The sequence below is a fragment of the Hirsutella rhossiliensis genome (genome assembly GCF_020360975.1).
Source record: "Hirsutella rhossiliensis strain HR02 chromosome Unknown scaffold00022, whole genome shotgun sequence".
NCBI lineage: Eukaryota > Fungi > Ascomycota > Sordariomycetes > Hypocreales > Ophiocordycipitaceae > Hirsutella > Hirsutella rhossiliensis.
In genome coordinates this window covers 95,109-162,620 of record NW_025408688.1, presented here as the reverse complement: position 1 = coordinate 162,620, position 67,512 = coordinate 95,109, and the positions used below count along the sequence as shown (strand labels likewise).

Here is a 67,512-nt window from a genome sequence, read left to right as displayed (position 1 = left end):
TATTGGCTAGCCACGCAACGGTAAGCAAGCGGTTGTAGTGGTTAATCTGGCCATCGTTCCGCTCGCCCCTAAAGCTCCAGTGTTTAGAGTGAGGAACCTTGTCAAGGGAGGCTAGTAGGCGCTGGCCGTGAGGAAATCCAAAGCGGCACTCCACCTGCTTGGTATGCTTATTGAGCTGCATGCAGTAGTTGTTGCAGCGGTGGCGTTGCACGCGGTTGACTACCATCGATAGGAACTGAACGGTAAGGGGATGTTCCAGTAGATTACCGATCAGGGGGTTCCCTTCCCCAGGAGCCTGTATTCGCTGTGGCTCTGGGTTCACTGCAGATACGTGGTATCCCCAGATGCGAGCGAATTGCTCCGGGACTGATCGTTGTCAGGATCTAAGTCTGGGTGGCCACTTAGCCAATATAGGCCGTGGTGGTGACTGGAACCCTGCCCTGCCACTCGTAGCGGCCCCAAGAGTCCGTTAGGTTGAACTTCTGCTTCAAGACAATAGCCCTAAACAGCGCATAACGCTTATGAAAGTGGTACGCAGCGATGTGGGCGTTGTCTCGCAGTAGTTGCCGGGATAGAGCCATCCGCGCCGCCTCAGGAGCTGTTTGCCACTCGTCAAATCGAGGCATATGGCGGTATAGGGATTCCCAGTGGTAATCGGCTGCACTTGCAGTAGCGAAAAGGCCGGGCTTGCCTAGATTATAGGCATATGCTTCCAACTCCTTCCTTTGTTTATACCAATACGGCCGGGTGCCCTAATTACTGCGGCTTGGCGCGTGATCGACTGGATCAGGACCTGAGCCTCCGGCTCGTCAGGCTCAGCCATTGCTTCCTCTAGGTCGGCGCGTGTAAGGGGCTGACGGCGGCTGTCGCGTTGCTTGACGAGGTAGTCACTTCGCTTTCGGACCTGCGCACGTAACAGCGTGTTGAGGGCGACGAAAGGCCACGTCTTATGGCGGGCGAAACGTCCGTCATGCCATCTCATCGCATGGGCAAGGTAGTCCTGGAACGTGATGCTCCGTAAACGAGGCTCCACGAAGTCGGCCTTGCCGTCAGGGTAGAGGGTAGGGAATGCAAGCGTTAGCAGCGGCTGGGAACGGTTGAATTCGTCGATGGGGGTCCTGCGAACTGAAGGCAGCGGCATCTGGTGGTGAGCCTGCGCGTTACACGGTATATGCTCCACATCAGTCATACGCTCAGGGTTAGGTACCATCAAGAAATCGGGACTGCAGAGCGTTCAATTCGGTATCGGTAACCTGCAAATTCGGGATCGCTGATGCATCGGCATCGCTAGGATCCTCTTCCACAGCCTCCTCGACGGGGCCTTTGGGGACCTCGCCGTCAGGTATGTCAGCCACTTGGCTGGCAATGGAATCAACTATGTTGCCATCAAGAGGAAGCCGGTGCAAGCGATTCTGACTCACGACGATATCGCGATAGCCCCGGTGGTGGCGCTGTAGGTAGTGCAGCCACGCCAACAGGCATGAGCGGCGTACCCGCAAATCGCGAGCAAACTGTTGCCGGAAGCGAGGGCTGCCCTCCATATTAGGAGGCCGCAGGAGGACGACATCTAGCTCTTCAGGTAGGACCGGGAGCTCTTCAAATAGCCTGCCAACATTGCGAAGGAAGTGGACAACATGACCGCGATATTTATATTGAGCGCCACGTACCTGCAGGACCTTCACATGTACGTGAACTCTAGCAATGAGCATCTCCTCGACCATCGTTAGATCGGGTAGATCGCTCGGGACTTCCCAAAGTCAAGGTTGTTCGCAGCGCTAAAGAAGTAGGGCTCGTTGGGGCCTTTCTTCCTGTCTCGACTAATGCAGCGGCTGCAGATTTTCAAGCTATTTCGCTTCATATCGAACCAACGCTCCTGGCAGCGAATGCAACTATGCATCTTGTCGTCATTCAGGGCAGTATAGAACTCGCGCACAAGGGCTCGATCCCCCTCACAAAGGGCAGGCAAGTCAAGGTCCCCTGTAAAAGGCGGATCAACTATCTGATCGAACTGTCGCTCTTCAGGCTGTGGCCGTGGCCGGGGGTTAATGTTGACTCGACGTGTATAGCGGCCGCGGCGACGACTCTGTGGCAGTAATGAAGGAGGGGTACGAGGCGATTCCTTCGGTATAGGCGTGCCTTGCACAACAGAAGCCGATGGGAGAGTGCCTTGAGGAATTGGCGTTTCTGGAATCGGCGTGCCCAGAACTACTGTTGGCAGGCCAAGGGTAGGAGGGGTGGGAAGGTCCTCTACCGCGCTTGAGGTAGATGGCCCCGGCAGAGGTCTAGGCAGTCCCTGGAGTGCGGGCGCCAGGGCACGGCATAACGTAGATGTGGCAGGGGTCGTAAGACTTGCACACACGCAGGCGTTGGCGCAGCCCGCCTTGGAGGCGTCAGGTTAGCTAGAGAATCGGTCCGTTTCGTGGCTCTGCGTGGCGATAGCCTCAAGGCGAAATTCCGCATTGCGGCAACGGCGGCTCGAGATTCGGTTACCCGTTCCTTTCGGCGTGCCCTACAGCTAGCACAGTCTCTTGTAAACTTCGTAGGGTCCTTGACGCTTCGAAATTCGACTTCGGGCAGGTCTTGCTTGCAGGTATGGCAATTCCGAACTGCCTGGGGTATGTCGTCCTCCATCTGGCCGTATATGTATCCACCTCTTACCCTTCAGACTGCTAGAAGAGACAGAATAACCGGAGAATCTTGGGAGGTGGGCCGGCTGCCGAGGTAATAGGTGAACCTATAAACCGTTAGTAACATGATTAGTTTGATAGATTGGGCAGAAAGAGAAGCAGCCGCTATGTAGGTTAGTGTAAAGAGTGCCTAGCGACCCAGTAAATTGATGGCATGGATGGAAGAAAGGAAGAACTGGAAGCTCTTGGAGAGCCTGCCAAGCTGGCCAGTTACCTAGTCAACGCTCAGGGGTAATTTTTGCGGGCCTTCATTTGGTGACGTTATCGGCCGACCAATCCGCGCACGAGTTGAGCACAAGCCAGGCCAATTAGCCAATCAGAGGAGGTTTTATGCTCGAATCTTTCTGACTGAGTAGAACGCCCTTCGGGCTGAATTAAATCCTGTGTCGAAATCTGTTACCAATGCTTGCACCAAGTTGTTAATCGCGCCACTAAGCACAACACTAGGCGACAGGGCAGCGAAAGTGCCTTGAGGAACGAGGAACGAGTGACGAAAGGTTCTTGCCTTGAGGAACGAAAGGATTTGCCTTGAGGAACGAAAGGATTTCTATGCCGCGCTTTTTTGCCCCCCGAATCCGCGCCTCTGATTCGCTAGCTTTCTCGGCTTCCCGTTGGCTAGAAAAATTGCCTCTTGCCTTGAGGAACGAAAGGACTTTATGCCCCACCCCCGGTTTTGCCCCTCGAAATCCCCGCTTCTGATTCGCTCGGTCGATTGGCTACGGTCATTTCGCCTTCGGTTGGGCCTTTCGCCTTCTGTTTGTCATGTCCTGGGGCATCTGATTCGCTTGTCCGTGCCCTGAGACTTCTGATTGCCCAGAATAATAAACCGCTTTCGCTTCTGGCCCGTTGAAACCCCCTTCCCATTCGCTTGTGCCGCCTGCTCCACCGGTCGCCCCGACCCAATTTTCCCATTAGTAATGAAGTCCTTGCAAGGGTCGGGGTGGGGCATAGCTAAGTTATTGGTGTCGCGCCCTCTTGGGTTAAGTTACCTACTGCTCACCGTCTCTGTCCCCCGCGCTCTCACCGAGCCTGTTGCACATCGCTTCCCGAACAGTTCTATCGCTCAGTTCCTCCAGCCTCGCTTGTGCGGCGGTCATCTCCCCGGGGACCCGGTTTCCACTAGGTCTCTCTCGCACTTTCGACACGAGCATGATGCCGTCCAGCGTCGGGCACCGTGACAGCTGCACGTATAGGCTGTACGGGTCGCACTGCGACGGGACGGCGCGTCCGCCGACGTTTGTCGTCCTCGTCCCCCGCAGCTCGAGCGCCACGCGCTCCAGCGTCCCCCCCTGCACCTTGTAATCCGTGCACGCGAAAGCGGCGGCGCACGGCAGGCCCTTTCGGCTGACGTCGTTCTGCTGCCACGGTCGCTTCCGTTGACACTGGATCCTGACGCTCATGGGCGTCAGCAGGATCGTGCCGGGCGGCATCCCGACGAAGTGGAAGTCCTTGGTCGTCTTCGACCCCAGTATTATCGCCGCCGGCGGCCGAAGTGGATCGTCATGTCGGCCGAGATCCGATGCCCCGGTGCGCCTTGTCGACGATGACCTCCACCGCCGTGTAGCTAGCACCGTTCACCAGCTTCAGCCCCTGGTGGGTGTTGTGGTTCACGACGACCGGCATCCCCGGCACGAACATGAAGACGGCCGGCACCGGGATCGCGCTGTCGTCGCCCTGGTTCAGCATCATGATGGCCTCTTCCTCGGTCGGCAGGCCGTCCTTCCACTTGTGCTCGGAGAGGAAGATGCGCACCGTCGACCGCTGCTGGATCTGGAACGCCAGGCTCGCCTCCATGTTGAGGTTCCACCGATTTCTGTTGAGCGGCGTCACCACGGTGATGCCCGTCTCCCACGGATCCGCCTGCCTTCCCGGTGGCACCTCGAGTTGAGGAGATCCAGGTCCGTGTGGTCCTGCACGCCCCCGCGGATCCGCTTCAGCAGCCGCTGCAGCTCCGGGTCGCCGGCGGCGCGCATCTGCTCGTCCAGCATGACGGCCGTCGTGAACCGCCTCCACAGCGCGTGCGCCTTGTCGTGCTGGTGGCGCTGCTCGGCCCTGAACGAGTTGTCCTCGTCCCACGAGACGGCCGCGCTCGGCAGCAGGATCGACCTCTCCTGGACCGGGCGGAACTGGTGGAAGTCCCCGCAGAAGAGGACGATGGGGATCCCGCCGAAGTCCCGCTGCGATCCCCGCAGCTGGCAGATCCGCTCGTTGACGGCGTGCAGCGTCCGCGCGCCGAGCATGCTCACCTCGTCGATGACGAGCATGTCCTTATCCTGCCAGTCCATCCGAGACTGGCCGTTGACGAACCGCTCCGCCTGCCTCGGCAACCGCACGCCGTCGACGTCCCTCGCCGTGTTCGCGCCCGGCCCTTGGTCCTGGTGAAGCCGCAGGCCGAGTGGATGGTGATGCCGTTGACCGCGCGGCGGCGGTCCCCGACGTCGCCGTGATCAGCAGGCGATGCGAGAGGTCCTTCGCGGCGAAGAGGCCCACGAGTGCTTCGATGACGCGCGACTTGCCGGTGCCGCCCTCGCCGCCGACGAACTGACAGAGCTGGCTGACGTCGCCTCCGTCTCCTTGCCGCATCGAGTCCAGGTGGCGGCATATTATGGAGAAGGCAATCGCCTGCTTCTTGTTTAGCGTCAATCGTCTTGTCAAGTCTTTCCCGGCCTCGTGAAAGGAGGTGGATGGGCCGAGGCGGACTTCCATGCCGGCCTCCGCGTTACCTGCCCTCTCCTCGGTTTCCACTCGCGTCACCTGGACGTCTTCCTCCCCGAAGCCGGCGAGCACGCTCCGCTCCGCTGCGCCGCGATCGGTACCGTGGGCCGGGGCCATGCTTTGTATGCCCTGGATCATCTTCACCTCTCTCTGGAGGCGCATGTCTGCTGCGACTTGATGGCCTTGACCTGATCCTGCGGCGGCACTGCAGCCCCGGAGAACACCTGCCCGGGCATGTTGATGTGCCCCCCACCCCGTTCGGTCACGACGGTGGCCCGGAGCTCGGCCGTCGAGGCTAGCGCTGATTGCTGGAAGCGGGAGAGCTGCTGCATCATTCCCGAAAGCTCCCGCGACCCCGCCGTGATCTGGTTCGCGCCGGTCGCGCTTCTAACGACATCGATCAGTCGCGTTGCGTTTCCGACGTTGTCGGACTGGTACGCGGATCCCGCCTCGCGGTCCGCCTCGCCCGGCCCTCCCCATCCTCCCCAATCGCCAGGTGCGCCGGCCGGATCCCCGTCGCCGGACGACGCTGCCCATTGCTTGGCGTCTCGCTTTGCGTCCTCGGCGGACCGCCGGAGTAGTTGAACGTTATCGACGAGGCACGAGGTTCTTGGCGGAAGCCGCTCTCGTGCGCGCCTCCATATCTCGTTGATGTCGCCTCGCTCTTCGCTAAGAAAGGTCTCCACGGCGCGAATAGGGCAAGATGCTGCACGGCTGCTCTGTAGCGGCACGGTTAGTCACCGCGCGTTGGGACCGCTTTTCGACCGGCCATCCACCGCACCTACTTACCGGCGGTGGCATTGTTCCTCGTCGTCTTGCTCGAAATCCTTGCTAAGGTGGCCGTCAAGGCAGACGACGGCGTGCTTTCCTGGCCGCCTCAATACCTGCACCCAGTCTTTGCCGGCCACCCAGCCGCTCTCGAAAGGCACCTCTCCCCAGGCACCGGAGCACCCGTCCTTGCCGACGCGTTGGAGCCTGACGAGCGAAACATAGTCATATAGGCACAAGCCTCGTAGGACGTGTCCGCGATGATGGTACGCCTCGGCGAAGCTGATCCTCTCGCCTGCTTCCTCCACGGCGACCGACTCGTCCACGGACACGTCTGCGACCGCGGTGCCGCTCTCCTGCCGAAGGTGTCGCCAGCGCCTGGAGACGTGCCAGTAGAGCACCGACACGTTCAGGTACGCCCAGGCGCTGCTGCTCGTGAACTCGCTCGGGTATCCCAGGAGATGGGCGACGACCTCGACTTGCGACAGGGCGCGCTCCGTGAATATCCTGTTCGCCACTCTCATCAGAAACTGCCGCGTCTTATTATTCTTGGTTCCGTCGTCGCCGCCGACGACGCCATTTCCGGCATCCTCCCTGGCACCCGGCTGGCCACCTGCTGCGACGACGGGCAGCAGTTCCGCGGCCGCGGCGACGCGCTTCCACGTCGGGTCCTCTACCTTGGTCGCGTAATTCGTCACGTAATAGACGAGAGCCATGGTCTTCCGCTGCGTCGCTATGAAGGAGATGTCGTGGTTGTGGCGGAGCCCCACGGCGATGGCCTTGTTCCACCGATTCACCATGGGATGCGTCCTGCGGATCCGCAGCACGCCGTCCTGTGAGCGTCGTCTCCTCGACCAGCTTCCATGGCGCCTTGAAGCGACAGAGGTCGCCCCTTCGCCCCTTGTTGCCCAGGGAGTACTTGACGCATGTCGGGCTGTGGGTGTGGATCTGCGTCGCGCCGGCGCAGAAGTTGGCTTCCTCTTCGAATCCGGCCGAGAACTGCTCGGCACTGTCCAGCAGGGATGAGACGTCAGACGTCACCGAACGCTCCGCCTGCACGGCGCAGAAGCCTTCCTGGTCCAAGTCCTGCCTTCCGCGTCAGCCTGCGTCTTCTCGGCCCATGACAGCAACGCCCTTGCTGTTACCTACCTCACAGAAGACGCTATCGACATAGCGGATGATTCGCTCACGGTACGCCGCCTGCTCCTCCCCGTGGGCGTCGGAAAGCATGGAGCTCAGGTGCGCGTTTCCGTGTAACCAGAGCAGCCCGTGGACGTGAAGGGATCCTCGTTCGTTGGTCTCCACGGCACCGTAGTAGTGGCCGATGCGCCCGAACACCGACTCCCCTGCATTTACGTAATGCTCGAAGAACAGCGTCATCTCCCGGTGGAAGAACATGGCTGAGCTCATCGGGTCGGAGACGGACAGCCTCACCCGTTTGAACGACATATCGAGGCTCCGCAGGAACTCCTCGGCCGCCTCAGGGTCGCGCGTGCGGTACGCTGCCAGTCGGAGCTTCACCGGGTTCGTGATGTCGTTTGGGTTGATCGTGAACCAGATCGCAGGCACGCCGTAGCGGACGATGAGCGCCAGGATCTTGTGCCGCATACTGAGACGGAGCTCTCGACATGGGCTGACGATAGCCATAGAGCGAGAGGCTCCTGAGAAGCTCTTTCACGCCGTCGTCGGTCGTCTTGCCTGTGCTCTCCAGCTCGGCTCTAGCTGCCGCTAACCCGTCTGCGGTCAGCGACCGTACGATGCGCTCCACCTTGCGGAAGTTCTTCCTCGTCACGCTCAGCATGCTGACGCGGCGGTTCCTCGACCGCACGCCCATGTTGAAGACGAGGAATGCGAAGATGTGGTGCGTCGCGAACCGGCCGCCGTGGCGTCGCAACACCGTGTCGGCCCACGTACGAAGGCTCATGTTCCGGGATGACAGGAGGTCCTGCGCCCCGCCTCCGCCGCCGCGCGCGTGTTGACCGAGCCTCTGCCCAACTGCGAGCTTGCTTCCTCGACCGGCCGCGGCCCTCCGACACCGAATGGTAATAGCGTGGGAAAGGTCTTTGCGAAGAAAGAAGCTTCGAACGAGTCGGCGAATTCATCCCCGCGGCGGACATGGATGAATGGTTCAGGACCATCGACGTGCCCCGGCTGCCCCTTGCCGAGGATTCGACCCACGTCCTCGGGCCCGTACCGTCGTCGGCTGCGCCTTGGCGAACGGAATCGCATGCGAACCGCAGCTTGTCGACGTCGGCCACGTCGGGCGGTCCGTCCAACGCAAACATCCCTGACGAGGTCACCTCGTTGACCGTCTTCGCATTATCATCGGCCTCGCCGCAGCTCTGACCACGCACCTCGTCCACCTCGCTTGCCTCTGGCTCGCCGGCCTCGCGACTCGTCGTGCTTTCCCCCTTGGTTGAGCATGGCGAGGACTTCTTCGATCTCCACCGCCCCCTCGTCGTCCATGGCCCGCTCCGTGGGCGGCACGACGTGCGCCGTCCGCGTCTTCTCCCACGCCGACGGCTCGTTCCGCTCCAGGCGCTCGTACACCAACGGCGGCACCCCGTGGGCCGGGTCTCCCCAGCTCTCCATCTCTGCCGCGTCGATCTCGATCGCGGCGTAGTGGGGGTTGTTCCTCTTCAACCAGACAAGGGCTCTCTCGACGACTCGCCGCCTCACCGATAGGAGACTCGACAGATCGCTCGGTGTCGGCCTTAGCGCCCCCTGCCACGAGACGTGGATCTCGTCCATTACCTGGAAGAGAGGGGTGCGGCAGCACGTCCGTCGCCAGCTCTTGTACGTTGTTTGGGAACACCGTGATGTGGCCCTTGACGTGCTTGGGATACCTTAGCGTCTGCTTCTGGCCGCCTGAGACGTTGTACCTGGTTACGAATCCGTAGCACGAGTTCAGCGCGATCAGCTTCTCCTCCACCGGCGTCAGGCCCTTGAGCTCATCCGGGAACGTGTGCTCACAACCGAGACGTCTATGAAGCTGCGCCGCTGGCGACAGCACACCGCACGCCAAGCGTCGAGAACACTCTGCGCAAACCGGGACAGGCTCGCCCTCGCGGAAGCAACTCCGGCACGCAAATGGCGACCACCCAGCCTTAGGGATAGGACTTGACAACCACTGGTCCCATGCCACCTCCTCAGCTCTTTCTCGTGCGCTTCCGGTAGCACAGCATGCACGTCCGTATCGGCAGCGTGTCCACGTCGTGGAACGCCCGGTAGAAGCTCCGCACCGTTGATACCTTCCTCTCGTGCGGCACTGGTGTGCACCACGTTTGCTCGTTGGACAGCCTCTCCTTCGCGGCGAATTCCTCCCAAGGTGACGTAAGACGCCGGCCAAATCCTCCGCCTGTGACTCACGGCTCCTCTGCCTCCGATGGCCGCCTCGACTACGTTTCGCCTGGGGCTGGTCTCGGTCGGGCAGGCGGTTCCTCTTTCTCTGTTCCACGGGCTGCGCAGATATTGCCGCTGCCTCGTCTCGCCTCGGCCGATCTTGTTCTCCCGCCGCCGCCTGACGTGATGGCCGTGGTGTCAACTGTCCGGATGACTGCAAATATCCGGCTCCATCCTCCATCTCTAGCTTCGATTGGCTGGAGGGGATGCCCTGACGACTCCGGGCCAAGTCCCGACACTGGTTGCCGGCCGACCCGGTCCCGCCTGGCGTCCGCATCGCTGCAAATCTCCTGTCCCATCTTCTATTTCTCTAGGTTGGATTGGCCGAACGAGGACTCCCCGACAACTCGAGACGAGATCCCGACCCTGGTTGCCGGCCGATTCCGTCCTGCCTGGCGTGGTGGCCGTGGTGGCAGCCGTCCGGATGACTGCACATCTCCTGCTCCATCCCCACCTCCTAGATTGGCCGCCTCGAGTACGTTTCGTCAGTGGCTCGTCTCGGTCGGGTTGCCGGTTCCTCTTTCTCTGTTCCGCTGGCCGCGAAGATCTTGCCGCAGCCTCGTCTCGCCTCGGCCGGTCTTGTTCTCCCGCCGCTGCCTCCCCTGATGGCCGTGGTGGCAACCGTCCGGATGAGTGTGTATCTCCGGCTCCCTCTTCCATCTCTTTCGGTTGGATCGGCTGAACGACGTACTCCCTGACGACTACTCTGGGCGAGGTCCCGACCCTGATTGCCGGCCGACCCTGTCCCGCCTGGCGTCCGGGTGACTGCAAATCTCCCGCTCTGTATTTTATTTCTTTAGGTTGGATTGGCCTAATGAGGCGCTCCCTGACAACTCGAGACGAAACCCCGACACTGGTTGCCGGCCGATCCTGTGCTCCTGGGCGGCTTGAGTGTCCGTCGGGGCCCTTGGGCCTCGTCTGCGCACCACCCTTCGCTTTCTAGTCGTGCCCTCTGGACGCCCTCCACGACCCGGACGCACGATCCGCCCTCGTCCGAGGAGGTATGTGTCCGGCCGCGCCCTGATCCCTTTCGGCTGGATGGGTTGTTGCGGCAAGCGCTGGCTTACGTCCTCTGGCCGAGATCTTGTTAAACGTCGCGCTGCCTCCCTTTGCAGAGGCACCATCAACGCGCGCCGTATTTTTCGCGACCGACTGCCTCGCCGACTTCCCTGAGGCGACGCTCTTTCGGGTGCTTCCGCTTGCTCTCCTCCTGAGACCTCCCGGACATCGGCGCTTGCTTCGCCTCGATAGGCCGCAACCCAGGTGCCGGGCCCGCTTGACTTTCGCGGCCCAACGCCCGCTTCGGTCCTTCGTCCGTCGCGCTCGGTCTCGCCTTCGCAGTATTCCTCCTCGTAGCAGCGGCCGCTGCCCCGATGCACGACCCGGCCTCGCCAGAAGGACGATTGTGCCCGGCCACGTCCCTGATCCCTTTGGGCTGGATGGCCCGGGGCGACTGCAGGCTCGCCTCTCCCAGCCGAAATCCCATCCTGCTTGTCGGTCTCCCCCTCCTCTGTTCCCCCCCGGCACCAGTTGTCCGCCTAACAAGACCCTTCAGAGTCATCCGTACGCCACCGATGAGTTGCCCAGGCCGAACGATCTCGTGGCCACCTCCGGCCGCGACGGAAGATCCCCTGCCGCTTAGGCATTCGTTTCGCCCAACCAAGACCCCTGGGGCGGGTGGTGCTTGCAGAGCAACTATGCCTGGTGCGCCTCTCTCGCCACTCCTAGCCCTCATCTCCTTCGCCAACGTGTGCCGCTGCGGTACGAGGTTGTCGGCCGCTCCCTCCAACACAGCGCCAACGGACGGCGTAAGACCCCGCCTAGCCGGCTCAGCAACTACCGACCCTATTGTGGCAGCGTCTGCTTCTATGCTTGGACACCTATCACGCGCGTTTATCGCTTCTGAGCGTCGCGCCCGCCCTCCCTTCGAGGAGGCGCCATTGACGTGCGTCGTCTTTTCCCGCGGCCAACCGCCTCGCCGACTTCCCTTGGGCAACGCTCTTTGAGTGCCTCTGCTTGTTCTCTTCGTGAGGCCTCCTCAGCCAGCGTTGCCTGCTTGGCTTCGATAGGCCGGAACCTAGGTACCGTATTAGCTTGGCTTTCATGGTCCGAGGCCCGCTTCGGCCCTTCGTCCGTTGCACTCAGTCTCCCGCCGTAATGCTCCTCGTCGCAGCAGCGGCCGCTGCCACCGTCGCTATTTCGCACCCTCTTGCCACCAACCTAGCCTCGCGGCTAGGATTCTCCCCCATGCTGGTGCTTTCTTGACGGCTAGGCTCTGCAACCGTACGATGGATAGGGAAGCTTTCGCTCGCGATATACGCTGGGATTGCCTTGCTTCCCGGCGATGGCGTTCCGCCGTATCGCCATTCTTCCTACCAGCGGTCTGTCTCCAGCAACCTTATAGTCTTTATAACTCGGGGACAACGCGGCAGTGCTTGTCCGGGACAGACCCCTCCCCTTCTCCCCGCGGTTCCTAACTCCGCCGCCACGCGTCTTTCCCGGCGGACGGCCTCGACTAGCCCATGCGCAGGAGCTGACACCATAAAAATCTGCCTGGCGAGGTCTTCTCCTCCTCCTCGGTTCTCCTCCGCATCTTTCTATTTGGCCGTTGCAAATAGGCGGCCAAAGGAACATTGTGCTAATCTTTCTTTTTCCTCGGTATCTCTTAGTATTCCTGCTGCACCGAAAGTAGGAATGGCCCTCCCTTCAGCTCGCCCTCACCTATAACGGTTGCTTCCGGTCCCCTCTTTCCCGACCTTCCCTATCAAGTGTAACCACGACCTTCCCTGCAACACCTCCCCGTGCGCTTTGTACGTGTTATATATTAGGTCGGTCTCTACCCCCCGCGAGGAGGGCAAACTAATTGGTGTACAACAGGGCGTGGAAAGGTATGACAAGGTTCCCTGTGCTGATCTTGCCTGCTTCATCCCCGCCCCTTATCTTCAGCCTTCTAAAACGCCCCTGTTTATGTCCTTCCTTATTGATGTCCTCCTTTGCATCAGGCCTCTGCTCTCCCAGGCCTGCTGGGCTTCCTCTGGACCTATCGGCAGGCTTATCTGCCGACAGCCCTAGCTTTCGGCCTCCTATGCCGCCAGCCCTGCCGGACACTTTAGTCCGCGCCGCCCTTGGTGCCTGATCGGAACCCAGCTACACGACACCACTACGCATCTCTTCAACGTCCGTTTACTTACAGCGGCAAGGCTCCTCGCCCTTCCCGGCGAATCTATGTCACCATTGATCTATCCCAAGTGCTTTCACGCTCGACTTCTTCCCTACTCCTTTCTTTCTTGACACTGAGCACTGGTCATTTTCGTGCGCGCGACTGGCCTATCGACCTGCGTTGCTGCACCATGTCTTCCTCTCTACCTCCCATCGATGTGCCCGCACCACACCTTCGAAAGCCGCTCGATAGCCAGAGGGCGCTGGCGGCGAGATGTCCATGGTGTTTTTCGTCCAGCCGGATTGCCCGTTAGATTTGCCCACCAGGACGAGCACCGCATCAAGGGTCTTAACGCCGAGGCCATGGCCCGCGTCTTGCTGCCTCCGCCCGCCTGGCTGCTCGCGATGGGATATGCGCCCTCCGATTGGAGGCCGACGATTCCCGACATCCGTCTTCTTTAGTCTCAATCTCTCGATTTACGGCCAGCCTATTGATGCCTCAAAATGGACGGAAGAGTGGTTTTCATGAATGGCCGCGTCCACCCCTACGCCCTTGCGTGGAGATTGAGCAGCGCGACGGCCTGAGTCCGACACGGGCGGCACCCTTCTCTATACGATGCCCGCCCTTGTCGTCCGCGACCAAGGCTACCAGCCGTAAGCCGTGCCCTGTTCCTCGCAAGTGCCAACGAAAAGATACATAGCTAAGGTGGGCCTGAAGCGTTCTTCCAGGCTCTTGGCCCTATGGACGACTTCCCTGCGTCCCGCCTATTGTTTCCTTTACCGGCCTTATCGTCGGCACCGGCCACTCCTTGCTCCGGCGGGACCTCCTGCCGGGTCTAGACGCCGCCCAGCTTAACTGTTGCGGCTTTGTCCGCCTTTCTACCTACGTCGCTCCTGGGATGCCCAATAAACTCCCTTCAAGGGCTTCCACCCTTCCAGGTCTTCGTCATCTTCCTATTCGCGCTAACCCTGGGCCATCTTGTGTAAGAAGATGGCCGAGAGGCGGACTCTCAATTCCAACCCAACGTCCCTTTACTTGCACAGCCAAGGTCGCCGGCCTGCTCCGTCATGACGTTATGCTCTATCCCCAGGCTCCGACCGGGACAACGTCTTTATTGTCGTCCCGGATTCTTGGACATTTCTCGACAAGGCCGCCGCCGCCGTCACCCCAATGACACCACTTCTCTCACCACAGAGGCAGCAGGCGTCCTCCCCTTCCGCGGCCTTTCAGGACATGCGCGCTGCCTCTTTGTCTTTGGCCACCCCTGGCACCCTCCCGCTCAGCCCTCCACCTTTGGCTTCGGCTTCGCCCTCGACCGGCCCCCTTGGGCCGCCCGGGAAGCGATGTTGCCCCGAGCCTGCCGATACGCCGACGAAACGACCGCGGCTGCTGCATAAGGCCCCGGTGCCTTCGTCTTCCCCTAACCCTGGCTCATCTGCCACCCAGTCGTTCTCTGTTTCGGCTGCCTCCTTGACATCTAAGCCGGATAGCCCTAAACGGGGTCATGTCTTAGGGGACTCTTCCCTCCATTCCATTGTCGCGCATGGCTTGGACTCGCCGGCCCGTCCACTCCGAAACCGTCCCCTATCTAAGAAAGCTACCGAAACGGAATAACGATGCGAAACCATAAACTGCTACAGTTTCCTAAACGAGTAAGACAGTTAAATCTTATACTTTAAGTTAACCTACTCCTTAACCCTACCCTGGTTCTATCACTCTTTTTCACTCCGTCCTTAAGTCCCCCCTGTTCTTACTCCATCCTCAATCCTCACGTCTGCCCCTTTTTTTTCTTCCTTAAGTTTTTTTCCCTGTAGTCTTTCGTTCCTCAAGGCTCTTTGCGCAACCCCCGTTGGGTTGCCTCTCCTGTTGCCTTGAGGAACGAAAGGCTCTTCTGGACGCGAAAAAAAACCCAAAAACTTCAAAACTCATTCACCCTCGAAAACCTCGGCTTCTAATTGGCCCAAAATTTCCTTCTTTCGTCTTAGCCCCTCCTTGCAAGCTTCCTTCTTTTATTGGTTGTTTGGTTGTGTTGCTTTAGCACGTTGTAGCACGTTGGCCGAGGTCCGAACCGCGACCTCTCCCGCATCCCTACTTAATACGAGCACGATGCTGTCGAGCGTCCGGCATCACCATGGCTGCACATATATGCCCCTGGAGCTTAAAGAGTCGACGTCTAGCCATCCCGAGGCCTCGCGAACAGTCTTGTCGCTCAGCTCACCCAGTCTCGCTTGTGCGGCGGTCATCTCCTCTGGAACTCTATTGCCCACCAAATCTCTATCCCGCACTTTAGAGACGAGCATGATGCCATCCAACGTCGGGCAGCGGGACAGCTGCACGTACAGGCTGTACGGGTCGCACTGCGAGGATACGGCGCGTCCATCGATGTTTGACGTCCGCGTCCCCCGCAGCTCCAGAGCTACACGCTCGAGCGTCCTGCCCTGCACTTTATAGTCTGTGCACGCGAAGGCCGCCGTACAGGGCAGACCCTTTCGGCTAACGTCGTTCTGCTGCCACGGCCTCTTTCGCTGGCATTGTATCTTGACGGTCATGGGCGTCAACAAGATCGTTCCTGGCGGCATCCCGACGGAGTGAATGTCTTTCGTTGTCTCGGACTCCAGCATTACCCCCGCCGGCGGCCCGAAATGGACCGTCATGTCTGCCGAGATGCGATGCCCCGGGTACGACTTGTCGAGGATAACCTCCAGCGCCGTGTAGCTGGCACCGTTCACCAGCTTTAGCCCCTGATGGGTGTTGTGGTTCACGACGACCGGCATCCCCGGCACGAACATGAAGACGGCCGGCACCGGTATTGCGCTATCGTCGCCCTGGTTCAGCATCATGATGGCCTCCTCCTCCGTCGGCAAGCCCTCCTTCCATTTATGGCCGGATATGAAGATGCGCAGCGTCGACCGGTGCTGGATCTGGAACGCCAAGCTGGCCTCCATGTTGAGGTTCCACCGGTTCCTATTCAGCGGCGTCACCACAGTGATGCCTGATGCCTACGGGATCCGCCTACCTTCCTGGTAGCATCTTGAGTTGAGGAGGTCCAGATCCGTGCGGTCCTGCGCGCCCAGTCGGATTCGCTTTAACAGCCTCTGCAGCTCTGGGTCGCCAGCGGCGCGCACTTGCTCGTCGAGCATGACGACGGTCGTGAACCTCTTCCACAGCGCGTGCGCCTTGTCGTGCTGGTGCCGTTGCTCGGCCTTGAAAGAGTTGTCCATGTCCCACGAGACGGCCGTGCTGGGAGGAGGATCGACCGCTCTTGGACCGGGCGGAACTGGTGGAAGTCTCCGCAGAAGAGGACAATGGGGATCCTCCAAAATCCTGGTGCGACCCGCGCAGCCGGCAGAGCTGCTCGTTGACCGCGTGGAGCGTCCGCGCACCGAGCATGCTAACCTCGTCGACGACAAGCACGTCCTTCTCCTGCCAGTCCATCCGGGATTGCCCGTGGACGAACCGCTCCGCCTGGTTCGGCATTCGCAACCCGTCGAGATCCCTGGCCATATTTGCGACTGCCGCGAGATCTTTGGAGAACCCGCAGGCGGAGTGGATCGTGATGCCATTGATCCGTGCTGCTGCCGTCCCTGACGTCGCCGTTATTATCAGGCGATTCGATTGATCCTTGGACGCGAAGAGTTCGACGAGCGCCTCGATGACTCGCGACTTGCCCGTTCCGCCCTCTCCGCCGACGAATTGGCATAGCTGACACCCGTTGCCTTTCTCCCCGCGCCGTATGAGGTCAAGCTGACGGCATATGATTAGGAAGGCAATCGCCTGCTTCTTGTTCAGCGTGAACCTCGCTACCAGGGCCTTACCCGCCTCGATAAAGGAGGTTGAGGCGCCGAGCCGGATCTCCATTCCCGCGCTGGCCTCTACCGTTTCCTCGAGGTCCGCCGCCGTCATCAGGATATCGTCATCCCCAAAACCCGTGAGCACGCTGCGCACCACCCCCCGACGATCAGTCACCTCTGCCGGGGGCACGCTTTGTATTCCCCGGATCATCTTCTCCCTCTCCCTGGACGCACAGGTTTGCTGCGACTTTATGGCCCTAACCTGACTCTGCGGCGGTATGGTGGCTCCGGAGGATGCCCGCCCCGGGATGTTGATTCGTCTCGGGCCCCGTTCGGATAGTATTGCGGCCTGGAACTCGGAAGACGACGAAAACGCCAGTTGCTGGAAGCGGCTGAGCTCCTGCATTATCGCTATGAGCTCTGGCGAGCCGGCCGTGATTTGGTTCGCCCCGATCGAGCTTCTGACAACGTCGATTAGACGCGTCGTGTTTCCCGTACTGTCGGCCTGGTATACCGATCCGGGCTCGACACCCGCCTCCGCGGTGCCATCCTCGTCTAGATAGACTGCCGTGGAGTCGCCGTCACCGGATGAGGCTGCCCACTGCTTGGCGTCCCGCTTTGCATCTTCGGCCGACCGTCGCAGCAACTGCACGTTATCGACGTAACATGATATCCTCGGGACCAGAGCTGCTCGTTCCCTCCCCCATATGCGGTTGATGTCGCCGCTTTCTTCCCCTAAGAAGAGCTCCCAAGGCACGAACAGCGCAAGATGCTGCACAGCCGCTCTTCGACGTGGAAATTAGCCTCCTCGACCCGGCGCCCCTGGTCCGTCAACGACAAACGCACCTTCGGTAGCATGATCCTTCGTCGTCTTCGTCGAAATCCTTGCTCAAATACCCGTCGAGGCAGACCATGGCCTGCTTGCCCGGTCGCCTGAGCACCTGCACCCAACTGCTTCCTGGAGCCCAGCCGCTCTCAAGCGGGACCTCGCCCCAGGCGGCGGGCCTCGTCCCCGTCGTTGCGCTTCAGCCTGACTAGCGAAATGTAATCGTAGAGACATAGCCCTCGAAGGACATCTCCCCGGTGACGATATGCCTCGACGCGGCAAATCCTCTGGCCTGCTTCCTCGACGAGTATTGACTCGTCCACGGAACCATCTGCAGTGGCTGCGCCGCTTTCTCGTCGAAGGTGCGGCCATTGTCGGAAGACGTGCCAGTAGAGCACCGAAACGTTCAGGAACGCCCAGGTACTGTTATTCGTCAGTTCAGTCGGGTATCCCAGAAGATCCGCAATAACCTCGACCTGCGATAACGGCCTCTCCGTAAACACGCGATTCGCCACCTTCATTAAGAATTTTCGTGTCTTATTTTGCCTGCCATCGTCCCCGGCACCTTCGCCTCCACGAACCTCCGCGCCGTCGGCCATTTCGTCGCCTGCTCTGGGAGGCAAGAGGTCCGCGGCCGCGACGACGCGCTTCCACACGGGGTCCTCTACCTTGGTCACATAGTTAGTGACGTAAAGACGAGGGCCATGGTCTTGCGCTGTGTGGCGATGAAGGATATGTCATGGTTGTGGCGAAGCCCACGGCAATCGCCTTGTTCCACCGATTCACCATGCTGTGCGACCTCCGAATCCGCAGCACGCCGTCTCCCGTGAAGGCCGTCTCGTCGACCAGTCCCCATGGCGCCTTGAAGCGGCATAAATCACCCTTGCGCCCCTTTTCCCAGCGAGTACTTGACACAGGTCGGGCTATGGGTATGGATTTGCGTCGCGCCGGCACAGAAGTTCGCTTCTTCGTCGAACGAGGCTGAGAATTGCCGTTCATCGCCTAGCAATTGCGATATATCTAACGTCACCGATCGCTCTGCCTGGATTGCGCAGAAACCTTCCTGGTCGAGATCCTGTCCCATTCGTCAGCATTCCTCTCGCTCGGGTTTAACTGAACGGGGGGACATAGGCCAACACGCGGCCCCCTGCACCATACCTCGGAAAAGACGCTGTCGACGTATCTGACGATGCGTTCTCGGTATTCCGCTTGATCCTCGCCGTGGATATCGACAAGCATCGAGCTTAGATGCGCGTTTCCCCTGCAGCCAGAGCAGTCCGTGAACATGAAGCGCCCCTCGCTCGTTGGTCTCCACGGCGCCGTAATAGTGGCTGATGCGCCCGAATACCGACTCCTCGCCCACTCTGACGTAATTTTCGAGGAACAACGTCATTTCCCGGTGGAAGAATTCGGCCGAACTCAACGGGTCCGAGATGGCCAGCCGCGCACGTTTGAATGCCATGTCGAGGCTTCTCAGAAATGCCTCGGCCGCTTCAGGATCACGTGTGCGGTACGCCGCCAGTCTCAGCTTCACCGGGTTCGTGATGTCGTTCGGGTTGAGCGTGAACCATATTGCAGGCACGCCACGACACAAGATGAGTGACTGGATCTTGCGTCGCATGCTCAGACGGAGTTCCCTCGACATGGGCTGCCGGTAGCCGTATAGCGAAAGGCATCTTAGGAGCTCCTTCACGCCATCATCGGTGGTCTTGCCCAGGCTCTCCAACTCCAGCCTGGCCGCCGCCAACCTATCTGCGGTCAGCGACTGTACGATGCGCTCTACCTCGGGGAAGTTCTTCCGCGTCACGCTGAGCATGCTGACACGACGATTCCTCGACCGCACGTCCATGTTGAAAACGAGAAACGAGAAGATGGCATGCGTCGCGAATCGGCCACCATGGCGCCGCAGCACGATGCCGGCCCACGTCCGAAGGCTCATGTTCCGAGACGACAGGAGATCTCGCGCGGCCGTCTCGTCTCCGACTGCCGTAGCGCGCGAATTGACCGTCCCCTCCGACCCTAGGATGACTTCCTCCGCCAGCCGTGGTCCTCCACATCCGAACGGCAATAGGGTGGGAAAGGTCTTCGCGAAGAACGAGGCGTCCAGCGAGTCGGCGAATTCATCTCCACGACTGACGTGAATGTACGGCTCACGGACATCCATACCCCTCGACCCGCCCCCGCCGACCTTATCCATGCCCTCGGGCCCCGCCGGTCGTCCTCGGCCCCGTCGCCGCCCACGGCATTGCAAGCAAAGCGGACCTTCTCCGCATCCGACACGCCCGGCGGTCCGTCCAACGCAAACATGCCGGAAGAGGTTATCTCGTTGATCATTTTGGCCCCGTCTTCGGGCTCGGCATCATTAGCCCCGTCCGCTCCGCCCCCCTCAAATTCTCGACTCGGCTTGTCCGATACGTCTTGTCCCTGGCGGAGCCGAGCAAGGACTTCCTCGATCTCTGCCGGACCATCGTCGTCCATGGCCCGCTCTGCGGGCGGCACAACCTATGCCGTTCGCGTCTTCTCCCACGCAGACGGTTCGTTCCGCTCCATGCGTCCGTACACCATCGACGGCACGCCGTGCGACGGGGTTCCCCAACTATCCATTTCCGCCTTGTCGATCTCAATGTCGGCGTAATGCGGATTGTTCTTCTTCAACCAGACAAGCGCTCTCTCGACGACTTGACGCCTCACCGACAAGAGACCCGACAATTCGCTCGGTGCTGGCTTCTCCGCGCCCTGCCACGAGACATGGATCTCGTCCATTGTTTGCAGAGCGGGTGGGAGCACCTTTCTCGCCAGCTCCTGCACGTTGTTTGGGAACACCGTGATGTGGCCCTTGACGTGTCTCGGATACCTCACAGCCTGCCGCTGCCCGCCCGGAATGCTATACCTCGTCACAAAGCCATAACACGAGTTCAGCGAGATGAGCTTTTCTTCGACCGGCGTCAGGCCCTTGAGCTCGTCGGGGAACATGTGCTCACAGCCGAGGCGACTGTGAAGGTGGACCGCCGGCGACAGGCTCCCGCGCCCCAAACATCGAGCGCACTCCACACAAACCGAGACGGCCTCGCCCTCGGAAAGCAACTTCGACACCCAAATGGCGACCGGCCGCCTTTGGAACGCTGCTTGACCTCCATTGGTCCCATGTGCTCTCCCTCAACTCCTTCCTTGTGCGCTTGCGGTAGCACAGCATGCAGGTCATTATCGGCAAGGTGCTCACATCGTGGAACGCCCGATAGAACTTTCCCACCGTCGATACCTTCCTCTCATGCGGTACTGGTGTGCACCAAGTTTGCTCGTTGGACAGCCTCTCCTTCTCGGCGAATTCCTCTTCAAGGTACCGCAAGGCACTGGCCAAATCCTCCGCCTGCAATTCCTTCCTCCTCTGCCCCGGATGGCCGCCCCGTATGCGTTTCGTCAGAGACCCGTCACGGCCGGGGTGGCGCCTCCTCTTTCTCTGCTCTACGGGCCGCGAAGGTCTCGCCGCCTCGTCTCGTCTCGGCCGACCCTGTTCTCCACCTGTGGTCTGGCGTGATGGCCGCGCTGACAACAGTCCGAATGACTGCCCATCTCCTGCTGCCTCGCCCCTCTCTTTGGGCTGGATTGGCCGAACCGGGTACTCCCTGATATTCCCGGACGGACGCCTGACAGCGGTTGCTGGCCGACCTTCTCTTCCCGGGCTACCTTGGTCTCCCTCCGGCCCTTCCGCATTCTCCATTTCTTTAGGTCTGATTGGCCTTGGCGAATGCTGACTCCCAGGTCGTCGTCTCGCCCGACCAAGGCCTTCGGGGGACTTGGTGCTTGCATACCAACGGTGGCCGCTGCGCTCCTCCCATCACCCCCAATCCTCCTCCTCTTGGGCAAAATGTGCCGGTACGAGATCGAGTCGTTACCCTCGCACTGCAATACACCGCCGACGGGTGGCTCCAGACTCCCACACGGCTTCGTACCCAGCCCCGGCATCGCAGCGTCCGTGTCCATACTCACGGGCTCGTCACGCACGTTTATCGGTGCTAAACGTCGTGCTGGCCGCACCTTCGAAATGCCATCGTTCAGATCTGATGTTCCCCTTCGCCGCCGACCGCCTCGCCGACTGCCCCTGGGCGACGCTCCTTTGAGTGCTTCCGCTTGTTCTCCCCGGGAGACCTCCTCGGCCGGCGCCTGCTTGGCCTGGATAGGCCGAAACCTGGATACCACGTTCGCCTGTCTTTCATATTCCGGCACCCGCTTCAACCCTTCATCCATTGCACTCAATCTCGCCTCCGCGGTACCCCCCGTTGCAGCAACGGCCGCTGCTGCCGTCACTATCTCGCCTTCTCCCCACCGATTGAACCTTGCGCCTAGGATTCTCCCCATGATGATGCTGTCTTAACGCCGAAGATCTGCAAACGGACGATGGATCGCAAAGCTTTCGCCCGGAAGATTCTCCCAGGTTGTCTCGCTTTCTGGTAATGGTGCGCTCCGCCGTATCTGGCATTCTTCCTACCAGCGGTTTCCCAAAGCCCTATTGTCTTTATATCACCGAGGCAACACGGTAATGCTTGTCTGAGAGGGCCCCCTCCCCCCTTTTCGGACGGCCTCGACCAGCCCATGCGCAGGAACTGACACCGCAACCCTATCCTGAGCGACCTTCAACCGCTCTGCCCCCCCGCTTCCTCCGATTCCATCGTCGCAAGTGCGCGTTTGAACAAACGTCGTATTAGACTTTCTTTTTCTCCACTGTCCATGCTGCAGCAGGCAAAGGGGTAACCCTGCCATTTGGCTCAGCTCACCCGGACGATAGCTTCCAACACCGTCATCCCCAGCTTTCCCCTCAATCCTAACAGCAACGTTCCCCAGACCGCCTCTTCGTGTCACTCATTCGTGGCGTTGAGCACCATGTGCACCATTCTTCTCCTCATGCTTGTCATGACAAAGTTGCTCGCCCCTCCCGTCCTTTCCGTAATCCCTTCAAAATACAATAAGCTCGTTCACTCTCCGCTTCCTACTTTCCTGCTCCACGGTTGCAACAGTCGTTTGCGTGCGGGACAAAACACTGATCAACCCCACGTAGATGCAGTGATACACCATGTCTTCCTCTTCACCTCTGCCCCCACCACACCTTCGAAGGCCGCTCGACAGCCAGAGAGGCGCTGGCGGTGAAATGTCCATGATGTTCTTCGTCCAGCCGGATTGCCCCTCCAGATTCGCCCACCAAGACGAGCATCGCATCAGAGGCCTCAACGCCGAGACCATGGCCCGCGTCTTCCTGCCTCCTCCGTCGTGGTTGCTCACTGCGGAATATGCGCCTCTCCGATCGGATACCGACGACTCCGCGACATCCATCTTCTTCAGCCTCAATCTCTCAATTTACAATCAGCCAGTTGTCGCCTCCGAATGGACCGAAGAGTGGTTTTTCATGAATGGCCGCGTCCATCCCTACGCCCTTGCGTGGGAGGTCGAGCAACGAGACGGTCTTGAGTCTGGCGCCGGAGGCATCCTTCTCTACACTATGCCCGCCCTTATCATCCGCGACCAAGGCTACCAGCCGTAAGGACTACCCAATTCCTCCGCGCGCACCTCGAGCACCAAATTTAGCTGAAATGGGCCTCAAGCGTTCTTCCTAGGCTCTTTGCCTCCATGGACAGCTTCCCCCGTATCCCCCCCATCGTTTCCTTCACCGGCCTCATCGTTGGCCCCGGCCACTCCCTGCTACGACAGGACCTTCTGCCAGGTCTGGACGCCACCCAGCTGAGGTGCTGCGGCTTCCTCCAGCTTTCGACCTATATCACTCCCGGGATCCCTGACAAGATCCCTCTCAGGGGCTTCCACCCGTTTCAGGTCTTCGTCATCTTCCCCATCCGCGCCAACCCGTGGGCCATCCTTTGCAAGAAGATGGCCGAGAGGCGGGACTCTCAATTTCAGACTAATATCTCCTTCACCTGCACGGGCAAGGTCGCTGGCCTCCTCGATCACCGCGTCATGGTCCACCAGCCGAGCTCCGACAGAGACTACGTCTTCATCGTCGTCCCGGATTCTTGGACTTTCTCGACAAGACCGCCACCACCGCAGCCGCGTCGGCCTTAGCCCTCACATCGCCACCGAAGCGGCAACCGTCCTCCGCTTCGGCGGCCTTCCAGGATGCCCGCGCTGCCTCTTTCTCTGTCGCTACACCTGGCGCCCTCCCGCCGAGTCCTCCGCCTTCGGCTTCGACTTCGGCTTCGGCCGATCCCGTTACACCGCTGCAGAAGCGTCCTTGTCCCGAGCCCGCCGACACGCCAACGAAGAAACCGCGCCTGTTGCAGCTGGCCTCAAAATCTTCCTCATCGGCCGCCACTGGAAGCTCTGCCACTCAATCGTTCTCGCTTTCCGCTGCCTCTTCTTCCTTCGAGCCGGAGACGATGAGACAGAGTCCTGCCTCGGGAACCGTCTTGGGACCCGCCGTTGATTCGATCGTTGCCTACACGTCAGACTCATCGGCCCGGCCGCTCAGAAACCGCCACCCAGGCAAAGGACAATGGAAACAGAGTAACTGCTTGATATAATAGTCTACCGATATAAGTTACAACATTCACAGAAAAGTGATTCAGTTCCATGCTTTATCTTGCTTCTTAGCAAATATCTACACCGAGCTGCAATCTTACAACACTCCGTCCACAACTTCGGATCTCGTCATCATTCCCTTCCGGACCTTCCTCTCTAGTGATCTTCTCTCGGCACGCATGCCTTTTTGTGAACCTTCCAGTCCGCCTTTTGGTGTTTTTTCCCGCAGTATGCCACTGCATGACATCTGCCGCAGCGACTCACGCCCGCGGTCGTCCCGCATACTTTGCACAACGTGACCTCCGTGCAACCAGTGCGTCCTAAGAACCCGTCGCGTGTTTCGTGCTCTTGCCGCATTTCCCCCATCATCAGTTGCATTTCCTGTCTCATTTCCACCTCGCACTGCCCGCTTCCGCATAAAGATGTGACCCAAACTATAATGCGAGCTTCGTCCGCGTGCAGCAAAGATATTGGACTCTGTAGGATATCTGTCGCAAACCGCCCGCAGCATTCGCAGAAAGCCCCCGACGCGCTGCGACATGCTGATTCATGCTCCTTCATGAGAGGCATCATGGCCTGTGCAAATTGTTCCTTGTATTCAGCATCCTCTCCGGCGCGGTTTGCGCCGGTGATGAGGCTCCGGGCAATGCCGTGGCTGCGTATGAATTGCTTGGCACCGATTTGGCACATGAATTCGAATCGAACCGTGGACGTTGCCATAACTGACTTGGCCGTGATTTAGATGCTATGGGTGATAATGCGTAGGTAGGTACGTATGATGAGAAGGACGGGGAAAAGCCCGTGGCTCGGGATCGGATTCTACTTGTCCGATCTATTGTATCGGCTCTTCCACCCATCCCTTCTCACCTTCGCCTTGCTTTTCTTGACACGTTGTGCTGCATGACACGTTGGCGCGCGCTCCCAAGGCCTCTACGTTTCGCCCCCAACCGGCCGTCGCGCAATGCAAGCTACTGCGGGACGGAATTGCCGGTTACCTAGTGCCGCAACCACCACAAAAACCTTCAAATAGATGACTCCCTCTCCAACGTCATCTCATCCAACGTCATTTCATGTTAACTCAATCCTCCAACTTTCGTTCCGAAAGGCTCTTTGCGCAACCCCCGTTGGGTTGCCTCTCCTGTCGTCTTGAACGATTGCTTTTCGGTTGGCCTACAAGTTTGCCCCTGTTTTTCCCCCCTCTTTTGTGTCCTTTTTCATCCCGCTTTCCTGTTGGCCATATATGAAAGTCGTCGCCTCTCCCCCCCCCTTTTTTTTCTCGTCTTAGTCACTCTTTTTTATTTACGTCAGCTGTTCCACTGTTCCGCTCCCGCTCAAATTGCGCTTTCCGATTAGCCAGACAATTGCACCGTTTCCCGCGTCTAACGTCCGATGTCATTTCATTCATATTTGTGCCTGTCGAAGGGTTCACTATTCCTACGCGTATTCGAAGTCGTCGCCGAGCCAGCGCAGCGCCTCCCGGACGGTTCTGTCACTCAGTTCCTCGAGCCTCGCTTGTGCGGCCGTCATCTCCCGGGGGACCCGGTTTCCCACGAAGTCTCTCTCTCGCACCTCCGATATGAGCATGATGCCGTCTAGCGTCGGACACCGCGATAGCTGCACGTATAGGCTGTAAGGGTCGCACTGCGAGGGACGGCACGTCCACCGACGTTTGTCGTCCTCGTCCTCGCAGCTCGAGCGCGACACGCTCGAGCGTCCCGCCCTGCACCTTATAATCGGTGCACGCGAAGGCCGCGGCGCACGGCAGGCCCTTGCGGGTGACCTCCTTCTGCTGCCACGGTCGCTTCCGGTGACACTGGATCCTGACGCTCATAGGCGTCAGCAGGATCGTGCCGGGCGGCATCCCGACGAAGTGGAAGTCCTTAGTCGTCTCCGACCCTAGTATGATCGCCGCCGGCGGCCCGAAGTGGATCGCCATATCGGCCGAGATGCGATGCGCCGGGTGCACCTTGTCGACGATGACCTCGGCCGCCGTGTAGCTGGCGCCGTTCACCAGCTTCAGCCCCTGGTGGGTGTTGTGGTTCACGACGACCGGCATCCCGGCCACAAACATAAAGACGCCCGGCACTGGGGTCGCGCTGTCGTCGCCCTGGTTTAGCATCATGATGGCCTCTTCCTCGGTCGGCAGCCCCTCCTTCCACTTATGCTCGGAGATGAAGATGCGTATCGTCAAACGTCGTTGCATCTGGAATGCTAAGCTCGCCTCCATGTTGAGATTCCACCGGTTCCTATTTAGCGGCGTGACCACGGTGATGCCTGTCTCCCACGGGATTCGCCTGCCTTCCCGGTAGCATCTTGAGTTAAGGAGGTCTAGGTCGGTGTGATCCTGCACGCCCAGTCGGATCCGCTTTAGCAGCCTCTGCAGCTCCGGGTCGCCGGCGGCGCGCATCTGCTCGTCCAGCATGACGACAGTGGTGAACCGCTTTCACAGCGCGTGCGCCTTGTCGTGCTGGTGGCGCTGCTCGGCCCTGAACGAGTAGTCCTCGTCCCACGAGACGGCCGAGCTCGGCAGTAGGATCGACCTTTCCTGGACCGGGCGGAACTGGTGGAAGTCCCCGCAGAAGAGGACGATGGGGATCCCGCCGAAGTCCCGCTGCGACCCCCGCAGCTGGCAGAGCCGCTCGTTGACGGCGTGCAGCGTGCGCGCGCCGAGCATGCTTACCTCGTCGATGACGAGCACCTCCTTGTCCTGCCAGTCCATGCGGGACTCGCCGTCGACGAACCGCTCCGCCTGCCTCGGCAGCCGTACGCCGTCGACCTCCTCGCCGTGTTCGCGCCCGGCCCTTGGTCCTGGTGAAGCCGCAGGCGGAGTGGATGGTGATACCGTTGACCCGGGCCGCCGCGGTCCCCGACGTCGCCGTGATCAGCAGCCGGCTCGAGATGCCCTTAGCGGCAAAGAGGCCGACGAGTGCTTCGATGACGCGCGACTTGCCGGTACCGCCCTCGCCGCCGACGAACTGACAGAGCTGGCTGACGTCGCCCCCTCCGTCTCCTCGCCGCATCAAGTCAAGGTGGCGGCATATTATGGACAAGGCGATGGCCTGTTTCCTGTTTAGCGTCAAGCGTCTCGTCAAGCCTTTTCCGGCCTCGAGGAACGAGGTCGACGGGCCGAGGCGGACTTCCATGCCGGCCTCGGCGTTACCGCCGTCTCCTCGGCTTCCGCCGCCGTTATCTGCACGCCTTCCTCGCCGAAGCCGGTCAGCACACTCCGCTCCGCCGCGCCACGATCGGTGCCGTGGGCCGTGGCCATGCTTTGTATACCCTGTATCATCTTCACCTCTCCCTCGAGGCGCTCGTCTGCTGCGACTTGATGGCCTTGACCTGGTCCTGCGGCGGCACCGCGGCCCCGGAAAAGACCCGCCCCGGCAAGTCGATGCGCCTCCGCCCCGTTCCTGACGATGGAGGCCTCGAGCTCGGCGGTCGAGGCCAGCGCTGACTGCTGGAAGCGGCACAGCTGCTGTATCATACCCGAGCTCGCGCGATCCCGCCGTGATCTGGTTCGCCCCGGCCGCGCTTCGGACGACGTCGATTAGTCGCGTTGCCTTTCCGCCGTTGTCGGCCTGGTACGCCGAGGCCGCGTCGTCGTCCCCCGGGTGTCGCCCCCCCCCCCCCCCCCCCCCCGCCTCGCCGAGAGCGCCGGCGCAATCCCCGGCGCCGCCCGAGGCCGCCCACTGCTTGGCGTCTCGCCTCGCGTCCTCGGCGGACCGCCGGAGCAGTTGAACGTTGTCGACGAGGCACGAGATTCTCGGCGGAAGCAGCTCGCGCCCGCCTCCATATCTCATTGATGTCCCTTCTTCTTCGCCGAGAAAGGCTTCCACGGCACAAATAGCGCAAGATGCTGGACGGCAGCCCTGCGACGGCACAATAAGTGTAAGTCAGCCAGCCCCCCGCGGCGTCGCAACCCCCCCTCTCTTCACTCGGCCACTTTGCCCGCCCGCACTTACCTGCGATGAGCCGATTCCTCGTCGTCCTGCTCGAAATCCTTGCTTAGGTAGCCGTCGAGGCAGACGACGGCGTACTTTCCGGCCGCCTTAGCACCTGGACCCAGTCTTTACCGGCCACCCAGCCGCTCTCGAACGGCACCTCTCCCCAGCCGCCGGAGCAGCCGGCCTTGCCGACGCGTTGGAGCCTGACGAGCGAAACATAGTCGTATAGGCACAAGCCTCGTAGGACATGTCCGCGATGATGATAGGCCTCGGCGAAACTGATCCTCTCGCCTGCTTGTTCGACGACGACCGACTCGTCCGCGACGGACACGTCTTCGACCGCCGCGGTGCCGCTCTGCTGCCGAAGGTGTCGCCAGAGCCTCGAGACGTGCCAGTATAGCACCGACACGTTCAGGTACGCCCAGGCGCTGCTTCCCGAGAACTCGCTCGGGTGTCCCAGCAGATGGGCGACGACCTCGACTTGCGACAGCGCCCGCTCCGTGAACACCCGATTCGCCACTCTCATGAGAAACTGCCGCGTCTTGTTTTTCCTTCCATCGCCGTCGCCGACGACGCCGCTACTTACGTCATCCCCGGCACCCGGCTGACTACCGGCCGACACGACGGGCAGCAGTTCGGCGGCGGCGGCGACGCGCTTCCACGTCGGGTCCTCCACCTTAGTCGCGTAATTGGTCACGTAGTAGACGAGCGCCATGGTCTTCCGCTGCGTCGCTATAAAGGAAATGTCGTGGTTGTGACGGAGCCCGACGGCGATGGCCTTGTTCCACCGGTTCACCATGGGATGTGTTCTGCGGATCCGCAGCACGCCGTCCGCTGACAGGGTCGTCTCCTCGACCCGCTCCCACGGTGCCTTAAAGCGACAGAGGTCGGCGCCCTTCCGCCCCTTGCTGCCGAGGAGTACTTGACGCATGTCGGGCTGTGGGTATGGATCTGGGTCGCGCCGGCGCAGAAGTTGGCTTCCTCCTCGAACGAGGCCGAGAACTGATCGGCCCTGTTCAGCAGGGACGAGATATCGGACGTCACCGAACGCTCTGCCTCGACGGCGCAGAACCCTTCCTGGTCCAGGTCCTAGTTTCCCCGCGTCAGCCCGCGTCCTCTTCTCCCACGACTATTTCGTACGACGCCCCCGCCGTTCCTTACCTCGCTGAAGACACTATCGACGTAGCGGACGATTCGCTCGCGGTATGCCGCTTGTTCCCCGCCGTCTGAGTCGGCAAGCATCGAGCTGAGGTGGGCGTTTCCCTCGAGCCAGAGCAGCCCGTGCACGTGGAGGGAGCCTCGCTCGTTCGTTTCCACGGCGCCATAATACTGGCTGACGCGGCCGAAGACCGACTCCCCCCCGGCATTGACGTAATGCTCGAAGAACAGCGTCATCTCGCGGTGGAAGAAGACGGCCGAGCTCATCGGGTCGGACACGGACAGCCGCACACGTTTGAACGCCTTATCGAGGCTTCGTAGGAACTCCTCGGCCGCTTCGGGGTCGCGCGCGCGGTACGCTGCTAGTCGGAGCTTTACCGGATTCGTGATGTCGTTTGGGTTGATCGTGAACCAGATGGCGGGCACGCCGTAACGGACGATGAGCGCCAGGATCCTATGCCGCATCCCGAGACGGACCTCCCTCGACATGGGCTGACGATACCCATACAGCGAAAGGCTCCTGAGCAGCTCCTTCACCGCATCATCGGTCGTCTTGCCTGTGCTCTCTAGCTCGGCCCTGGCCGCCGCCAATCCGTCCGCGGTTAGCGACCGTACGATGCGCTCCACCTTGCGGAAGTTCTTCCTCGTCACGCTTAGCATGCTGACGCGGCGGTTCCTCGACCGCACGCCTATATTAAAGACGAGGAAGGCGAAGATGTGGTGCGTCGCGAACCGGCCACCGTGGCGTCGTAACACCGTGTCGGCCCAGGTCCGAAGGCTCATGTTCCGAGACGACACGAGCTCTCGCGTCGCGGCCTCCCGCTCGCGTATGTCGGCGGTGCCTCTGCCTAGTTGTACGGCTGCTTCTTCGACCGGTCGCGGCCCTCCGACGCCAAATGGCAACAGCGTGGGAAAGGTCTTCGCGAAAAGGAGGCTTCGAACGAGTCGGCGAAGTCATCGCCGCGGCGAACGCCTATATACGGTTCGGAACCATCGGCGTGCCCTGGCTGCCCCCTTGCCGAGGTTTCCACCCACGTCCTCGGACCCGCGCCGCCGTCGTCGCCCGCCCCTTCGCGGACGGCATCACATGCGAAGCGCAATTTATCCACGTCGGCGACGTCGGGCGGCCCGTCTAACGCAAACATTCCCGACGAGGTTACCTCGTTGATCGTCTCCGCATCGTGATTAGCCTCGTCGCCGCTCTGACCACGCGCCTCGTCTACCTCGATTGACTCTGGCTCGTCGTCCTCGAGAATCGTCGCGCTTCCTCCCCCTTGGTTGAGCAGAGACAGGACTTCTTCGATCTCTACCGCGCCCTCGTCGTCCATGGCCCGCTCCGTGGGCGGCACGATATGCGCCGTCCGCGTCTTCTCCCATGCCGACGGCTCGTTCCGCTCCAGGCGCCCGTACACCGACGGCGGCACCCGTGGGCCGACTCTCCCAGCTCTCCATCTCAGCCGCGTCGATCTCGATCTCGGCATAGTGTGGGTTGTTTCTCTTCAGCCAAACAAGAGCCCTCTCGACAACGCGCCGCCTCACAGACAAGAGACTCGATAGGTCGCTCGGTGTCGGCTTTACCGCCCCCTGCCACGAGATGTGGATCTCGTCCATCACCTGCAGGAGAGGGTGCGGCAGCACTTTCGTCACCAATTCTTGTACATTGTTCGGAAACACCGTGATGTGGCCCTTGACGTGCTTGGGGTACCTCAGCGTCTGCTTCTGGCCGCCCGGGACGCTATACCTCGTGACGAACCCGTAACACGAGTTTAGCGCAATCAGCTTCTCCTCCACTGGCGTGAGCCTTGAGCTCATCAGGAGCATATGCTCACAACCGAGGCGACAATGAAGTTGGGCCGCCGGCGACAGCACCCACGCGCCAGCCCTCGATGACACTCCGCGCAGACCACGATAGACTCGCCCTCACGGAAGCAACTCCGACACGCGAACGGCGAGCCCTCACCCTTAGGGACGGGGCTCGACAGCCACCGATCCCACGGCATCTCCTTAAGCTCCGTCCTCGAACGCTTGCGGTAGCACAGCATACATGCCCGTATCGGCAAGGTGGCCGCATCGTGGAACGCCCGATAAAAACTTCGCACCGTCGATACCTTCCTCTCATGCGGCACTGGTGTGCACCAAGTCTGCTCCTTGGACAGCCTCTCCTTGGCGGCAAATTCGTCTTCCAGGTAACGTAGGACGCTGGCTAGATCTTCCGCCTGTAGCTCACTTCTCCTCTGCCTCCGACGGCCGCCTCGAATACGTTTCTTGGCAGCTCGTCTCGGTCGGGCTCGCCGATCCTCTTTCTCTGCTCCACGGACTCCGAAGATCTCGCTACCGCCTCGACTCGCCTCGGCCGATCCTCCTCTCCCACCGCTGCCCCGCGTGGTGGTCGTGGTAGCAACCGTCCGGGTGATTGTGTATCTCCGGCTCCATCTCCCGGCTCTTTAGGCTCGACTGGCTGAACGAGGGGCTCCCTGACGGCCGTGGACGAAATCCCGACCGCCCCTGCCGGCCGATCCTGCCCTGCCAGGCGTGACGGCCGTGGTAATAACCGCCCGGATGACTGCAGATCTCCTGCTCTGTCTCCTATCGCTTTCGCTTGAATTGGCCGGGCGACGGTGGGTTGCGGCGAGTGCTGGCTTACATTCTCTAGCCGAAATCTTGTTAAACATCGCGCTTGCCCTCCCTTTGAAGAAGCACCATGGACGCGCGTCCTATTATCCCGCGGCCGACTGCCTCGCCGGCTTCCTAGAGGCGTCGCTCTTTCGACTGCTTCTACCCGCTCTCTTCGTGAACCCTCCTCGGACGCCGGCGCCTGCTTCGCCTGGATAGGCCGGAACCTAGGTGCCGGGTCCGCTTGACTTTCGTCGCCCAACACCCGCTTCGGTCCTTCGTCCGTACGCCTCTCACGCACATTTATCGGTGTCGAGCGTCGCGCTCGCCCTCCCTTCAAGGCGGCGCCATTCACGTGCATCGCCTTTTCCCGCAGCCCACCACCTGGCCGACTTCCCCTAGGCAACGCTCTTTTCAATGCATCCCTTGTTCTCTTCGTGAGATCTCCTCGGCCGCCAGCGCCTGCTTCGCCTCGATAGGCCGGACACTGTCGACCGTTGCCGGCCGACCTTTCCTTCCCGGGCTGCTAGAGTATCCCTCGCTCCCCTTCTGCCTCGTCCGCGCCCTATCGTTCCGCTTTCCAGACGTGCCGATCTGCACGCCCTCCGCGATCCCGGCGTGTGATAATCCGGCCTCCTCAGGGGGGGCAGGCGCAGCTCCCGGCGCACTCTCCATCTCTTTGGGTCGGATGGGCCTTGGCGAATGCTGGCTCCCGCCTTCCAATCGAAATCTCATAAGAGCAGGCGCAGGTCCGGCCGTATTCTCCATCTCTTTGGGTCGGATGGGCCTTGGCGAATGCTGGCTCCCGCCTTCCAATCGAAATCTCATAAGAGCAGGCGCAGGTCCGGCCGTATTCTCCATCTCTTTGGATCGGATGGGCCTTGGCGAATGCTGGCTCCCGCCTTCCAGCCGAAATCTCATCACCGTTATCGGTCTTCCAACCCGGCGTTTTCCCCCCACACCACCTGTCCGCTCGACGAGACCTTTCGGCCTCGTCAGTTCGCTACCGCTGGGTCGCCTAACCGTCTCAGAGCCACTTACGGCCACGCCGGACCATCTCCCACTGTCTAGGCCGTCTTCTCGCCCGACTAAGGCTTCCGGAGGACATGGTGCTTCCAGACCTACCGTGGTCGCTGCCCTCCTCTCATCATCCCCAGCCCTCCCCTCCTTGGGCAAGAGGTGCCGGTAGGTGATCGGGTCGTTACCCTCGCGCTGCAACACACCGCCGACGGACGGCACAAGACTCCCTCCACACGGCTTCGCACCCAACCCTTGCATGGCAACGTCCGTCTCCATGCTCACTAGCTTATCATCACCCACGTTTATCGGTGCTGAAAGTCGTGATGGGGCCGCCTTCGAAATGCCATCGTTCAATACTGATTTTCCCTTTGGCCGCCGACCGCCTCGCCGGCTTCTCTTGGGCAACGCTCTTTTAAGCGCTTCCGCTTGTTCTCCTCGCGAGACCTCCTCGACCAGCCCCTGCTTGGCCATGATGGGCCGAAACCTGGATGCCACGTTTGCCTGTCTCTTATATCCCGACACCCGCTTTAGCGAATCATCCATTGCGCTCAATCTCGCCGCAGCGACATTTCTCGTCGCAGCAACGGCCGCTGCTCCCATCACCATTTCACCTTCTCCCTCTACCGACCGAACCTCGCAGCGAGAACTCTCTCCCATGTCGATGCTATCTTAACGCCGCGGCTCTGCACACGGATGATGGACCATAAAAGTTTGCCCCCGGATCTTTCTTCAATATTATCTCGCCTCCTAACAATAATGGTCCGCCGTGTTGGCGTTTTCCTACCAATCCCTTCCTATAACTAAACCCTGTGATCTTTTAGCACTGAGCCGACGCGGCAATGCTTATCCGCGAGCCCCCTTTCTCCCCTTCACCACCCTACCACCGTCCGTCCATCCTTTCCGGACGGCCTCGACCAGCCCATGCATAGGAATACACACCGCAACTCCATCTAAGGCCGCCTTCTACTACTCTGCTCTCCTCCGCATCTTCCGAATCTGTCGTTGCAGGTATGCGTTTCAAGGAACATCAAATTAGACTTTCTTTTCTTCGCTACCTATGCTGCAACGGAAAAGGAATAGCCCTGCCATCTGATTCAGCTCACCCGGCACGATAGCTCCCAAGACAGTCTTCCCTAAATTTCCGTTCCATTCTAACAGGCAACCTTCTCCACACCGCCTCTTCGTGTGGCTTACTCGTTGGCTTACTCGTCCGGTCAAGAGCTATTATGCACCACGCATCCTTATCAAAATTCAAACTTGCCATGGCAAAGCTTCTCGCTCTCCCCACTGGTTCTATAATACCTTGGATTTATAAAAAAGGCCGCTTTATTCTCCACCTCTTACTTCCTTCTTAACGACTTATACCGATCATTTTCTAGGCGCACAAACCACTTATTAGCCAACATAGATATGCACGATGTCTTCCTCGTCACCGCTACCTCCACCACACCTTCGAAAGCCGCTCGATAGCCAGAAAGGCGCGGGTGGTGATATGTCTATGATGTTCTTCGTCCAGCCCGACTGCCCCTCGAGATTTCCCCATCAGGACGAGCATCGCGTTAGAGGTCTCAACGCCGAGACCATTGCCCGCATCTTTTTGCCACCTCCTTCATGGTTGCTCACCGCGGAATATGCGCCGCTCCGATTGGATACCGACGACTCGCCGACATCCATCTTCTTCAGTCTCAATCTCTCTATTTACAACCAGCCTGTTATCGCCTCCGAATGGTCTGAGGAATGGTTTTTATGAACGGCCGCGTCCACCCTACGCCCTTGCCTGGGAGGTTAAGCAGCGCGACGGCCTAGAGTCTGAAACTGGCGACACCCTTATCTACACCATGCCCGCCCTCGTCGTCCGCGACCAGGGTTACCAGCCGTAAGGCGTGCCATTTACCCTAGCGCGTACCGCTCTCGGCTCTCGGGCGAGAGGTCCGGCTGATTTGTCCTCTTAGCATCCTCCTAGACTCTTCGCCTCTATGGATAACTTCCTTGCATCCCGCCTATCGTTTCCTTCACCGGCTTCATCCTTGGCCGGGTCACTCCCTGCTACGACAAGACCTTCTGCCAGACCTAGACGCCGCCCAGCTAAATTGCTGCGGCTTCGTCCAGCTCTCTACGTATCTAGCTCCTGGCATTCCCGACAAGATCCCTTTCAGAGGCTTCCACCAATTCGAGGTCTTCGTTATCTTCCCCATTCACGCTAACCCTGGGCTATACTTCTTTACCTGCACAGGCAAAGTTGCTGGCCTGCTCAGTCACCGCGTCATGATTCATCCCCCAGGCTCCGACCGAGACTATGTCTTTATCGTCGTCCCGGATTCTTGGACTTTTCTCGATAAGGCCACCAGCACTGCGGCTGCCTCGTCCTCGGCTATCTCGACACCACTAAAGGAAAAACCGTCCTCCGCTTCGGCCGCTTTCCGGGATATACTCGCTGCCTCTTACTCCGTGGCAACACCTGGTACCCTCCCGCCAAGTCCTCCACCTTCGGCTTTAATAACTTCTGCTTCAACTTCTACTTTGGCCGACCTAGCTACACCCTCGCAGAAGCGTCCCTGTCCTGACCCTGCCGGCACGCCGACGAAGAGACCGCGCCTGACGACCCCGAAACCTTCGTCTTCTACCGATACTGGGGCTCTGCTACCCGATCCTGCTCCTCTTAGCGGCTTCCCATATTAGCGATCCGGAAACAGCCGGTCAGACTCCTGCCTCGGAGAATGCCTCGGCATCTTCCCTTAATTCAATTGTCGCCTGCACATCAGACTCGCCGACTAGGCCGCTTCGAAACCGTCACCTAAGTAGAAAAACAGCAGAAACGGAATAGCTATATATCTTATCTAGTTATGTGAAATAAAAGTCTGCTAATATATTCTTTATGCAGAGAACAACCCAATTTTACCCTTTGTCTTACTATGTGCTCTTACTTCTCAGCACATATAAAAACCGAACTGCTATATTCCACCACCCTCTACGACCTCGCTTCTAGTCATCGTTTCCTTCCACACTTTCCGTGTCTGTTGAGCCTCTCGGGCACGCACGCCTTCTTGTGAACCTTCCAGTCCGCCTTTTGATGCTCCGTGCCGCAGTATGCCACTGCGTGACATCTACTGCACCGCTTCACTCCACGGTCGTCCCGCATATTTTGCACAGCCTGACCTCCATGCACCTATTGCGTCCTAGAAACTTATCTCGCCTTTCCTCCTCCTGCCGCATTTCCCCCATTACTAGTTGCATTTCCTGTCTCATTTCTACCTCGCACTGCCCTCTTCCACATAACGATGTGACCCAAACCACAATGCGAGCCTCGTCTGCGTGCAGCATCGATATCGGACTCTGTAAGATGTCTGTCGCAAACCGCCCGCAGCATTCGCAGAAAGCACCCGACGCACTGCGACATGCTGATTCGTGCTCCTTCATAAGAGGCATCATGGACTGTGTAAATCGCTCGTTGTATTCAGCATCTCCGCCGGCCCCGTTTGCCTCCGTCACAAGGCTCCGAGGAATGCTATGGTTGTGGATGAGTTGCCTGGCGCCAAATTGGCATATGAACTCGACTCGGACCGTAGACATCGCCATAATTTGTGTTCTAGATGTTTAGATACTCTGTAGTTTTTATGATTAACTGACGCATATGATGCGAAGAACACTAGAACAGCAAGTAGGCCACTCAAGGCCGAATTCTCGACGCCTTATTTTATCCCCTCTTCCTCCATCACTTCTCATCTTCTCCTTGCTTTTATTCACACGTATTGCTGCATGACATGACTGACAGCTTGGCGCCCGATCTTCTTCGCCCCAATCACCCGTCGCGCGATGCAAGCTACTGCGGAAAGATTTTTCCGTGCCAGTGATGCCGCAACCACCACAAAACCTTGAAACATCAAACAGACAGATAAATCCCCTTTTCAGCCTCAAATTTCAACCACAAACTTTCGTTCCTCAAGGCTCTTTGCGCGAGCCCGAGGCGAGCCTTCTCCTGTAGGGTTCCTCCCCGGGGAGAAAAAAAATTCGCCATCGATTTCCCCCCCGCAAATGCCGCCCTCTGATTCGCTGGCGTTCTCGCTTTTGATTCGTCAGTTGTTCTTTTCTCGCTTTTGATTCGTCGATGTTCTCGCTTTTCATTCGTTAATAAATAAAAATGCATAATGCCCTGCCCCTTGCTGCCCTTTTAGTTCCAGCTGCGCAGTTCGCTTCCAACGCCTCCGTAGACCATACGCCGCCGCAGACCACATAGAGGAAGGTGCCCAAGCCGGCCCGGCTTCTAACTCCGCCATAGACCACACGCCTCCACAGACCACCCCCTTCGCCCGTCCTCCTGGCCCTTAACCTACACTCCTTTTACGTCAGAAGTGTGGAAAATGCAGGGCGCCTGCGTTACCTGCGGAGCCAGTCGGCCGCCTCCTGTGTTGTCTGCCTGCTAAGCTCCTCTAGCCGGGCCTGCGCTGCCGTCATCTCCTCAGGCACCCGGTTCCCCACTAGGTCCCGCTCCGCACCTCTGATACGAGCATGATGCCGTCGAGCGTCGGGCACCGCGACAGCTGCACGTATAGGCTATACGGGTCGCACGACGACGGCACCGCCCTCCCCTCGACCGTCGTCATCCTCGCCCCCCGCAGCTCCAGCGCCACGCGCTCCAGCGTCCCGCCCTGCACCTTATAGTCGGTGCAGGCGAAGGCCGCGGCGCACGGCAGGCCCCTCCGGCTGACGTCGTTGCGCTGCCATGGCCGCTTCCGCTGCGCTGTGATCTTGACGCTGATGGGCGTTAGCAGGATCGTCCCGGCAGGCATCCCGACGAAGTGGAAGTCCTTGGTCGTCTCCGAGGCCAGCACGATGCCCGCCGGCGGCCGAAGTGCATGATGAGCTCCGCCGAGACGCGGTGGCCGGGAAGGCGCGGTCGGGGATGACGTCCACCGCCGTGTACCCGGCCCCGTTGCTTAGCCCCTGGTGCGTGTTCTGGTTCACGACGACCGGCATGCCTGGCACGAAGAGGAAGACGGCCGGCACCGGGGTCGCGCTGTCGTCGCCCTGGCCTAGCATTAGCACCGCCTCCTCTTCCGTCGGCACGCCGTCCCTCCACTTATGCTCGGAGAAGACGCGCGCCGCCGTCCGCCGCCTCTCCCGGAACGCGAGCGCCGCCTCTAGGTTGAGGTTCCAGCGGTTCCGGTTGAGCGGCGTCACCACCGTCAGGCCCGTCTCCCACGGGATCCGCCTGCCCGGCCGGTAGCATCTCGAGTTGAGCAGCTCTAGGTCCGACCGGTCCTGCTCGCCCCGGCGGATCCGCCCGAGCAGCCGCCGCAGCTCCGGGTCGCCGGCGGCCCGCATCTGCTCGTCTAGCATGACGACCGTCGTGAAGCGCCGCCACAGCGCGTGCGCCTTGTCGTGCTGCCGCCGCTGCTCGGCCGCGAACGCCCCGTCCTCGTCCCACGCCACCGCCGCGCTCGGCAGCAGGATCGACCGTTCCTGCACCGGCCGGAACTGGTGGAAGTCGCCGCAGAGGATCACTACCGGGATGCCGCCGAAGTCCCGCGCCGACCCCCGCAGCCGGCAGAGCTGCTCGTTGGCGGCGTGCAGCGTCCGCGCCCCGAGCATGCTGACCTCGTCGATCACCAGCACCTCCTTCTCCTGCCAGTCCATCCGCGACCGGCCGTCGACGAAGCGCTCGCCCTGGCCCGCCAGCCGTACGCCGTCAATGTCCCTCGTCGCCCTCCCGCCCGGCCGCCCTGGCCGACCGTAAGGCCGCAGGCCGAGTGCAGCGTGATGCCGTTGATCCGCGCTGCCGCCGTCCCCGACGTCGCCGTAACCAGCAGCCGGCTCGATAGGTCCCTCCGGGCGAGCAGCTCGACGAGCGCCTCGATGACGCGCGACTTGCCGGTGCCGCCCTCGCCGCCGATGAATAGGCAGAGCTGGCCACCACCGTCGCCGCCTGCGTCGTCGCCCTGCCGGATTCGGTCGAGTTGCCGGCACACGATTAGGAGGGCGATGGCCTGCTTCTCGTTGAGCGTGAGCTGGCCCGCCAGCTCCTGCCGGCGGCGACGAACGAGCTCGACGGGCCGAGCCGCACGCGCATCCCCGCCGCCGTGCCTGCGTCTGCGTCGCCGTCGGCCGCCGTTACGTCGATGTCGTCCTCGCCGAAGCCCCCCATCACCCCGCGAAGGGCCGCGCCGCGGTCGGCCCCGACGCCCGCCGCCGCCCCGCCGCCCTGGATGCCCTGGATCGCCCGCTCCCGCTCCCGCGCCGCGCTCCTCTGCTGCGACTTGATGGCCCGCACCTCTTCTTGCCGCGGCAGTGCCGCCCCGACAGCGCCGAGCCCGGTAGGTTCACCCGCCTGCCTGCCCTCTCGTCCGCCACCACCGTCGCCGCGAGCTCGGCCGCCGACCCGAGCGCCGACTGCTGGAACCGGCAGAGCTGCTGCGTCATCGCTAGCAGCTCTGTTGACTGCGCCGTGACTTGTCCCGCGCTGGCGGCGTTCGGACGACGTCGATGAGCCGAGCCGCGTCGCCCGCCCCGCCGGCGCGGTATGCCTCCTCGCCCCCTTCGGCCGCCCCCCTGCCTTCGTCGTCGGCCTGCGGCGCCGTCATACCGCCCTCCTCGGCCGTGGCGGCCACTGCTTGGCGTCGCGCTTCGCGTCCTCCGCCGACCGCCGGAGGAGCTGCACGTTGTCTGCGAGCCGCGCGACCCTCGGCGCCAGCGACTCCGCGCCCGTGCCCAGATGTTGTTAATGTCGCCTGCCTCCTCGCCGAGGAAGGACTCCCACGGCACGAATAGGGCCAGGTGCTGCACCGCCGCCCTAGATGCTGTTAGCCGATGCCCCTAGCTGCTCTGCCTTCCTCTTAGGCGCCCCCCGTCTTATAGTACGCACCTCCGGTGGCACGACTCGTCGTCTTCCTCGCTGAACTCCTTGCTGAGGTATCCGTCGACGCATACAGTCGCCCCGCAACCCGGCCGCCTAAGCGCCTGCACCCAGCCCTTCCCCGACGCCCAGCTCTCCGCGAAGGGTACCTCACCCCAGCCCGCCATACCGTCGGCGCCGCTGCCGTTTTGCTTTAACCTTACAAGCGATGCGTAGTCATAAAGGCAGAGGCCCGCAGGAGCTCGCCCCGGTGCTGGTACGCCTCAACGTGGGGATCCTCAGGCCAGCCTCCTCGACGACGACCGTCTCGTCCGGCGCGTCGCCCGTCGCCTCGGCGCCGCTCGCCCGTCGGAGGTGCCGCCACCGGCGGAAGACGGCCCAGTAGAGCTGGTTTGCGTTTATATACGCCCACGCTGAGCCGCTGCTAAACTCCGCCGGGTACCCTAGGAGGTGCGCGATCACCTCGACCTGCGACAGCGGCCGCTCCGTAAAGACTCGATTCGCCGCCTTAAGCAGGAACGTTCTCGTCTTATTCCCCTACGGGGTCCGCCGCCGTCGCTACCCCTTCGGCCCCGCCCTCCCGGCCGGCGTCGCGGTCGGCGCCACTTCTGTTGCCCTCTCCCGTCGGCTCTAGCACAGGAAGGAACTCGGCCGCGGCGGCACACGCTTCCACACCGGGTCCTCTACCTTCGTCGCATAGTTAGTAATATAGTAGATTAGGGCCATGGTCTTGCGCTGCGTCGCGATGAACGAGATGTCGTGGTTGTGTCGTAGCCCCACTGCCATCGCCCTGTTCCACCGGTTCACCATGCTATGCGTCCGCCGGATCTCGAGCACCCCGTCCGCCGTCAGCGCCGTCCTCTCCACCAACCTCCACGGCGCCTTAAACCGGCAGAGGTCCCCTTCCGCGCCCCACGCCGAGCGAGTATTTTACGCAGGTCGCGCTATGCGTATGGATCTGCGTCGCGCCCGCGCAGAAGTTGGCCTCCTCGTCGAAGGTGTCCGTGAAGCGCGCGACGTCGTCGAGCCGCGACGATATGTCCGCCGTGGCCGACCGCTCTGCCTGCATGGCACAGTAACCTTCTGCGTCTAGCTCCTGCGGCCTCGGTTCAGCTTAGGCCCCTCAGCCTGACCCAGATAGGGGGCATCGGGGGGGGGGGGGGTTTGTGTTAAGGCGGCCGCCTTACCTCAGAGAAGACGCTATCTACGTAGCGGACGATGCGCTCCCGGTACGCCGCCTGCTCCTCCGCGTCCGGGCCGGCGAGCGCGTCGCCAATGCCCGCGTTGCCCCTTAGCCAGAGGAGCCCGTGGATGTGGAGGGCGCCTCGCTCGTTGGTCTCTACCGCCCCGTAGTATGCGCCGACGTGGCCGAACACCGACTCCTCACCGACGTTGACGTAGTGCTCGAAGAAGAGCGTCATCTCCCGGTGGAAGAAGACGGCCGAGCTCATCGGGTCCGATATGGCCAGCCGCGTCCGCTTATACGCGGTCCCTAGGTCACTTAGGAAGGCCTCGGCCTCGTCGGGGTCGCGGCCGCGGTGCGCCGCTAGCCGTAACTTTACTAGGTTCGTAATGTCGTTCGGGTTCAGCGTGAACCAGATAGCCGGCACCCCGTACCTAACGATGAGGATAGTATCTTCTTCCGCATACTAAGGCGGCTCTCCTCGACATTGGCTGCCGGTAGCCGAACACGGAGAGGGACCGGAGGAGCTCTTACCCCGTCGTCGCTAGTCTTACCTGTGGCCTCGAGCTCGGCCTGGCCGCCTCGAGCCTCTGCGCCGTTAACGACTTTAGTAGGCCCTCGACCCTTGCGAAGTTCTTCCTCGCTACGCCTAGCATGCTGGCCTGGCGGTTCTTAGACCGCACGCCCATGTTAAAGACAAGGAAGGCGAAGATAGGGTGCGTCGCGAACCGGCCGCCGTGACGCCGCAGCACGACGTCGGCCCATGCCTGGAGCTTCATGTTCCGCGTCGACATAAGGCCCTCTGCAACCCGCTCCGCCTGGGCGCCCTGGTTCCCGACGCTGGGCCCGCGCTCTCCCGCGGCGTCCTCGTCGGCGAGCCTCGGCCCGCCTAAGCCAAGGGAACAGGGTCGGAAGGCCTTTGCAGAAGGAGGCGTCCGCCGAGTCGGCGAAATCCTCGCCGCGTCGCACCTGTATGTACGGCTCGCCGTCGCCGCCGTCGCCCGCCGCCCTCTGGCCGCCGTCCCTACCCACGTCCTCGGGCTGGCGCGCGCTCCCTCGGGCCCGACCGCGTCGCGGGCGAAGCGAATCTTCTCGGCGTCGGCCACATCTGGCGCCCCATCTAACGGGAACATGCCGGAAGACGTTACCTCATTGATTACGTCCCCGTCCTCTTCGGGCCTAGCGCCGTCCCTGTCGTCGTCCTCGCACGTGAGCCCGACGTCGCGGCTCCCCTCGGCGGGGTCCTGGCCCTGCCTTAGCATCGCGAGGACCTCCTCGATCTCGGCCGCGCCTCCGTCGTCCATGGCCCGCTCCGACGGCGGCACCACCTGCGCCGTCTGCGTCCTCTCCCGCGCCGACGGCTCGTTTCGCTCCAGCCGCTCGCACACCACCGGCGGCACCCCGTGCGGCGGCGCCCCCCAGCTGGCTATCTCCGCCGCGTCGATCTCGACCTCGCCGTAGAGCGGGTTGTTCTCCTGAGCCAGGCCAGCGCCCTCTCGACCGCCGACCGCCTTACCGACAGCAGGCCTGATAGGTCCCGCGGCCCGGGCCTCTCAGCGCCCTGCCACGAGACGTGGATCTCGTCCATGACCCGGACCAGCGGGTGCGGGAGCACCTTGGCAGCCAGGCCCTGCACGTCGTTCGGGAACACCGTGATATGGCCCTTGACGTGCCTCGGGTACCTCACGCTCTGCCTCTGGCCGCCGGGGATGCTATACTTCGTCACGAAGCCGTAGCACGAGTTGAGCGAGATGAGCTTCTCCTCGAGCGGCGTGAGGTCCTTTAGCTCGTCGGGGTACGCGTGCTCGCAGCCGAGCCGCCCATGGAGGTGCATGGCCGGCGACGCCCCCTCACGCCCGGCCCATCGCGCGCACTCTGCGCAGACCGCCACCGGCCTGCCCTCCGGGAAGCAGGCTTGGCACCCGAACGGGGACCGCCCGCCCCCCGCAACACCGCTCCGCGACCACCCCTCCCACCCCTCCCACGCCATCTCCCTCAGCTCCCCCTTGGCCCGCTTCCGGTAGCATAGCGTGCAGGTCGCGATCGGCAGCGTGCCAGCGTCGTGGAACGCCCGGTAGAACTTCCGCACCGTCCTCACCTGCCTCTCGCGCGGCACCGGCGCACACCACGTCTGCTCGTTAGCCAGCCTCTCGCCCGCCTCGAACTCCTCGTCGAGGTGCCGCAGCGCGCTGGCTAGGTCCTCGGCCTGCAGCTCCCTTGGTCTCGGCACCTTTCACCGACCGGGCGCGTTTCCGCTCGGCCTGCCCACTACTAAGATGGCGTTTCCTCTTCTGCTCTTCCTCGCCTGCCGTCTTATCGCCGATCTACCTGCGTCCGGTTAGCTATCACCGCTACACGCCTTTACCTCGCTCTACGACCGTACCTGCCGAGGCGCTATCTCTGCCGCCAACAAGCAGCCCGGCTGCGGCCGGAGTTGTGGCGGGGATCTCGGCCCTGCTGGCCGGCCGGGACTGGATGGCTCGCGGCGAGTGCTGGCTTCCGATCGAGACTACGGCCGAGCTAGTCCCGCTTGACGGCGGCGAAGGGCCGGCGGCCCTCCAAGTCGGTTGTGGCCGAATATCCCGCGGAACGTCCGAACTTCTCGTCGGCGGCGGCGAGGCCCGGCGGCCTCCACCGTCGGCAGAGGCCGGATTTCCCTCGGTGCGCGCTGGCTTTTCCCTGAGGCCGAGACGGCGCTAGGCCCGCCTTGCGGCAGCCGGCGCCCTACCGCCGTCGGTGTCGACAGAGCCTAGATATCCCGCGGCGCGTCCGAACTTCTCGTCGGCGGCGAAGGGCCGGCGGCCCTCCATGTCGGCTGTGGCCGAATGTCCCGCGGAACGTCCGAACTTCTCGTCGGCGGCGGCGAAGGACCGGCGGCCTCTACTGTCGGCAGAGGCCGGATTTCTCTTGGTGCGCGCTGGCTTTTCCCTGAGGCCGAGACGGCGCTGGGCACGCCTTGCGGCAGCCAGTGCCCTGCCGCCCTCGGTGTCGGCGGCAGCCAAGTTGCCGCCGCGCTTGGTGTCGGCCGAGGCTGGATATCCCGCGGCATGACTCGGCCTGCGCTGATCCTCCATCTCCCTAGTCCTGGCGGTCTTCCCCGCCCTCGCCTCGGAGGCGCCTCCCTTGACGCCTCTTCTTGCTCTCTCCGAGGGGCGCCGCTAGCAAGTGCCGGCGCTGCTGTGGTCGGCTGGAACTCTGGTCCTGTGTACGGCGCTGCGCAGGCTTCTGGCGCCGGGCTTGCCCCGTCCCCCGCTCCGGACTGGTCCCTTCCGTTGGCTGGCTTCATTGCGACACCGGTCTACCAAAGCCCCCACGGACGTCTTGTCTTCCTCTTTTGCACCTGCCCTCTTTGGCCCTGCCTACTTATGGTGCCACTAGGCCCCTGGCGTAAATCCTCGTAAGTGTAATAACAGCGTATAAATCCTTGCCTCGATTATTCGCCCTGCACTTATCTTGCTGACTGGCACCCCTCTTGCGCATATAGGATCCTCTACAAAAGTCTATATATCTTACTCGTAGCTCTCTACTATGTCTATATGCGTGCTGCTGCTCTTTGCATTATACCGGCGCCGCCTTTCTATTAAGCCCGCCCGCCATTGCCTGCTGCTATATGCGATAGGCTAGACGGCCTCGGCCGATCCTTATATGTACGTCGCCGCGACGGCTTCTTCTTGCCTATGCTTTGCATGCTACGCTTTTCCTTCTTGTCATCCAGCTCTTATCAGTCAAAGCTTCCGTATGCCCCTAGACACTTGCCCGCTGAAGTTTAAAACCATGTCTTACACGTGTTGCGAATAGGGCTGCCTGCTTCTCCTCGAATATAGCTTCGCGCGTCCTGCTTGTCTTAAAAACTCTCAACATCTTACTAGACCGCCTTTTAAAGTTCTCCCTTCTCTTATTGCACTCTCCTCTATACGCATCTTATAACCCTCTTTTACAAAGGCTCCTTATATAACCTACCACTAACGCCATGTTGCGTCTTTGTTTAGAATCCTTTGACTTCTCTTACACACCATCGCCACTGGCCCTTCTCTTTTACACTAAACTTCCCACCCGGCCCTTGCCGATACGCCCATGAAGAGGGCGCGCTTGCAGCAGCAGAATTCGCCGCCTTCCTCGTCTTCGGACACCGTCAGCTCCGCCCCCTCCTCCTCTCCCCGCCGGCCGCTTCTTCGTCTCGACCGAGCGGCGTCCCGCCCGTTCCGCTCCGGCAGCCAAGCCGGGTTCCCCTCTTGACTCTATTGTCGCGAGCACCTCCGACCCGCCCGCTCGACCTATCCGCTATCGCATGCAGAAATGAGCTGCCTACTATAAACCTATCGCTCTCTTACGCCTCTTGCCTTTACTAAAATAAACCGTTCTCCCTCTCGAGATGCTATTCCTAACGAAACTTATCGCTGCAAAATTACCATTACTCTACACATTACAACGTTTATCTCTTTTTTGAAACAACAACTTTAGCTTGCGACCTATTTCTTACGATAGTGCCTGCCTCTATTTGTTCTCCGTGACCTTGTTTATGTCCTGCGCGTTATGCCTTGTCCCTTTACTTTCCTTCCTCCTCTCCCTAGCTCCCTAGCTTGCCTTTGCCTTGCATCCCTTCTTGTGCACCTTCCAGTCCTCCTTTTGGTGTTGCCTGCTGCAGTACGCCACCGTCAGGCATCGGCTGCACCTCCTCGCCCCCGCCATCTCTCCACAAACCCGGCAGACCTTCCCCTCTGTGCTCTGCGCATCCTGCCCTTGCATTTGCGTCGCGCCCTTGTTTCCGCCCGCCTGCCCCGCCTCTGCCATCTTGTCCTGCATTTCCTGCCTCGTCCTAATTTCGCATCCTTCTTTGCCGCAGAACGACGACACGACCACGAGCACAAACGGCCTCTCTGCGTGTAGGTACGATATCGGGCTCTGTAGAATCTCCTTTGCGAGTCCGCCGCAGCTCTCGCAGCGCACCCCTGCTGCCTTCCGACACGCTGCCTCGTGCTCCCGTAGGATCGGCCTTATCCACTGTAGGAACAGTGCACTGGCTGCGTGGTTCGGCCTCGCCTGGCTACCTGCGTCACGAGCGTCTTCGGGATGCTATGCTTGTACTTCAGCTCCGTGGCCCCGAATTCGCACCAGAACTCCACGGAAACGTTGCAAGTGGCCATGCTGTAGTTGTTTTCCTAACTGCTCGATCGGTAGCTAGGGTAGACGCTTCTGCTCTTGTTCTCCTATTCGTGCCTTGGCGCCCTCTTATGCTCCCTTCCTCTCGCTTACCCCGCAATCGTCATCACCGCTTTACTTGCCTTCTTGCTTTTTCTGCCTCTTCCCCGCGGCGGGATGGTGCCCGAATGGCCGCTTTCTTTACCTACCTTTTTTGCATGTTTTAGTTCCTAGCGCTACCGCCTGCTTGCGTTCTTTCTCTCACCCTGTCTTTGTCTTGTTTGTCTCTCCAATCTTCGGCCTTCGTTCCTCAAGGCTCTTTGCGCAACCCATGAAGGGTTGCCTTACCTGTTAGCGCGCGGGGAAAAAAGGCCCCAGACTGCTTGCCTTGAGGAACGAAAGGACTTCTTAGCGCGCGGGGAAAAAAGGCCCCAAACTGCTTCACCCCCACATCCTCCGCCTCTGATTGGCTGATTTATTTCCTCTTTCGGAATAAAAGATCCCGTGTGATTGGTCGCCGACCCTTCCGTCCCTCCCTCGTCATTGGTCGCTGCCGCCTTCTCTTGCCCCTCTCATGCCTTGCCCTGTTTCCCCCCCCGTTATATTACTCCTGTTTACCCCCTTGCCAATGCCAATGCCAACCTTTTTCCTTTCGTCCGCCGGTTTTCTTATTGTGTCTAAAACTTGCGTCTTTTGTCTTTGCCCTTTTCGTTCATGCCTTTCTAGCGGGTTCTTCCTTCAAGTCTAAAAGTCGCCCTCGTTGATCGCTGCTGCCCAGTGCCCTTGTCTTCTTGCCCGCCGGCGCTCCTCCGTCTTCTCCCCCTCGTCACCTCACCCTGACAACTCTCCTTGACTCTTCAGCGTCGCCATCCGACCGACGCAAAGCTTCCTCGACAGTCCTCTCGCTTAGCACCTCCAGCCTGGCCTGCGCGACGGTCATCTCTTCGGGGACTCGGTTGCCCACCAAGTCTCTCTCCCGCACCTTGGACACGAGCGTGATGCCGTCTAGCGTTCGACAGCGCGATAGCTGCACATATAAGCTGTACGGGTCGCATTGCGAGGGCACGGCCCTTCCATCGACTTTCGTCGTCCGTGTCCCCGCAGCTCCAGGGCCACGCGCTCTGGCGTTCTGCCCTGCACCTTGTAGTCCGTGCAGGCGAAGGCTGCTGCGCACGGCAATCCCTTCCGGCTGACGTCGTTCTGCTGCCACGGCCGCTTTCGTTGGCAGTGTATCCTGACGCTCATCGGCGTTAACAAGATCGTGCCCGGCGGCATCCCGACGAAGTGGAGGTCCTTTGTCGTCGCCGATTCCAGTAATATCCCCGCCGGCGGCCGAAGTGGATCGTCATGTCGGACGAGATTCGATGCCCTGGGGACGCCTTGTCGACAATGACCTCCACCGCCGAGTAGCCGGCGCCGTTCACCAGCTTCAGCCCCTGATGGGTGTTGTGGTTCACGACGACCGGCATCCCGGCCACGAACATGAAGACGGCCGGCACGGGGATCGCGCTATCGTCGCCTTGATTGAGTACCATGATCGCTTCTTCCTCGGTCGGCAGGCCCTCCTTCCACTTGTGCTCGGAGATGAAGATGCGCATCGTCGACCGCTGCTGGACCCGGAACGCCAAGCTTGCCTCCATGTTTAGGTTCCACCGATTCCTGTTCAGCGGCGTCACCACGGTGATGCCAGTCTCCCAAGGGATCCGCCTGCCCTCGCGGTAGCACCTGAGTTGAGGAGGTCCAGATCCGTGCGGTCCTGCACACCCTGCCGGATCCGCTTCAGCAGCCCCTGCAATTCCGGATCACCGGCGGCGCGCATTTGCTCGTTCAACATGACGACCGTCGTGAATCTCTTCCACAGCGCGTGCGCTTTGTCGTGCTGGTGCCGCTGCTCGGCCTTGAACGAGTTGTCTACGTCCCACGAGATGGCCGCGCTCGGCAGGACGATCGACCTCTCTTGGACCGGCCGGAACTGCTGAAAGTCTCCGCAGAAGAGGACGATGGGGATCCCCGAAATCTTTCTGCGATCCGCGAAGCCGACAGAGTCGCTCGTTTATGGCGTGCAGCGTCCGCGCTCCGAGCATGCTCACCTCGTCGATGACAAGCACGTCCTTCTCCTGCCAGTCCATCCGAGACTGGCCGTGGATGAACCGCTCCGCCCGTTTTGTCAGCCGCACCCCGTCAAGGTCCTTGGCTGTGTTCGCGCCGCCCGCCCCTTGGTCTTTAGTGAACCCGCAGGCGGGTGGATCGTGATGCCGTTGATCTGCGCCGCGGCAGTCTGACGTCGCCGTGATCAGCAGACGATTCGAAAGGCTCTTCCCACTGAACAGCTCGACGAGTGCCCCAATGATCCGCGACTTGCCGGTGCCCCCTCGCCGCCGACGAACTGGCAGAGCTGGCCGGCATCGCCCTATTCGTTTGTCGCATCAAATCGAGCTGGCGGCATATTATTAGGAAAGCGATCGACTGCCTCTTGTTCAGCGTTAGCCGTGTTGACAACTCCTTGCCCGCCGCGAAGAAGGAGGTCGATGGGCCAAGCTGGACGCGCATTCCCGCTTCTGCGTCGCTAGCCGTCTCGTCGGAGTCGGCTGTCGTCATTTCGACGTCGTCCTCCCGAAGCCGGTCATCACCCTCCGCAACGCAGCTCGGCGATCGCTTTCCCGGACTGCGACTGTGGTTTGTACGCCTTGGATCATTCTCTCCTTTCCTCGACGCACTTATCTGCTGCGACTTGATAGCCTTGACCTGATCCTGCGGCGGTAGTGCGGCCCCGGAAAATACCCGCCCTGGCATGCTTATGCACCTCAACCCTTGTTCGGGAATCGCGATGGCCTCGAGCTCGGCCGTTGAGCAGAGCGCCGATTGCTGGAATCGACAGAGCTGCCGCATCATTGCCATGAGCTCCGGCGACTTGGCCGTCACCTGATTCGTGCCCACTGCGCCTCGGACGACGTCGATCAGGCGCGTTGCGTCTCCGATGTTGTTGGACCGATACGTCGCTGCAAATTCTGCGCCCGCCTCGCCTGTCTCGCCCTCCTCGACGTGGGCGACCGTGGAATCGCCATCGCCGGATGAGGCCGCCCATTGCTTGGCGTCGCGCTTTGCGTCTTCGGCTGATCGTCGAAGCAGCTGCACGTTGTCGACGAGACATGATATTCTCGGGGCCAGCGCCTCTCGCGCCCGCTCCCAGATGCTATTGATCTCACCTGTTTCTTCGCACAGAAAGGACTCCACGGCACAAATAGCGCAAGATGCTGCACGGCTGCCCTTTAAGGGGAGGGGAGGTTAGCCACTCTGATGATGCCTGCCGGCAGGGCGGTTGCTATACACACCTCCGGTGGCACGACTCCTCGTCGTCGTTGTGGCCGAAGTCCTTGCTCAGGTAGCCATCGAGGCAGACGGTAGCATGCTTGCCCGGCCGCCTGAGCACCTGGACCCAGCGTCTCCCTGGCGCCCATCCATCCTCGAAGGGCACCTCCCCCCAGGCCGCACAGCTCTCATCCTTACTGGTGCGTTTTAGTCTAACGAGCGATATGTAGTCGTATAAGCATAGCCCTCGCAGGAGCTCTCCCCGGTGCTGGTACGCCTCAACGTGGGAGATCCTCAGGCCTGCTTCTTCGACAACGACCGACTCATCCAGAGTATCATCTATGGCCGCCGCGCCACTTGCTCGTCGGAGATACGGCCACCGTCGAAAGACTTCCCAGTACAGCAGAGATGTGTTCAGGTACGCCCAGGCGCTGCTGTTGGTGAACTCGGCCGGATATCCAAGAAGATGAGCGACGACCTCGACCTGAGATAGCGGACGCTCCGTGAACACACGATTCGCCACCCTCATCAAGAACTGTCGCGTCCTGTTCCCTTGGCGGCGTCATCGCCAACAGCACCTCCACCGTCGTCCTGTCCTCCGTTGGCCGTGCCGTCACCCGTTGAGGCGGCCAGGAGATCGGCCGCGGCCGCCACACGCTTCCACACCGGGTCCTCCACCTTCGTCGCGTAGTTCGTGACATAATACATAAGGGCCATGGTCTTGCGCTGCGTCGCAATGAAGGAAATGTCGTGGTTGTGCCGGAGCCCAACAGCGATAGCCTTGTTCCATCGATTGACCATGCTGTGAGTCCTCCGGATCTGCAACACCCCGTCTGCCGTGATGGCGGTCTTGTCGACCAACCTCCATGGAGACTTAAACCGGCATGGATTCCCTTTCCGCGCTCCTTTGCCCAAGGAATACTTGACACAGGTCGGGCTATGCGTGTGAACCTGTGTAGCGCCGGCACAGAAGTTGGCCTCCTCGTCAAATGCGGCCGAAAACTGCTCGGTGTTGTCCAGCAGGGAGGAAATATCGGACGTCACAGATCGCTCCGCTTGCACGGCGCAGAACCCTTCCTGATCCAGATCCTATCTTGCACGTCAGCCTGGCCCCGTTTGTCCATCGGACGAGCAATTCAGGTTCTCAGTGACACGTCTTAGCTATTCTTACCTCGGAGAAGACACTATCGACGTATCGTATGATTCGCTCGCGATACGCCGCCTGATCCTCCCCGTGGATGTCGGCAAGCATCGAGCTGAGATGCGCGTTTCCGTGCAACCAGAGCAAGCCGTGAACATGAAGCGCCCCTCGTTCGTTGGTCTCCACAGCGCCATAGTACTTGCCGATGCGCCCGAATACCGACTCTTCTCCGACCTTCACGTAATGATCGAAGAAGAGCTTCATCTCCCGGTGGAAGAATACGGCGGCGCTCATCGGATCGGACATGGCCAGCCTTGTCCGCTTGTACGCACTCCCAAGGCCTTCTAGGAACTCCTCGGCCGCGCCGGGATCGCGTGTCCGATATGCCGCCAGTCGCAGCTTCACCGGGTTCGTAATGTCGTTTGGGTTGATGGTGAACCAGATGGCCGGAACGCCGTAGCCAACGATGAGCGACTGGATTTTCCGCCGCATATTGAGCCGAACCTCTCGACATGGGTTGCCGGTGGCCGTACAGCGAGAGGCTCCTGAGAAGCTCCTTCACGCCCTCATCGGTCGTCTTGCCCGAGCTCTCCAACTCGACCCTCGCCGCCGCTAACCTTTGCGCGGTCATCGAGCGGGCAACGCGCTCGACCTTGCCGAAGTCCTTCCTCGCCACACTCAGCATGCTGACGCGGCGGTTCCTCGACCGCACCCCCATGTTGAAGACGAGAAATGCAAATATGTGGTGCAACGCAAACCGGCCACCATGGCGCCGGAGCACGATGTCGGCCCAAATCCGGAGGTTCAAGCTTCGGGAGGATACGATGTCTCCCGCAGCCGCCCCTGCCTCAACAGCTCTACCGGTGCCTCGCAAGTTGGTAGGGCCTTCCCGCCTCGGCTATGGCCTCTTCGGCCAGCCTTGGTCCCCAACGCCAAATGGGAACAGGGTCGGGAACGTTCTGGCGAAGAAGGACGTCTCAAAGGAGTCGGCAAACTCATCCCCCCGCGAGACTCGAATGTATGGCTCACTGCCATCGTCGCCACGCCCTCGAGCCCCCCCCACCGAGGATCCGACCCACGTTCTCGGGCCCGCGCGGCCGTCGGCACCTGCGCCAACAGCGTCACAGGCAAACCGCAGCTTCTCGACATCCGCCACGTCTGGCGGTCCGTCCAGCCCGAACATGCCGGAAGACGTCACCTCGTTGATTGGTCGAACGTTCTGATCGGGGCTAGCACCAACTCCATCACGACCCGCGCCTTCTTCGTTGGGCCCGTGCCCTTCAGCCTCGCCTCCCGTTTCCTGCCTTTGGTTGAGCAGAGCGAAGAGTTCCTCGATCTCCACCGACCCCTCGTCGTCCATGGCGCGCTCCGTGGGCGGCACAACGTGCGCCGTCCGCGTTTTCTCCCATGCGGACGGCTCGTTCCGCTCCATGCGATCATACACCAAGGCCGGCACCCCGTCTATCGGGTCTCCCAACTCTCCATCTCCGCCACGTCGATCTCGATCTCGGCGTAGTGGGGGTTGCTCCTCTTCAGCCAAACAAGAGCCCTCTCGACGACCCGCCGCCTCACCGACAAGAGACTCGACAGGTCGCTCGGTGCCGGCTTCTCCACGCCCTGCCACGAAACGTGGATCTCGTCCAGTGCTTGCAAAAGGGGGTGCGGGAGCACCTTGGTCGCCAGCTCCTGCACGTTGTTGGGAAACACTGTGATGTGGCCCTTGACGTGCCTCGGATACCTCACGGCCTGCCTCTGCCCGCCCGGAATGCTATATCTCGTGACAAACCCATAGCAGGAGTTGAGCGAGACGAGCTTCTCTTCGACCGGCGTCAGTCCCTTGAGCTCATCGGGAACATGTGCTCACAGCCAAGGCGAGTGTGAAGATGGACCGCCGGCGACAGACTCCCGCGCGCCAGGCATCGGGCACACTCCGCACACACCGACACGGGCTCGCCTTCGGGAAAGCAGCTCCGGCATGAAAATGGTGAGCGGCCGCCCTCTGGCACGCAGCTTGACAGCCATTGATCCCATCTGATCTCCTCAGCTCTTTTCTCGTACGCTTGCGGTAGCTGTCATGCAGGTCCGTATCGGCAACGTGCTCGCATCGTGGAACGCCTGATAAAAATCCCGCACCGTCGACACCTTCCTGTCGTGCGGTATTGGCGTACACCACGTCTGATCGTTAGACAGCCTCTCCTTCATGGCGAAGTCTTCCTCCAAAAAACGCAGCACACTCGCCAGGTCTTCGGCCCGCAGCTCCCGACTCCTCTGCCTTCCGATTCCACTCCGAATCTGTTTTCTCGGGCGCTCGTCCGGACCAGGAAGACGTTTTCTCTTCTCCCGCCTCCGGGCCGCCTCCGGGCCGCCTCCGGGCCGCCTCCGATCCATGATTTCTTCTCTCCGTGGCTGATTCGCTTCTTCGCAAGCCGTCGGATGCGGCAGCTTTGGCGACGACTGCCCGACTACGTGCGCATCCCCTGACACGCCATCCGGCCCTTTGCACTGGACAGGCACCGGGCCGTGCTGGCGAACGTTTTCCACGCCGAACCTTGACCTCAGTCCTTGCCCTTTCCAGCACTCTCCTCGTTCTTGCTGCCGATCAAACTGCACGGGCTCCCCAGCCGCCACCCGCGATGAGCCGCCCACCTCCCTTTGCTGCAGCCTCCGCCCGCTCAGCGAAGCGTCCGCTGGCTCTGCCGCGGCGTCGCACCCCACAGGAGACGGCCCCGGATGCTGCGCCGTACCTGCTGCGTTGGAGACACCCCTGCGGCCTGGTACTCCCTTTACCCGCCAACTCCGTCCCCGACGGCGCTTGGGCAAACCAGACGCAATCGCTGCTGCTAATTGCCCGTTTTCTCTTAAGTTGTCGAATACCGGTTCCCTAGGCTGGATGGATCGAAGCTTCGGTACCTCCTTCGAATGAACACTCGGGACATCGCCCGCCGCCGCCGTAACACGTTGCTCCTCATCTTCAGGATCTCCTCCTGAGGCAGAAAGTGCCGATGAGGAGCGGACGATCAGAGTCCGCTACCCCATATCTCCACGTTCCCTAGGCAACAGGGGCCTCGGAAGCTGACCCGGTGACTGATGTTGCGCGGAACTTCCGCTGCTAACCATATTATGGAACTTCCGTGCTCTGTTTGACCGCAAACCGCCTCGCGGCGGTCTTCTCGGCAACGACCTCGCAATTGCTTCTGCGTGCTGTCTCCATGCGGTGTCTTCAACCACAGGTTTCCTAGGCTGAATCGGCCGGAACGTTGATGCCGCATTCGCCCGTGATTCGTATCTTCGTAACCGTCCCAGGCTCTCCCCCCGTGCTCTGCGGCCCCTCTCAGAAGCTGCCACCACATCTACACCGGCTCCTGTCGCACCATCTCCGAGCCCCGAACCCGACCCGCTCACGTTCTCACCCTCTTCTCCATCCCCGACTGACAACGAACAGGCTTCAGGGTGAGCAACCGCCTCGCTTAACTTCACTGCAGGACTGTCCGCCATGCTGCTGCCTCCTCGACGTCGACTGCCGTAAATTGGCAACAGGCTATAAAGCTTTGGCTCCGGAGCACCTCCACTTGGACAGTCTCGCTTGTTGACGACGCTACTTCTCCCGAATGGGAAGCTCCCTAGCCATCACTTCCCTCATGGCCGTGGCGTTTCTTCCTTATAGCTTCCCTATAAAATGCTTCCCTATGGTACCGAGGCGATGCAATACTACCCTCTATATTCCCCGTTACCATGCCTATCTATGTGCGTCCACCGTCCCGGCCTCGCCTGGTCTCCACGTGCGACCTGCTACCCCGGCTTTGCCAAAGCGACCCTTCCATCGCCGTGCTCTCTTTTGCGCACTCCAGCGAATCCTGGCCACTGCCGACCTCCGGCACATGGAGATGGCCGCGACAACCGCCTGCCGCACACTTCAAACCATACTCTTCAGCCCTTCCAACACCATCCTACCAACCTTGCGCATCAGTTCACCATCAATACCCGCCAATCCGCCTCGTCGAGCAACAGCCACAAGGCTGCCGGCGATAACATGTCCATGACGTCCCTCATGCAGCCGGACTACCCTTCTAGATTTGCTCCCTCGCCAGCACCAATGTCGCATCAACGGCCTTAATGCTAAAGCGATAGCCAGGACCCCCCTGCCTGTCCTCTTGTAGTCGCTAGCCACCGGAGTCTCGACTTGCAAACCCTCTTGGAAAGTTCTCGTGACCAACTCGCATCCTCCTCCTCAGGTCGACCCATATATCCGACTTCACCGTGTCCCAATAGTAGACTCGACACGGTCGGCACCCGCCTCGCTCAGCCGCACGCAATGCCCATCCAACTACCGACGACCGTCAAAGGGAGTCCTGCAATACTACCATAACCTCTTTCTTTCCTTCACTCTCATTCGTTATTGCCCCCTTTGCTATCTACTCCATGCAACGATGACACCGAAGGGGACTACTGGACTTTCTTTCTCCGCAGTCTTACCCACACTAACCTTACCGTTCGCCGACCTCCAACTTCTCGCAACATAGCCATCACCCCTACTCAACTTCCAACCCCGGCTCCTACTTCACTCACGACCACAGAACCAGATGGTCGAGACTGCTCGAGAACCTCGCCAGCTCATTCCCGCATACCCCGCTTCTGATCTATCACCTAGGTAGCATTCACTGACTCTCAAGTCTCCCGACCCGAGCCACGAGCCCTCTTTCGAGCAGCAAGAAAACCTGCTTTATAGGATGCCTACCTCTACTCTGCCTAACCCTCCTTTACACTTCCACGGTGACCACATCTGCCATGTTCTCACGATGTCGGCCTCCCAGCTCAACGTCGATACCTCGTCCTCCCGCGGCAACCTCTTGACAGCCAGAAAAATGCTGGCGCCGACATGTCCATGATGGCCTTTGTCCAGCCCGGCTGCCCGTCTAGGTTCGCCTACCAGAATGAGCATCGTGTCAAAGGGCTCAACGCAGAAACCCTAGCGAGGGTCTTCCTTCCAACGCCCTCATGGCTGTCGACTCCAGAGTATGCAGCAATCCGGTCAGATCCTGACAATCCATCGACCTGCATCTTCTTGAGCCTTAATATTTCCATATACAACCAACAGATAATCCCCTCGGAATGGACCGAGCAGTGGTTCTTTATGGTCGGCCGTGTTCATCCCTTTGCCCTGACGTGGGAAATCGAGCGACGTGATAGCTTCGAGTCGGAGGATGACAACATTACAGAATACACCATCCCGGCTCTCATCGTCCGCGACCACAGCTACCAGCCGTAGGTGTATGCTCCAGACCTCCGTCACCACTACCATCTCTGACGATGGCCACAGAGTCATCCTCGCACCCTCGGCTCGGCGGATGCCTTCCCAGCGATACAACCCATTGTCTCCTTCACGGGACCTGTCATCGGTTCCGGCCGCGACCTTCTGCATGGAAACTCGGCTGCGGCCCTTGACGACACCCAGCTGAGCTGTTGCGGCTTTGTCCAGCTCTCGACCTTTATCTGTCCTGGGATTCCGGGCAAAACACCCTTCAAGGGCTTTCATCCCTTTCAACTTTTCGTCATCTTCCCCATTCACGCCAATCCTTGGACCTCCTATGCAAGAAGATGACCGAGAGGCGCGATAGCCAGTTCCAGCCGAACGCTCTCCTCACCTGCACGGGCAAAATCGCCGGCTTACTCGATCACCAGATCATGACACATGCCCCGGCCTTCGAGCAAGACTATATCTTCATCGTCGTCCCCGATACATGGACTTTCCTTGACAGGGCCATGTCCAACCAGGCTTCTGCGACACAGCTACTGCCGACGACACCCAAGGGCTCAGTCGGCAACCCTCGGACTATAGCGATGCGTTGGCCAGGTTTACCTCTACCAAAAACGCAATGCCGCCCCAAGCGGCGCCTCCCCACGCCGCCTGCATCTAGGTCAGTCGATCCTTATGATGACATCAAAGCGGTCATTGCCCGATCCCGACCAAACCCCAACCAAGAGACCGCGACTTTCTCCAGAAATTTCCACCATAGTCGCCGCCTGTGATAGTCGAGGCCCCGCCAAATCCGACACTTCCTCCCTTCTGTCCCACGAAGACCCGGAGACTCAGAGACGGACACCGAGCCAGTCAATCACCCAGCCACATCCGCCTCTGGCCCTATCAGACCTCCGGCGTCAATCTCTTCCCGACCCCACCGCGCCCGACATCCGCCCAAGAATATTCTGTAAAGCAACGAACGAAACAACACAACATGACAAGGAACATGTTTCATCATCCTCAAACTCAAGTGCGAAAGGCCCTAATGGGATATTTCCTTCTCCTCTTGCTCTCCTTTTCACAAAGACAATCCAGTCAAAACTTCTCCAATATACTCCTTATTCTGTTTATATCCACCACTTATAGCACCTGTAAATCCTCAGAGCCTTCCACTCGCCCACACATGCATTACCCACCCACAACTCTCTTCACCCCTGCCGCCTCTCCACGCCCTTTGCGCCTTTGCAAAGCAAAATCTCCTTGCAGCGGCCTAGGCTGCCTCTCTGACGCTCTGTCTCGATTTCACTCACGATAATGCTCTACGTCTCTCGCCGGATCTCCATCTCATATCTCTTATCTCACTCTTCTTCCTGTCTTCCTCTCACTTCCCCTGTCTCCTATCTCCTGTCGCCAACTCTCTCCTCTCCCCGACTTTCTCCTGTCGCCATCGCCAACTTTCGTTCCAAAAGGCCTCTTTGCGCGAGCCGCGGCTGGCGAGCCTTCCCCTCGTGAGGAACGAAAGGCCTTCTGACGCGCCGCTGACCCCGCCCTCCTTCGCCCTGGGTTTTTGACCGCCTCTTGTGATTGGTCGGCTGGGATTCCCAAAATCCCTCCTCATTGGTCCCGGCTCCTCTTCCCACCCCTGTTCCTCCCCGGTTCTTCCCTGTTCCCCCCCACGTTTCCCCTCTGCCAATGCCAATGCCAACTTTCGTTCCTCAAGGCTTCTTTGCGCGAGCCGCGGCTGGCGAGCCTTCCCCTCGTGACAATCTTACTGGTTAATTCAATCAATCCGTCAATATCGATTGATCAGGATTGACTGGATCGAAAACCACACTGCCTCCCCTTCCAACCGCAAGTCTTTCGTTCCTCAAGGCTCTTTGCGCAACCCCGCTGGGTTGCCTTCTCCTGTTGCCTTCTCCTGTACGCCGACGAAGCGACCGTGCCTGACGCAACAGGCCTCTGCCTTTGCCTTGAGGAACGAAAGGCTCTTCTGGACGGGAAAAAAACCCAAAACTACTTTCACCCTCGAAAATCTTGGCTTCTGATTGGAGAACCTTTCTTGCCTGCTGATTGGAGAACCTAAAAACCCCAAAACTTCTAAATCCCGCCTTCCGATTTGGTTGTTTAAGGATTACCTTTTTCGTCCTAGCCCCCCTTTTTTTTGCCCTCCGGCGCTATTGGACTCAGCCCTCGCTTCGTCCGTCTTTCTTCCCACGCCCGTGCCTTTAGAAACCACGCCCATTACTACACGGATTGGACTACAACTACATTCACTAAGCTTCGTATGGATAATGCCAACGCTACGAGGTCACTCCAGGAAGTGCTCCAGCTACTCTTCGACAAGTTGCAACGGTGTCAGCGTGCCCTCGGCAGGAATTTGCTGATGAAGTTCACCTTCGAACAACCCTTATCAACGCCTGCCGCGGCGTGCCAGAATTGGAGCACGCCTCTTCAAGCCATCAAACAAGATAGAGGCGTTGTTTGCAGATCTTCGTTCTTCCATTGAAACACATCTCGCACGCGGCACAACCCCCCAATACGCCCAGGATGATAACCAGCAGTACTACCTTGATCGTCGATACAACAACAACCGCGAAAGAGGTAGTGGATACAGAGGAAGCAGAGACTTCAGATGCCAGAGCTACAACCGCGGTAGATTCAACCAACGCCCTCAAGGCAACAACAACCGCCCCTGGACTAGGAAGTGCTTCGTGTGCAACAAAGAAGGCTGCTGGTCCATCAAACACACGGCCGAAGAACGTCAGAAGGCCAGAGTCAATATGTAGCCCACTGTCACTTCACGGGCACGCCCGTGGAACTCGCGGCCTATGTGACGGACTACGAAGGCATTGAAGGCGACCCGCTGACGATGACGGCGACTGGGATGAGAATCAGGATGACGATGCTAACCCGAAACAGTGGCAAGCAAGTCAAATGCTCTGCCAGCAAGCGTTCAACCATTTGATCACTGGTGAAGACGCTTACCGTACAGATCAAAACACTGTTCCCGCCTCACAATTTGTTATTGAAGACCGCTATTCAAAGACAAATTCCAAGGCATCATGATTGACACAGGTGCAGCCAAAGTCTCTACAGCCGGTCACTCTCAGTACATTGCTTTACAACGAGAAGATCGCTCTGTAGCCCTAGACAGCTCCAAGTCCGGCCAGGCTACCATCAAATTCGGGAATGGCGAAGCCATTCACTCGGTTGGCTCCATCGCCCTCAAAACACCAGTCGGACGGATCACGTTCCATATTCTTCAGACTCCTACCCCTTTCCTGCTTTCTTTGGCCGATATGGACCGTCTTGGAATATATTTTAACAACATCAAAGACACCATCGAATGTACTAATCATTGTACTAATCGCCAAATGAGCATCCCTGTCACCCGTAAATGGGGACACCCCTGGTTCTTTCTCTCTAAGGCCGAAGACTCCATCACGTTTCTCACAGAGGCTGAGATTCGTACACTTCACCGACGATTTGGACACCCAGCAGTCCCTAGGCTATATCACCTTCTGAAGCAAGCTGGCCACAGCGACGTCTCGATAGGCACATTAGAGACTGTCTCTAAGTTCTGCCATCACTGTCAAATGCACTCGCAAGCCCGAGACGCTTCAAATTCACCCTCAAGGATGACCAAGAGTTCAATTACGAAATCATCGTTGATGTGATGTACCTAGGAAGCCCACAACGCCCTGTTTTGCACGTTGTGGACGCAGCCACTGCTTTCCAGGAGCAAGATTCCTACCTCAATGTCAGCTAAGGATACATGGGAGACCCTTCGGACCGCCTGGATCGACACGTACCTTGGACCCCCTGACACCATTCGACACGACGCAGGGACCAACTTTGCTTCAATGGAGTTCCGCCAAGAAGCAAAACTCATGGGGATCAAATGCTCTCAAGTGCCTGTTGAGACGCATTGGTCCATCGGAAAAATTGAAAGATATAACGCCCCCCTCCGACGCGCGTATGACATCCTAAACGCGGAACTAAGCAACGTCACCTCCGCCGAAGCAGTGCTCCAAATGGCTTTAAAGCTATTAACGACACAGCTGGACCTGACGGGATTGTTCCAACTTTGCTTGTCTTTGGCGCCTACCCTCGTTTAACTGCGGAATCGCCCCCTTCTGCTTCTACCCTGAAAAGGTCGGCCGCGATGCAGAAAGCGATGAAGACGCTCCGCCAACTCTCAGCGGAAAGACAAGTTAAAGATGCCCTTCGCACGCGCAACGGACCGTCCACCGCCGACGTTTTATCCTCCCACTGCAAAGTGAAGTTCGTGTTTGGAGAGAAAAGACGGCTGGCAAGGACCTTTCAAGATTGCTTCGATTGACGGACATAACGTCACGATTGATACAGTCAATGGCCCCCAAGTCTTTCGTTCCACGCACGTACAGCCGTACCTGCGTGATGACTCCACAATCCCTCAAGTTCCTGCCCCTGCCCAGGACGAAGAAACCCCTGCCCGACCTGACCCCCCGGCACCCCGCAAGAGAGGACGCCCACCCGGATCCAAGAACAAGCCAAAGGATTTGATCATGATGACCGCTCCTCCAGGCCAAAGTTTCCTGACTCAGAAGGAAGAAGATGCATACGCTTTATCCATCAAACTCAGGAATGAAGGCATCATCACTGCTCCCGGCGCCCCATTTGAAGAATCCGATAACATCGAGATCACTGACCTCGTAGGACGAGGTGTATTCAGCTTTGAACGATACGATCGAATGATTCACGGTAATCATCACATCTTTCGCTCCCGAATGGTTCGTGAAGTCAAAGGCAAAGACACCAAACCGTACGAGAAATCACGACTTGTTGTTCAAGGACATAGCGACTTTGAGAAGACCACCCTACTAACGCAATCTCCGACAATTCAACGCGTTAGTCAAAGACTCATTTTAGCTATTGCCCCCGGACTTCTTCAAGGCAACGGCATGACCCTTTCCCTTCGCGACATCACTCAAGCATACCCACAATCCCAAACCGAGCTATTCCGGACAATTCTGACCTATTTGCCCACCGAATTGCAAGGCAAATACCCCCATGGAACGATCATTCGTGTTATCAAGCCCCTATACGGAATTGCAGAAACTGGAGTCCATTGGTATCGTACATATCAACAACATCACCTCAAGAACCTTGATATGTCTACTTCAACCTATGATTCCTGCCTTTTGATCACAAACACCGGCCCTAACACGTTTGGCATTGTTGGAATGCAGACAGATGATACCCTTATGCTTGGAACAGACAGCTTTTCCGCCCGTGAAGAAGAAAAGCTCGAGGAAGCACAATTTCGAGCCAAACCAAAGACATCGATGACCCCAGGAACAACGGTTGACTTCAATGGTGCAAAACTTACCCTGCTGGACATAGGATCCCTATCGCTTCAGCAAAAAGGACAAGCCACCAAAATCGCCACCATTGACCCCAAAGCATTTGATCATAGCCAACGCTACGTCGAGCAACGAGCGCGCGGATCGTACATGTTGCACTGTTACACTGGCACATCAATATCTACAAGCCTCATCAACCTTTCTTTTGCAAGGCTTATTCACCATTCCCTCAGCCGAGGCATATTCGGCCGTATACTCAGCCAAGACTCATTTTGTCTTCCAGTCAACCTAGGCTAATGCAGGCAATTAACCTTCCTTTTGCCTACGCTTTTCACAGCCACAACCCAACAGCTGGGTTATTCATTCACTTCCACTGTTCTTCTAGCTATATAAGATCATTTACACTCCCTCTCTAGATAGAAGAATCAAGAGCTTTATTCCACTCAAGATTAATGCTTGCTGCCCATCTCGTACTGCAATATATATTAATAATTATTGATAAGCTTAAGTGTTGGAATACTAACCTGCTGAGTAACCCGTGCAATCGGGATACCATCACGGTTCATGCACGACTCCCACGTGACACCCTACCCCGCGATCAGGGCACGCAGCCCCGGCTGCATGCCCCATTACCGGTGCACATTCCGTTTCTTGTGAATAGCTTCCTCTTCCTAGTTAGTTACAATTGAAGTCATCACCGGTTACCCTACCTGTCGTGACTGTGACTCAGCCTACAGCTTGTGCGCATGCGTATCTGTAGGCACATAGGTGCCTACCATCACTGATCAGTGGTTCCAGGTCCCGAAGGAGCCACAGAGCAGCAAGGTAGACGAAGAGTCACCGATCTGATCCGCCTGCAATTCACCGTGCCGTTCGGAGAAAGTGATACTTTCCTCTACGGGTAGAAGAGACAAACTCCGTGATTCGTTCCGCCGAGCAACTCACCGACCGTTCGAAGACGACAAGTTTGTGCTAAGAGCAGGAGACACTCCTTATTCCGATCCGCCTTCAACTCACTGTGCCGTTCGGAAGAAAGAAGCAGAACCTACGGCTAACCTATTGCTATTCCTAACTGCCGTTCCGCCGAGCAACTCACCGACCGTTCGAAGGAAAGGAAAAGACATAGCTTAGCTGCGTCAGCAACGCATTCCGACTCCCTCGCGATTGTGCTTTAATCAGTACAATTGATTACTACCATTCACCTCCGACACTATGTCTGCAGGACCTAGCAGCAGTGCCCCGGGAGGCAGTAGTAATACCCCCGTCCCTACTATCTATATTGCTCGCGATCCCCCAAGCCAGGAGAGAGTGCAAGGATGGCTGGACAAATATACTGGCATACCGATCGACCTGTCAGACATTGACCTATCCTCTGGCACCCCTGTGAACCCAGAGGAAGAGCCAACGCCACGCCACCTGATCACACAACTCGCCCGTGCGTGGACCGACTATGAGAGAGCCAATGTAGGGAGAATCGACACTCTTATTATGTTCCAAGAGCACTTCGAAGGATGGAATAGTGCACTCTTCGGAAGGATTGAGCCAACGATTCGAGCTGCATTCGTCAACTATCTTCGTACGAAGGAAGTGATCACTGGCCCCTTGAGAAGATGCCGACATGACTATCTTCTCGCTTCCTCGTCACCGAAGAATATTGGAAACCCAGGATACCCCGGTCGCCTCCATCGACGAAGGAGCACAACCCACGCCCGCAGCGATCCCTTTGCCTCTCACCACCTATTCAACCGCCTGTACAACCTGTCCAGCAGGCCACTCAATCCGTCACCCCAACCGCTTTTACAAACGCTCCGACGAGCTACACCTTCCTCACCGCACAAGGATAGCTCCCAGGTAACACCAGCTCCCCCTATTACCTACCCCAATTCAGTGGCGATTCCCCCAAGAGCCAAGTCAGATCCGCCACAATACACCCCATACCGCACATTGCCACCACGAGACGTGCCGAACACCCCGACCAATGCCCAGACTCTCGCCCTCTTCGTCAAGATTTGGAATAAGGAAGATGCCTACTCAGGTCAACCTTACGATCTCCTTGACGATAAGATCAGGAACTTCCTAACCACCTGCCGTTCGGTTGAAGTCCCCGAGAGCCAGCTACACGCCTTTCTCCCCCGCGCCCTTACAGGTCGAGCAAAGACCTACTATGACCTTTATCTTGACCCAGACCTCACGTTCGCCGCCGCTTACCGACAACTTAAGCAACATTTCGATACCAACGTGAATCTGGAGCATTACCATACGGACTGGTCAACTATCACCTTCAACAGTGTCCGTAGCAAGCACAGTGACAAGGACCTCCACGCTGTGCTTGATATAATGCTTGACAAGCTCCAATTGTGTCAACGAGCGATTGGGCCGGAAATAGCTGGCGAAAGCAACCTCCGCAACGCAGTCATCCACGCTTGCCGTGGAACGCCTGAGCTCAAGCAAGCCTTGTACAAAGCCCCGCCCATTGCGAACAACTCTTTGCCGACCTCCGCGCCTCTATTGAACTTGCGATCACGGACAACGGTAGCACCCAATGGTATACCGACCGCAAGTATCAACAGAATAGACCCCCCTTCCGCAACAATAACAGCGCGAACCCCAAACGACAGCCGCAGAGAAAGAAGGTGTGCTTCATCTGCGGCAAAGCTGGCTGTTGGTCTACCAAGCATACCATAGAAGAACGGAAACAATCACGGATGTATTTCCTTAATGCCCACAATGCCTCCGACACGACCCCGGACTTCGCCATGTTCCTCGCCGAATTCGAAGGTCATGAACTTGACGAGACCCTGTCCCTGACTATGATACTGCCAATGAAATTGACGATGAAGACCCAGCGATTGGCTCGCTGTTCTTCACGCAATCATTCCTCGCAGATTACGCTGTTTTACACCGTCTGACTAAGGAAGATGCCTATAGCGCTCCTCAAAAGGCCCCGGCACAACAATTCCTTGTCGATGACCGTTACACAACGCGTTATCAGGGCATCATGCTCGACACAGGTGCTTCCGACGTTTCAACCGCTGGCCTAGACCAATTCCATGCCTGGCAGCGCGAAGACCACTGCGCTACCCTCGATACCACCCGCGCAGGCCAGGCAGGCATCTCCTTTGGAGATGGACCCCGGATTGTGTCTGTCGGTGCGACCGCGATTCGCACGGCATTCGGGCCCGTTGATTTCCACGTTCTTCCCACTAAGACCCCGTTCCTCCTCTCCCTAGCCGATATGGACCGGCTAGGCTTTTTCAACAATCAGACCAACGAAGTCGTCCGCGATGACATTCGCGTTCCCGCAGTACGTAAATGGGGCCACGCATGGTTCCATCTAGGTGAAGAAGAGACTGCGAGAGTATTCCTGACCGAACGCGAATTGCGACGACTTCACCGACGATTCGGTCACCCGGCCACAGCTAGACTCCACCGACTGCTTAGATGTGCCGGGCATGATGATATTGATGAGCAGTCAATCCGTGAGATCACGAGGATGTGCCACCACTGTCAAATCAACGGCACCTCCCCCCAACGCTTCAGGTTTACCCTTAGAGACGACCGCGAGTTCAATTTCGAGATAACCGCGGATGTAGTCCAAATAGGCGGAAAGCCTGTGCTACACGTGATCGACGAAGCCACAGCGTTCCAAGGCGCCAGGTTCCTCCCCTCGATGACCGCCCGAGACACCTGGGAAACGCTACGGATGCTGTGGATAGACACCTACCAAGGCCCCCCGGACTTTATGCGCCACGATGCCGGCACTAACTTTGCAGCAGAGGAGTTCCAAAAAGAGGCATCGCTGATGGGTATCACTTGCAGGCAGGTGCCTATCGAAGCCCACAACTCGATTGGAAAGGTAGAAAAGGCACACGGCCCCCTCCGCCGCGCCTACGATATCCTCCAAGCAGAGTTGGGTGAGTCGAGAAGCCCAGATGCCCTCCTCCAAATGGCTGTAAAGGCAGTCAATGACACAGCCGGCCCGGATGGCCTTGTCCCTACCCTCCTCGTCTTCGGCGCATACCCACGAATCAACCACGATTCACCGCCCTCTCCCCCTATGATCAAGCGCGCAGAGGCTATTCGGAAAGCCATGGCAGCTCTGCACCGTGCTGCCGCTGCCCGTCAGGTTAGAGATGCCCTCAACACGAGGAATGGACCAAATGTAGAGCGCGCTGCAGAGCTTCCCCTGCAGAGCGAGGTCCTCGTGTGGAGAGAGGCTGACGGCTGGACCGGCCCGTGGATCGTTATCGGCAATAACGGCCACGAAATAACAATCAATCATGTCAATGGCCCCCGCAACTTCAGGATCACAGCGGTCAAGAAATACCACCGTGATCCTCAGGCCCCCTCATCACAACCCCACGACGACTCGCAGCCAAATCCCCGACGAGTCGACCCCAATGCACCCCCTAACCCCGATCAAGATGATGCCCCTGCCCCTGTGCTCCTACCTGAACAACGCCGACGAGGACGCCCCAAAGGCTCCAAGAACAAGCCCAAGACCGGCGTAGCCAACCTGTCAAAGAAGGAAGTTAATCACTATGATCACGCTGTTCAATTGCGCCGCGAAGGCCACATCACCACACCAGGTGCCCCTTTGAACAGTCCGATACCCAAGAGATTAACAACCTAATCGCACAGGGTGTGTTTGAGTTCATTCGTTTCGACCCGTGGCCCACAAAGGCCAAAGACTCTTTAAAGCACGCATGGTCCGCGAAGTTAAAGGACTCGGACCAACCACAAGGCCCTACGAGAAATCCCGTCTCGTCATTCAAGGCTATAACGATCGTGATAAAGAGAATATCCTTACCCAGTCGCCGACCGTGCAACGGCAGCACAGCGGCTACTCCTCTCAATTGCCCCTCCTCGCAGGTGAAGCCTCCGTCTTCCTGCGTGATATCACACAAGCATATATTCAGTCCAAAACCCCTGAATCGTACGATACTCGCACGCCTCCCAGCGGAATTAGTGCCCGCTATCCCCAGACACCATCATCCATGTCATCCTTCCCTGTATGGCATAGCAGAGTCAGGTCTCCATTGGTTCGTGACATATTATAGGCATCATCGTGAGCGCCTCGGTATGACACATTCCACCTTTGACCCCTGCTTGTTGATCTCCAATGATCAAGCCGCCGGCTTCGGCATGGTCGCTATGCAGACGGATGACACCTCCTCCTCGCCTCCCTGAGTTCGCGGCCGCAGAAAGAGAGATCCAGAAGGCTAAGCTCCGCTCGAAACCAAGGAGCCAGCTATCGGCCGCGACTCCTCGAGTTTAATGGTTTCACACTTCTAGCCGAAAAAGACGACCTTATCATCCAGCAGAAGGGCCAAGGCCAGAAGTTAGCCACCATCTTTCTCTCCTCCACGGATCGCGCGCAGCAATACGCCCAACAGCGCGCGCGCGAGCATATATCGCATCAATCTGCCAGCCCGAGGCCACGTTCGACTACTCAGTCGCAGCACAAGTGCAGCAGCCGGAAGCCCCGGACTACAAGACCCTGAACAAGCGGATACAATGGCAGACCGACAACCTGCAACGAGGACTCCGCTATGTTCCTTGGCCTTTTCGACTGCGAAGCTAATGGTATTCACGGACGGTTCGTTCGCGAACAACAAAGACCTAAGCTCACAACTGGGCTTTGTTATTGTGCTCGCCAACGAGGAACAGAGCCCTGCTGATTTCACGATCAGAGGCAATGTCCTGCACTGGTCATCTACGAAGAGCAAGCGAGTGACCCGGAGCGTGCTAGCCTCGGAGATCTACGGCATGGTCCAAGGTTTCGATATGGCCATTGTCATCGCGACCACCCTGCAGGCTATTGTCAAGCAGCTGGACCTACCCCGACTCCCTCATTGTCTGCACCGACTCATACTCGCTATACGAATGCCTCGTAAAGCTCGGGACCACGAAAGAGAAGCGACTCATGATTGATATCATGGCGCTAAGGCAGTCCTACGAGCAGCGCGAGATGGCAGAGATCCGTTGGATCAATGGGGATGACAACCCGGCTGATGCGATGACCAAAGCAGCACCCAACCGTGCTTTGGAACGGTTGATTGAGACGAACAGGCTGACGATTCGAGTGGAAGGATATGTACAACGACCCGTGACCGCAGACACCACCTAACGACAAACGACTCCATGATGACGAGCCTCCTTCATTGAGACCGGAATGAGGGGCAGGCACGGCAGGCTTCGAATTCCATCACGGAAAGAAAAGACTGCCTGTGTTGGAATACTAACCTGCTGAGTAACCCGTGCAATCGGGATACCATCACGGTTCATGCACGACTCCACGTGACACCCTACCCGCGATCAGGGCACGCAGCCCCGGCTGCATGCCCCCATTACCAGGTGCACATTCCGTTTCTTGTGAATAGCTTCCTCTTCCCTAGTTAGTTACAATTGAAGTCATCACCGGTTACCCTACCTGTCGTGACTGTGACTCAGCCTACAGCTTGTGCGCATGCGTATCTGTAGGCACATAGGTGCCTAACATCATTAAGAATACATAACAATATGGAGAATCCGTAAACAATACATAACAATATGCCAAAAGTATGTATTTATTTATTATTTAGATGTCTGCCGATCCGAATGCCGGCCTCATTTTTTCCAAATCTCCGGCACAGCGGCCGACAGCACTTAGACTAAGGGGCCCGGCGTCAAAGACAACGCGTACGGAAGCGGCAAGACC

At 59.4% G+C, this 67,512-nt stretch overlaps 12 protein-coding genes across 12 annotated transcripts in view; 3 read left to right on the top strand and 9 right to left on the bottom strand.

Annotated features, from left to right (window-relative positions):
- The window catches only part of HRG_11679 (uncharacterized protein), a gene marked incomplete at both ends in the record, with an annotated part of 1,861 nt that extends 140 nt beyond the window's left edge, over positions 1–1,721 (bottom strand). The window contains 7 exons of the mRNA XM_044870149.1: positions 1–68; positions 445–719; positions 761–831; positions 913–1,125; positions 1,208–1,331; positions 1,422–1,451; positions 1,668–1,721. The exon at positions 1–68 is cut by the window's left edge and continues 140 nt beyond it. Of these exons, the coding sequence (XP_044714644.1) occupies positions 1–68; positions 445–719; positions 761–831; positions 913–1,125; positions 1,208–1,331; positions 1,422–1,451; positions 1,668–1,721 (835 nt within the window). The remainder of the gene's footprint in view (positions 69–444; positions 720–760; positions 832–912; positions 1,126–1,207; positions 1,332–1,421; positions 1,452–1,667) is intronic.
- A 2,466-nt stretch (positions 1,722–4,187) lies between these two features.
- On the bottom strand, positions 4,188–5,519 carry HRG_11678 (PIF1-like helicase domain-containing protein; the record flags this gene model as incomplete). The annotated part of the gene is made up of 3 exons (XM_044870148.1): positions 4,188–4,500; positions 4,566–5,002; positions 5,178–5,519. 3 exons carry the CDS (start codon positions 5,517–5,519, stop codon positions 4,188–4,190), a joined length of 1,092 nt encoding a protein of 363 aa, XP_044714643.1.
- A 10,212-nt stretch (positions 5,520–15,731) lies between these two features.
- Positions 15,732–17,437, bottom strand: HRG_11677 (AAA domain-containing protein; the record flags this gene model as incomplete). The annotated part of the gene is made up of 3 exons (XM_044870147.1): positions 15,732–16,009; positions 16,116–17,308; positions 17,370–17,437. The coding sequence occupies 3 exons, from the start codon at positions 17,435–17,437 to the stop codon at positions 15,732–15,734; spliced, it is 1,539 nt and encodes a 512-aa protein (XP_044714642.1).
- Positions 17,438–17,498: 61 nt separating this feature from the next.
- Positions 17,499–19,827, bottom strand: HRG_11676 (ATP-dependent DNA helicase PIF1; the record flags this gene model as incomplete). The annotated part of the gene is made up of 5 exons (XM_044870146.1): positions 17,499–17,772; positions 18,258–18,424; positions 18,508–18,610; positions 18,702–19,481; positions 19,538–19,827. 5 exons carry the CDS (start codon positions 19,825–19,827, stop codon positions 17,499–17,501), a joined length of 1,614 nt encoding a protein of 537 aa, XP_044714641.1.
- Positions 19,828–22,498: 2,671 nt separating this feature from the next.
- HRG_11675 (uncharacterized protein) lies at positions 22,499–23,415 on the top strand (the record flags this gene model as incomplete). Its single annotated transcript, XM_044870145.1, has 2 exons — positions 22,499–22,878; positions 22,944–23,415. The coding sequence occupies 2 exons, from the start codon at positions 22,499–22,501 to the stop codon at positions 23,413–23,415; spliced, it is 852 nt and encodes a 283-aa protein (XP_044714640.1).
- A 1,890-nt stretch (positions 23,416–25,305) lies between these two features.
- On the bottom strand, positions 25,306–26,293 carry HRG_11674 (PIF1 protein; the record flags this gene model as incomplete). The annotated part of the gene is made up of 3 exons (XM_044870144.1): positions 25,306–25,357; positions 25,441–25,463; positions 25,529–26,293. 3 exons carry the CDS (start codon positions 26,291–26,293, stop codon positions 25,306–25,308), a joined length of 840 nt encoding a protein of 279 aa, XP_044714639.1.
- Positions 26,294–26,314: 21 nt separating this feature from the next.
- Positions 26,315–30,454, bottom strand: HRG_11673 (PIF1-like helicase domain-containing protein; the record flags this gene model as incomplete). The annotated part of the gene is made up of 10 exons (XM_044870143.1): positions 26,315–26,620; positions 26,796–26,930; positions 27,032–27,281; positions 27,358–27,740; positions 27,834–27,859; positions 27,909–28,356; positions 28,402–28,723; positions 28,807–28,904; positions 28,977–29,907; positions 30,009–30,454. The coding sequence occupies 10 exons, from the start codon at positions 30,452–30,454 to the stop codon at positions 26,315–26,317; spliced, it is 3,345 nt and encodes a 1,114-aa protein (XP_044714638.1).
- A 3,990-nt stretch (positions 30,455–34,444) lies between these two features.
- On the top strand, positions 34,445–35,170 carry HRG_11672 (uncharacterized protein; the record flags this gene model as incomplete). Its single annotated transcript, XM_044870142.1, has 3 exons — positions 34,445–34,482; positions 34,559–35,067; positions 35,154–35,170. The coding sequence occupies 3 exons, from the start codon at positions 34,445–34,447 to the stop codon at positions 35,168–35,170; spliced, it is 564 nt and encodes a 187-aa protein (XP_044714637.1).
- A 1,911-nt stretch (positions 35,171–37,081) lies between these two features.
- On the bottom strand, positions 37,082–43,713 carry HRG_11671 (PIF1-like helicase domain-containing protein; the record flags this gene model as incomplete). The annotated part of the gene is made up of 14 exons (XM_044870141.1): positions 37,082–37,358; positions 37,528–38,270; positions 38,336–38,626; positions 38,668–38,993; positions 39,043–39,210; positions 39,299–39,393; positions 39,466–39,560; positions 39,760–39,993; positions 40,391–40,552; positions 40,644–41,105; positions 41,194–42,114; positions 42,156–42,845; positions 43,051–43,307; positions 43,368–43,713. 14 exons carry the CDS (start codon positions 43,711–43,713, stop codon positions 37,082–37,084), a joined length of 5,067 nt encoding a protein of 1,688 aa, XP_044714636.1.
- Positions 43,714–45,214: 1,501 nt separating this feature from the next.
- On the bottom strand, positions 45,215–45,783 carry HRG_11670 (MYND finger domain-containing protein; the record flags this gene model as incomplete). Its single annotated transcript, XM_044870140.1, has 2 exons — positions 45,215–45,640; positions 45,688–45,783. 2 exons carry the CDS (start codon positions 45,781–45,783, stop codon positions 45,215–45,217), a joined length of 522 nt encoding a protein of 173 aa, XP_044714635.1.
- A 1,245-nt stretch (positions 45,784–47,028) lies between these two features.
- Positions 47,029–51,588, bottom strand: HRG_11669 (ATP-dependent DNA helicase PIF1; the record flags this gene model as incomplete). The annotated part of the gene is made up of 9 exons (XM_044870139.1): positions 47,029–47,534; positions 47,585–47,795; positions 47,869–48,056; positions 48,496–48,971; positions 49,111–49,571; positions 49,661–50,176; positions 50,259–50,784; positions 50,846–50,914; positions 51,362–51,588. The coding sequence occupies 9 exons, from the start codon at positions 51,586–51,588 to the stop codon at positions 47,029–47,031; spliced, it is 3,180 nt and encodes a 1,059-aa protein (XP_044714634.1).
- A 12,222-nt stretch (positions 51,589–63,810) lies between these two features.
- On the top strand, positions 63,811–66,002 carry HRG_11668 (transposase; the record flags this gene model as incomplete). The annotated part of the gene is made up of 5 exons (XM_044870138.1): positions 63,811–64,116; positions 64,285–65,364; positions 65,418–65,521; positions 65,873–65,880; positions 65,944–66,002. 5 exons carry the CDS (start codon positions 63,811–63,813, stop codon positions 66,000–66,002), a joined length of 1,557 nt encoding a protein of 518 aa, XP_044714633.1.
- Positions 66,003–67,512: the final 1,510 nt, after the last annotated feature.